General features: G+C 38.0%; 2 protein-coding genes and 1 long non-coding RNA gene across 3 annotated transcripts; all 3 read left to right on the top strand.

Annotated features, from left to right (window-relative positions):
* Positions 1 to 265: 265 nt before the first annotated feature.
* On the top strand, positions 266 to 1,389 carry LOC146132053 (uncharacterized). The gene is made up of 3 exons (XR_014501690.1): positions 266 to 374; positions 660 to 773; positions 1,201 to 1,389. It is a non-coding gene; the product is annotated as an uncharacterized LOC146132053 (long non-coding RNA).
* Positions 1,390 to 1,399: 10 nt separating this feature from the next.
* On the top strand, positions 1,400 to 15,179 carry LOC146132054 (uncharacterized). The gene is made up of 7 exons (XM_083397195.1): positions 1,400 to 1,404; positions 2,262 to 2,434; positions 2,831 to 3,007; positions 5,338 to 5,670; positions 7,530 to 7,688; positions 8,808 to 9,068; positions 15,115 to 15,179. The coding sequence occupies exons 1-7, from the start codon at positions 1,400 to 1,402 to the stop codon at positions 15,177 to 15,179; spliced, it is 1,173 nt and encodes a 390-aa protein (XP_083253321.1).
* A 6,127-nt stretch (positions 15,180 to 21,306) lies between these two features.
* Positions 21,307 to 30,640, top strand: LOC146132055 (prothrombin-like). Its single transcript, XM_083397196.1, has 11 exons — positions 21,307 to 21,363; positions 22,061 to 22,205; positions 24,994 to 25,064; positions 25,403 to 25,556; positions 26,477 to 26,619; positions 27,842 to 27,959; positions 28,323 to 28,459; positions 29,135 to 29,348; positions 29,568 to 29,721; positions 29,983 to 30,118; positions 30,467 to 30,640. The coding sequence occupies exons 1-11, from the start codon at positions 21,307 to 21,309 to the stop codon at positions 30,638 to 30,640; spliced, it is 1,503 nt and encodes a 500-aa protein (XP_083253322.1).
* Positions 30,641 to 55,176: the final 24,536 nt, after the last annotated feature.

Genomic DNA, 55,176 nt, shown 5'->3' on the forward strand with positions numbered 1-55,176 from the left:
AATTGAGAAAATATGCAAGGTCGGCAGTTCATTACACCGCTTATGTTACTTGCTCGCAACATTGCGTAGTAAACTGGTTTGGCGCTTGTAATGTGTTCACTGTTCGTGGAAGCTGTACAACTGTCGTTTATAAATGTTTTTGACTCAGCGTAAAATTACGGAGTCTTTGAGTTTGATGAAGTTGATTATTGAGTATATGATTCTTGGAAAGTTTCCGCTTTATCTAATGATGTTTAGGCATTTACTGTAGTTTTTTTTGTAACCAGACAAACGCTGCAACGATAATACTGACCCTTGTTATAACGGTGGAACATGCCTACGGGATGGCCGCTGTACATGCCTGGGTGGTTACACCGGAGATCGTTGTGAAACAGGTAAGATGTGTAACGAATAAGTTTTAGCCAAACGCACAAATTAATATCGGTTTCAACAAACATCGGTTCATCGTTATTAAAAAAAATACGCGTGTATTTATAATGATTAAATACTTGATTTAAACTTCGGTGACTGAGGAATGTAACAACAACACACGTAGACTATTATGTTATTGTTTGTTCAAGGTAGCTTACAATATTGATTGTATTGATTTTTAACCATTATTTAGTGTTCCTTATACATTTTGATTCCGGATTGTTGCAGAATTATTTTACCTATTTTAGTGTCCGATCATTGCAGCACTCTGCCTTGCTTAAACGGAGCAGCCTGCATCAGAACGCCGTTGCCTTACAGTTGTGATTGTCGCGACGGATTCTACGGAAATATTTGTGAGAACGGTAATCTGATGTTTAACGCAATCATTTTTGGTTTAATTTAGAGTTTAAAGGTTTAGATTTTATGTTTGTTAAATTCGTAGGCTTTAACTCATAAACCTAATTTTTTCTTTAATGTCATTTAAGTTCATTTTTTATGGATTATGGCTGACAATTATCAGTTACGGTAAAATATTCCTGCGACCCGTGACAAGAATCTTTTTTGTTGTTTTTGGGCGAAACAACTAAGGCCGTTGAACGTTGAATGAACAACGGTCGGTAATTAATAATAAAAAACTTTTTAATAAAATCTAGACAACGATAGTGTACAAAAATACTGCCTAGTTTTTATAAACCAATGCAATAAACATTTTTTTCTTGGTCCCCGCGGTTAATTATATTTTACTTACATTAAAAATATTTTGCCTTAATTTATTTTATTGTTATGCAGAGTACACATGTCGCCTGTCAGAAATTGCCGATGATATTGCAATTCGAAATGCGGCCAATATTCGCGTTGAAAATCACCACGTCGCTTCTGTTTACGAAACCTTTACGTTTCGGTGTAAAAATCCTTCGCTCGAACTAGTGGGCGCCACAGAGAGCCGCTGTGGCAACTACGGAAGATGGGAAACCGCTGTTCCCACAGGATGCGGTAAGCGGACTTTTAAAATGTTTAAAAAATGTGCAGTTTCGAAAATTAAACCAATAACGAATGTGTTTGCCTAACAACTTCCTTTTCAAACTTGCAAAACTTAGCCAAGGGATATACCATCAGTCTTTTATTACAATTTGACCCAAATTACAAATAAAAAATAAAAATACGCTCCATAGATACTGAAAAATGCCAAAATGTCATCCTTGTTTGCATTTTGTGTTTTCTTGCTTATGCTTTTAACACAATTATATTAATAATTCAGATTTTGGCATTGGGCCTTAGCAGGCGCGGATCCAGTAACGAAGTTACCGTGCACCCTCCGTGGATACGCCCATGGGCATTAGTTAAATCGCATGAATTATCGAGGTCAAATTGAATTCTTATTACTTATCTTAATAAAGCTGTAGGCAAACACACCAAATTTTCATTATGTGAATTTGAGAAATAAAACATTAGGTTTGCGTTGTGCGTATAATAATTGAAAAAGAGATAAAATATATTCTTTAAAAGTAAAACCCTATTTGCATTGCACTTTTTTGCCTTGAAAGGACTAGTTTAACCGCAACAACAACGGCTAATAATACCTACTATTAATAAAAAAACGCCCGAAGGTATACTAAACAAATCATAAATGTCAAAATCACTAACAGCTTTCGCAGTATCTCATAGCCTTGGTGACGCTTCTCATCCCCTCACTGTACTTTTATTATAGTAGTCTTGGCTAGCTATCCGTCCGCCAAAAAAACTAATTTAACCTCTGCACCAACGATAATTCGTCATCAGCTAGCACAAAAATCGTTCCAGATAACAACCAAAATCTAAGATACGTATAAAATCGCAAACGCAGTTTACAGATGCCCAGGACTGGACGAACCAGCAAACGGCCGACTCGAGAGTAGCAGCGGTGGTCCGGTTTCTTTGGATCTCCACAGTCGAGTGCGAGTGGTTTGCAATCAAGGATATCGGGCTAACAGAGGAGAAATACACTGCACCACTTCGGGTTGGAACCACCAACCACGTTGTCAAGGTTTGAGGTTTTTCACTTGACAGCGCGTGCTTTAAGTTTTTACGACTGTTGATTTATGAAACTGCTGTTCTAAATTACATTTAGCATTTTTTATCGAAATCAGGGTTTTATAAAGTTAACTCAATGATATCCTAACCTTGGTGCCTTAAACTAAGTCGTTTTTTTAATCTTTTGGTTACAATAAATTTACTGGATTTAATTATTTAAGCAATGTTTTGTCATTTAAAAATTACCTGTTTACAACATCAATAACGAACTTTTTTCGTAAACATACGCAGTAATATTTTTGCAGAAAGTGCTTTTCGGAAATTACAACTGATTTTATGTAGTACACAAAAAGTCTGTTTTTACTAAGGAAGCCGCCAGCGCCAACAACTTTGGCTTACTTTATTACAGAAAAGCGATGTCACCCCCCTCCCTTAACGGACAACGGTGGAGTAACCGACCCACGTGGGCCTTATTTCTATAAGTCTGAGGTCACCTTCTTCTGCGACCAAGGCTACCAAAACATGGGCGACCGCACTTCGATTTGTGACCAATCTTTGCGTTGGACAGGAGTGGCAAATTGCGTTGGTAATGTTTGAATGCCTTTAATTGAAAACTTTCATGAAACCAACTTTAGGAATGTCATCACAAAGTTACCCCAAAACCTGATGTCACACGTTACGCCACAAAGTTACGCCAAAACATGACGTCAAAAAGCTACGCTAAAACGTGACGTCACAAAGCTACGCCAAAACGTGACGTCACAAAGCTACGTCAAAACGTGACGTCACAAAACTACGCCAAAACGTGACGTCACAAAGCTACGTCAAAACGTGACGTAACAAAGCTGCGTCAAAACGTGACGAGGCCGCAGTTCTTCCTTAAATTGATGCCAGTTACCCAAACATAATATTTTGTTGATTTCAGACCCAAACGTAATATTTTGTCGCCAAGTCAAGGTTTTTTATGGATTATAAAAAGTGCATCGTTTTTTTGGCGATAGATTTAGCTTGCTTAGGCATTTTTGTATTACAGAATGTCAGTAGGCTATTTCGAAAATCCAAATTGTTGATCTTCGAAAAGACCACGTTTATGAAGATAAAGTGTTTTATAAGAATAATTTAGATACGTAACAATAAATAAAAAAATGGACAATTTGCGATAAAAGTTACCCCTGATCCAAGTGGGCATTGTGACATTTTGCCTGCTTTTATGGGTTAATATGGTTTAATTGTGTCGCAGTTCCTGATTTACAATGCTTCCACGACGATTTTTACAAAAATTACTCTCAAGAAACACAAAAACGTTGTCAAAAGCCATAATTTGACAAATTTTGACTTTATTAAAAATTTTGACTTTATTGTAAATTTTAACTTTATTCTTACCTATAAACTTCTTAAAAACAGCCCTTGGTGCTGAAAACAACTTTATTCTTTGATTCGTGAACAGACGAGGTCCTTACAATTTTTTAACTTTATTGACTTTTGCGGGGCCTACTGATCACCTTAGGGCAGAGCTTCCCGACAAACTTATGGTCACAAGAGCTTGTCAAGCAACAAACTGACAAGAAAAACCAGACAATAGAACTAAGATTTAAGCAGTAAAAAGGGCAACCAACAGAATTGCCACAAAAATTTATAGACAGACCTAGTTCACAATTTAAAAAACCTAGATTATGCAGAATAAACCTAGGATACATATTTAATAAACCTAGGATACATAAAAATTTTTATATATATCTTTGCGGATTTATGTTTTCGTTTTTGCGTTGTGCCGTTCCATTTCGGAATATGAGCCATATCCGTTTTCTTGTCTAACTGTGGTTTTAGGTTTGCTTTTGCCTTTCCACCTTTTCTTATCTACCGTGTTTTGCTATGTCACTGATTCTCATACCACTTTCCTCTGGGCCGTGTTGTTATCTGTGGCTTTCTGCGACCGCTACACGGATCGCATGCTCCTTTTGCTTTTGTTTTACAGTAGTGGTTGGGGTTTTTACGCAGACTGTCTTTGTCTTTGTTCATCTTGGATGTATTTTATAAATTTATTTTACATTTATATTTTAATATTTTAATTTTTTACTATTTATTTGTACAGACAAACTGATGATGCCATTTATAGGCGAAATACATATTTGTATTAAAGTGTTAGACCTTGCTGACTGATTTTTGTTCGGAGCGGTGCGCTTCTCAAGCTTTTATTAATAAATTTTAGAACTTTTATCTTCGGCATTATGTGTTCTGTTGGAGGGCCAGATTCTGTTGTTAATACATATACAAAGCTTAGGATACATATTTATTACTTTATCTTAAAAGTATTTCTCGCTTGTCATCTTCCTAATGTAAACTTTGAAGTATGTACATCATTTATTGCACATCATTGGCTTCATAAATAAATTAATTAGATTTATATACAAGACATCAAGACATACCTAAGGTTTTTTTTCACAGTATCCTTTAACCAAGGAACTTTAAACGATTTGATATACTTTTTGGAACTAAACGTTTTCGGTCGTCTTGCGAAACTAGGTTGACTAGAAAAAACATTTTCAACGCTGTTTGAAGAGCAGTGCATTTAGCATTTTTTAACAATATGCCATTATTTTCATGGGTATAATACTCATTTTGTTTGAATTGAAAGATTTGCCAATTTAAACCAAACAAACACAAAGTTTTTCGCGCTTCCCGCGACTATTTTGGATTTTAGTTGCAGTTTTGCGCACAATTTCGCAAGAGAATGTCAGGTGTTCTTTAGGATAATCGTTTTAAGACGTCCCTATGATGTCATATCTGAAAACGTTTTTTAACTGGTGGCCATAAGAGAAACAAAAACTGTTAAAATGCTGGAATCGGACAGTCATAGTCATCGTCGATTTCTCTAATAGTCGCCTTCATGAACTTTATTTTTTAAATTTCGTATAGCCTCTACAACGTTGGCAGCTTTTACTACATCGAGGCCACCTACAACTACGGTGCGTTCGGTCGTCCATCGAACCCAGCCACGCCTCCAGCTGTCCACGCCCTTTTTTCATCCCCCGCTGACCACGCATTCAGCCCCCACCGCTCCGCCTTCAGCCCCCGCCGATGAAGGGTCCTGGTGGAGGAATTGGGGCGATTGGGGCCCTTGGGAGGCCTGCTCGGTCACTTGCGGGTCGGGCCAGCAGCGCCGCCGACGCCCCTGCCCCGGCTCCCAACACAACGTTCTACAATGCAAGGGAACCAACTATAAGCTGAGAGACTGTCCCCTGTATCCCTGTAAGTGGTATATCTAACAAAGTTGCTTCAGTTAGTTGCACATTTAAGCTTAGAAGTTGTCACGACTCAAGAACTCAAGTAAATTGCTTTACTCAACTTCACTTGAGACAATATTGCCAAATTACTTGACTAAACTATTTTGGGCAACATGAGTAGACTTTAGTTAAGTTCTTTGGACTTGAACTTCAGTAGTTTACTCAAAAAAACCTCATTTAGACTTAAATGTTTTCATTAAGTGCAATTAAAACTAAATTATTCTCGCTTTTAGTTTGTTTTGTATGGTTAGCTATCAACAAGTTATCAAAATTGATTTTATGTTCGATTTAAACAACTTAATAACTAAACTTGCCTTGCTATTCTAATGACTTGGACGGACTTATTTGGGCTTTGTCCAGACAACATTACTTTTTCACAACATTGCTGTATTTAAAGGCCTAAATAAAAATGTAGATTGATGTGTAAAACCAGTGTAAATGAGGCAAAGCAGTTTTAATATGCCTAATTCTTCAACATTATTATGCTTTGCAACAATTTTTTCTAGCCGGTAAATTGTTTTGCAGCATTTTTTCTGTTATTGGTTTAATATTGTACTTGTGGAGCAGTGGTTCTCAACCTTTTATGGCTTGCGGTACCCCTCAGAAATAATAAATAGATTGCGGCACCCCTGCAAGATTTTTCTGTAGGTAATTCACTAGAATGTCGCAATAAACGGAACTGGAACAACCTACAACAACTCTACAAAAACGTAGGAAGTTAAAATTGGGTTTATTCCACTCTAATCGTACACAAAAAAGTTGTAACAGTTGAGCAAAAATCAAAATCTTAAAAATCTTATATTTCGCGCCACCTTTGAGCGTGCACCCCGGTTGAGAACCACTCATGTAGAGTATAATGGATTATGCAATAAAATTATTTTTTGAATTATCCTACAATATTGGATGTCTCTAGTCATCTTAAGGTTGTAAAAGTGAAGTCCAGCTTTGTGCCAAAACAATTGACTTAAGAAGGGAGTAAATAGGTCGCTGCGTCAAATAGGCCTTCTGACAAAGTACAAAACGAAATTTCTTATGAAAACAGCATTGATTTACTCAATTTATTTTGATTGGACAATCTTATGATCAACTAGAACAGTGCTTTTCAGCCTTTAAAAGAACCGTTCGCACTTTTTCTATTTCGGAAAAGTTTCGTCCGCACGAAACTAGCACAGTAAGTTTGCAACATTTGTTTTTTCCTACTTATGAAATCACAATGAAGGAGTTTGTGTCTTACACACTATATGACTGTCCTGTAACACATAAGTGGGCGCACCACATTATTTGATTACTATAATACACATAATAAAATCATAATATGCACCACTTTCATCCACACATTCATCCGCACGACGTTTGTCATCCGCTTTACCTTTTTTATCCGCACAAGTGCGTACCATACCACGGGTTGAAAAGTATTGAACTAGAAGATTAATTGAGTTTTACATTAAAACCAATCAGTCAGCTTTTACACCAATGCTTTATAGGCAGTGTCAGCTTGCGCGGTATAATATGTACATAAAATCTTACGGAACACCTACATCATTACATACCAATCCAATCTAATTTAACATTAAGTTTATTACCTATTTAACAAAAAAGTCTTATTTTGCGTATTAGCTTTGCATGATACTAACGACAGTCAACTTAACCCTCAGAAAATTTGGGTGGTTTTAAGAAAAGCAAAATATCGGCCCAAGTTTGCCGATGTGTACATATGGTTAGAACCGGAATAAACCAACAGTCTGCCTCTAGGATAAATCTGAGCATGCTTTTTCTGACATTTCAAAAAACGCTGATTTACATTCAATGTTTGCATGTGTAAAGGTGGACGCGAGTACGACTTCCGAAACAAGCGGTATATTGCCAGTTCGGATTTAAGGAATTTCGCAAACGCCGAGGATGCCTGCCGCCACCTCGGAGGTCGTCTTGCAGTCCTTAAGGAGAAGGAGGTGCACCTGGGGATTGCAAAACTTCTTACTTACGGTTGGCTTAATTCAATTTTAACTTGACTGATAGAATTGTTCGGTCCTTTGTATTTTTTATTACATGTCAATGTTCGACATTTCTGCTAAAGCGTTTTCCCCGCCATTCGATTACAAGTGACGTTATAATATACATACGGGCCAATTTACTCAAAACTGCTTTAAGCGTTAACAAGCCAAAAACCTTTGATTGTTAATTCATGATTTTCAAGGTAAGGTGCGAAACGGTACATTGGATCACGAAACCCAGCTAGGTGCACAACAAAACTTTACAATAGGTTCCTCTGGCATATAGTTTTTCAACCAGCGTTTCGGCTTACTATCCGGCAAGCCTTCGTCAAGGACTAACACACAAAGCCAACAGGGTTTTTTTGTGTGATTTTACTTTGCGCCCTGTTGGCTTGTGTGTTAGTCCCTGACGAAGGCTTGCCGGATAGTAAGCCGAAACGTTGGTTGAAAAAATATATGCCAGAGGAACCTATTTTAAATATACTATGTCTGGTAGCAACAGCATATTTATAAGAACTTTATATTCGATTATCACAGATGCCACCCCTGATAAGTATTTCCACTTAGCCATGACATTTCTACTTGGCTTCGCGTATAGGCTCACTACCAGGGCGGATCCAAGGGGGGTGAGGCACGTGGCCATGGCCTCCCAAAACTGTATTTTTCGCCCATTTAAGTAAATGCAAAAATATTTCTAGTTTGAATCTAATTATGTTTCTAGGATGTCTCAGTTCATTTGAATAAAATCGCTTTAGCCTAAAGGATCATCACAACATCGAAGATTAAAGTTTGGGCAACTTAAACGATATAAAGGTGTTTTGCGCTGTGAGCGAATCTATAACATCGTTGTAGCTTAGGGTAACACCTGTCGAATCTGAAAGTATACCAAGTGAAACGAACTGTGTGTGTTTATAAGGTTACTTTTATGACGTCACGTTTAGGTACAACTTTATCATTTTGACGTACTTTATAATTTTGACTAACTTCGTCTCTGAAAAAAAAATGGTCATGTCTCCCCAAACCAAATTCCTAGACCCGCGCCTGACCTATTTATATGCATCGTATTTACAGTAGTTGCTTGCTTTACATGCTACTGTGTCTGTGTTATCAGCCAGCCCATCATGGATTGGCCTCAGGGTGACTAACTTCTGGAAATGGTCCGACGGTGACAAGGTGATAAACATCGACAACAGAGATGTATTTAATCCTTGGACTACCGAAGGTCAAACAAATCGCCGCCTGCAATGTGCATACTTAAATGCTGATGCGAAATGCCATGATTGGGGTTGGGAATGGCATCGCGGTTGGCGTCACACTAAATGCTGGCAGAAGGCTGACTGCAATGCCGAACATTTCTACGTTTGCGAGAAAGGTTGGTCGTATTTTTTACGCTTTTTAAACATTAACCGAGAAACGGCAACAGGGTTTACTTGGTGCCCATAAAATCTTCGTCGATGGCAGCGATATGCCATGTTTTTATCATAGGTAACTACTAGGGCCCGCAAAAGTCAATAAAGTTAAAATTTTTTAAGGACCTCGTCTGTCCATGAATCAAAGAATAAAGTTGTTTTCAGCATCTAGGGGACTGTTACTAAGAAGTTTATAGGTTAAAATAAAGTTAAAATTTACAATAAACTTAAAATTTATTAATAAAGTCAAAATTTGTCAAATTATAGCTTTTGACAAAGTTTTTGTGTTTCTTGAGAGTAGTTTATGTAAATATCGTCGTGGAAGCATTGTAAATCAGGAACTGCGACACAATTAAACCATATTAACCCATAAAAGCAGGCAAAATGTCACAATGCCCACTTGGATCAGCAGTAACTATTATCGCAAATTGTCTATTTTTTATTGGTTGTTACAAAACACTTCCTCTTCATAAACGTGGTCTTTTCGAAGATCAACAGTTTGAATTTTGGGAATGGCCTATACTAACAATCTGTAATACAAAAATGCCTAAGCAAGTTTAATCTTTTAAAATTCATAAAACACCTTGACTTTGCGACAAAATGTCACGTTTGGGTCTGAAATAGACAAAATATTATGTTTGGATAACTGGCATCAATTCAAGGAAGAACTGTGGCCTCTACAAACAAGCAATTTCGTTAGGTTAAAATAAAGTTAAAATTTGATAAAAATAAAGTTAAAAAAATTTTTTTTAGATTAAAATAAGAATGGCCCTAGTAATTACTAACTTTGTCGTTGGAAGAAACTGTAACATGTTTAAACCATGCCTAAACAATATGAAAATACTTTTCATTACAAGCAAAGGTTTTGTGAAAAGGATATTTGCGAATAACATGCCCGTCCAGTAGAATCTGACAGTAGACTTTCAGCCGACAGCAGAACTCAATTTACAAAATTTCTTTTTTGTTTCGTGCATTGATTTGCTGAATTAGTGTGTTGATAAGGCAAAAGCAAATGACACTGAACTCAAAAAATAAAACACATACTTTCCCAACTGGTACGGAGTGAAATTTTTTCGTTTTGTACTCCATTGCAGTGCATTAAAACAACTTAAGCCACGTGTCGTGTCAGGTAATAGAATTCGCTCTTTGACAGCCCCAAAACGTATATGTATCTGTCATGGCGTTTTTGTACAAAGAAAGTTTGCAGTTAAAGAAAATAGGTACGTTAAAAGGTTGCAGGGTTTCCGCAATTCCACACAGAATTCAAAACGTTTTTAATGCAGGTTCAAATTCTTGAATATAACGTTTTATGTTTAAATATTATGTTTTGAAAATTTGCTATTTAACTCGATTTTACAATATTGAATTTAACGTTTGGTTATTGATATTGGTGTAGTTTCGTAAAGTTGTTGGTTATAGACTTAGGGGTCCGTAAACTGGACAGTAAATGGAAAGTGGTCCGTGACTAAAACAAGTCGGAAACCACTGCTTTAAAATGTTACTTTTCACAATGCCAAAAAAATTCGGGTGACTAGGTGCAACAAAGTTAAAAAAGGGCGCTGGTCTAGAATCCTACCACATTATTAAATCAACGCACAATATTAGGGTTAGGGGCGGCGAGAGTTAGTGTTTGGATGTGGATGGGTCAAGTATTCTTATATTTATTTTTAACCCTAACCAAAATAATGTGTGTTGTGGTGGGACTTTCGACCAGCACGAAAAAAGTGCATCTTTGGTCTGCTTTTAAATTTTCAGACTTCCACGTTATGATTTTCTCATGCACTCTGTATTGCATACATTGCACTGTAAACATAATAGGGTGCACGAACGTTTTACACGTTAAGGGTGCAGTTCAGATTTTTTTCTGGGTGCACTTGTCATACTTTCCACAGTGGCCCCCACCCAAACAGTCCAGCGCCAATACTTTTATTGTTGCTAAAGCTAATAATGCTGTTTCTGGCTATTGACTTTCATTCCGAAGTTTTATTAGTTAAAAGACAATATTATTTACATTTACAATGCTAGAAAATATTAGTTGTAGCTAATTTACTTCATTATAATAAACTTAGTTAGCAAATAGAGGAATCAGGTGGCACTGTATAAAGACAAATTGTATTTGATTCTCAACAAGCTTTCGCACAACCGTGCTTCATCAGGTCAAATTTATTCTTGACAAGCTTTCGCACAACCGTGCTTTCATCAAGGTAATTTCCATTTTGTGTGTTGTGCATTCCAAAACATTAATGTTTACCAGCACTTCCCAACCCGTGGCCAATGGTTTCCAGGTACCAAACTCGAAAATGTTTTTTCAATTATCTTTTATAACGACTTGGCTAGTTAGTCCACAGTTATTAAAATATGTAACCAATAAACAAGGCCTATTTAATAAAAACATGCAAGTAGTTCAGGAGAAATATATGTATATCTAACATTTTTAGTATTGTCTAGTGTCGACAAGGGAGTCCAATCATCTAACAAGGAGAAACAACTAGCGATGAACTCGTGGTGCCTATGTGCAAAAAATCATACAGCGATGAAGAAAAGGACAAACATTTAAATGTGTAATTATTCTAGACCGGTGGTTACTGTATAGTTAAATCATATCCAAAATGGCCCATTGATTGAGTTATAGTTCCTAACAGGCCGCTTAAAATCCGGAAATGCGATAATTTATTGAAAGATTTTATGGACTACGTATGCTACATTTATTACGCACCACATTGTGCAATTTTGGAAAAACATATAAATAGTTTCCTGCTTTACTACACTCTGATTATGTTTTTGTGCCTTGTTTTTAGCTATTAGTGCTTTAAATGTGAGTTTAATAAAATAAAAAACAACGGTTATGTGTTCCAGTGTTGGTTGACTACAAAAACTAAGTCCACTTACAAATAACAGTATTTTTGTTAGCTGATTTTTACGCATTTTGCGTTTCGTCCTTAGTATTAAAAAAAGAGGCCGAACAGTGTATTAAAATAAATAATTTTATTAATTACTACATTCAAATTATGTCCGTGTTGGGTCGTTCCTTGTTCTACAATTGACGATTAAAAATCAAGCAATATATCCACCGCACAACGCAGTAAATCAAAACGTGAATTGAGCACACATTTTTGTAGTGGTTTATCGTGATATTTATTGATTCGATCTATATTTGCCCCTATGATTTCGTTGTATCTGGTAGGACTCCAATGGTCCAGCCACAAGATCGAAATATATATTTCGGAATAAAACAAAAATCGGACTAGGACCTTATAATCGTAATAACGTATAAACGAAATATGTCCTAAATACGTCGGAATAAGACTTAACTTGCAGGAACCAAGCCTTCACAAAATTTCACCTAACCCCGCCCGTAGGTATATCACAAACCCTTCTAATAATTTCAACTCTGAAAACAATTTTCAAACCCTAAACAGGGCCTACAATCGATGCCAAAACAGCGGAGCCTTGACGGCGCCTTTCCATCTAGGGTGCCCAAGCGTCGATACCAAAACAGCCGATGGCCCCTGATCGTCCCATACCCTCTCCCTACAGTTTCAGACGTTATTTTGGCCATCAAACGCCCTGTTTTAATGAATTTAGGACTTTCCGACGGGTATGTGTGTTATTCAGGCGATTTAGATCTTATTCTGTCGTGGAAATTAGGCCTACTGCGTATTTGGCTTTATTATGTCGTTGGTCTTCATACTATGGTATTATAGATTTTTGTGCTTAATGTATTTTTGCTTTGTAGTTATTATTGTATGTTCCCATCTGATTCCTATAAAACTGTCTTAAATGGTGCCAAGGTGTAATGACTGCTAGCGATGGATACAATCGTGTTTATACTTTTAATAGCTTACGTTACAACATGTTGGTCACCTCGGACAAACTTCCGACGTCAACCTGGTTTTAAAATGGCCATATGCCTGAAAAAATCCATCTCTTTAGGTTTTAATACTGTTAGCACTGCTGTATTGAGGCATTGTTTTAACTACGTGTGACGAAACCAAACTAAACAATTATGGTTTGTTCAATGAGAACATATTATTGACTTGCGTCTAAAAGTTGTTCACAATATTTGTCAAAAGTTAAAAAGCTTAGTGTTAATGCACATTTCAACATACTAAACCATGCCTATTAAAGATTTTCATCCTGGCAGCTGCACAGCCGACAATTGTCTGCGAGAGCCTGTGGCTGTTTTAATTCTCATGTAAACGTTTTGAGTATACCAGTACCCAAAGTGTACTTCGGTTAAAAATGAGTTACTTTTACATTTGTAGAAGATATAAACACAATGATACTTGTGCAAAAACTGTTTGTTTACATTTCGTACCTTGTCCGTTATTTTAATTTTGCGCTGACTGTTGCAAAGCTAACTTTCTCACGGTTGTACCTTTTAAATGCCTTTGATCCGCGCTAAGTACAGAAAAGTTTTTCAAGTTGGAAAATAAAAATAACCCATTTGTGGGAGAAATATAAACTGAGATGTTTGGTAAAACAACAGTTCGTTCAACTCTTTTCGTTTGACAGTAATTTGACTGCGCGTTAAAGTTCGCTAGGCTGACTTTTCGCACAGGGTCGTGCCTCATAAATGCTTATGAAGCGCGCTTAGTACAGAAGCATTTTTCAAGTTGGAAAATTAAAAATTACACATTAGTAAAAGACGTATACACTGAGATATTTCGTAAAACAACTGTTCGTTTAACTCTTTTCGTTTGGCAGTAATTTGATTGCGCGTTAAAGTTCGCTAGGCTGACTTTTCGCACAGGGTCGTGCCTCATAAATGCTTATGAAGCGCGCTTAGTACAGAAGCATTTTTCAAGTTGGAAAATTAAAAATTACACATTTGTAAAATACATATAAACTGAGATGTTTCGTAAAACAACTGTTCGTTTAACTCTTTTCGTTTGGCAGTAATTTGATTGCGCGTTGAAGGTCGCAAAGCTGACTTTTCGCACATAGTAGTGCAGTATAAATGCTTATGATGCGCGCTTAGTACAGGAGAATTTTTCAAGTTGGAAAATTAAAAATTACACATTTGTAAAAGACGTATAAACTGAGATGTTTCGTAAAACAACTGTTCGTTTAACTCTTTTCGTATGGCAGTAATTTGATTGTGCGTTAAAGTTCGCAAAGCTGACTTTTCGCACAGGGTCGTGCGTTATAAATGCTCATGAAGCGTGCTTAGTACAGAAGCATTTTTCAAGTTGGAAAATTAAAAATTACACATTTGTAAAAGACGTATAAACTGAGATGTTTCGTAAAACAACTGTTCGTTTAACTCTTTTCGTTTGGCAGTAATTTGATTGCATGTTAAAGTTCGCAAAGCTGACTTTTCGCACAGGGTCGTGCCTTATAAATGCTTATAAAGCGCGCTTAGTACAGAAGCATTTTTCAAGTTGGAAAATTAAAAATTACACATTTGTAAAATACATATAAACTGAGATATTTGGTAAGACAACTGATTGTGTAACTCTTTTCGTTTAGCAGTAATTGGACTGTGCGTTAAAGGTCGCAAAGCTGACTTTTCGCACAACCGTTTCATTAAACTACTGATTCGTACAGAAGTGTTTCTGAATTTAACCTCGTAATAAAAGTGCTTATCTTCTGTTTAACTAGACGTATGAATTTTCTTCCATGAATGGGTAAGTTTTAGATTTCCAGCTTAAAAGCACTGCAGTATAAGGGCGCATTATACGCATTCCTAAGTCACTTTATACTACAGTGCTTTTAAGCTGGAAATCTAAAACTTTTTAAGCTGGAATTAAAAACGTCGGCTGTGCAGCTGCCAGGATGAAAATCTTTAATAGGCCTGGTTTAGTATGTTGAAATGTGCATTAATACTAAGCTTTTTACCTTTTGACAAATCTTGTGAACAACAATATTTTTAGACGCAAGTCAATAATATGTTCTCATTGAACAAACCATAATTGTTTAGTTTGGTTTCGTCACACGTAGTTAAAACAATGCCTCAATACAGCAGTGCTAACAGTATTAAAACCTTAAGAGATGGATTTTTTTCAGAAATATGGCCATTTCAAAACCAGGTTGATGTCGAAAGTTTGTCCGAGGTGACCAACATGTTGTAACGTAAGCTATTAAGAGTATAAACACGATTGTATCCATCGCTAACAGTCATTACACCTTGGCACCATTTAAGACAGTTTTATAGGAATCAGATGGGAACATACAATAATAACTACAAAGCAAAACCAACGACATAATAAAGCCAAATACGCAGTAGGCCTAATACCCACGACAGAATAAGATCTAAACCGCCTGAATAAGACACATACCCGCCGGAAAGTCCTAAATTCATCGAAACAGGGCGTTTGATGGCCAAAATAACGTCTGAAACTGGAAGGAGAGTGTATGGGACGATCAGGGCCATCGGTTGTTTTGGGTCCTAGTCCGATTTTTGTTTTATTCCGAAATATATATTTCGATCTTGTGGCTGGACCATTGGAGTCCTACCAGATACAACGAAATCATAGGGGCAAATATAGATCGAATCAATAAATATCACGATAAACCACTACAAAAATGTGTGCTCAATTCACGTTTTGATTTACTGCGTTGTGCGGTGGATATATTGCTTGATTTTTAATCGTCAATTGTAGAACAAGGAACGACCCAACACGGACATAATTTGAATGTAGTAATTAATAAAATTATTTATTTTAATACACTGTTCGGCCTCTTTTTTTAATACTAAGGACGAAACGCAAAATGCGTAAAAATCAGCTAACAAAAATACTGTTATTTGTAAGTGGACTTAGTTTTTGTAGTCAACCAACACTGGAACACATAACCGTTGCTTTTTATTTTATTAAACTCACATTTAAAGCACTAATAGCTAAAAACAAGACACAAAAACATAATCAGAGTGTAGTAAAGCAGGAAACTATTTATATGTTTTTTCCAAAATTGCACAATGTGGTGCGTAATAAATGTAGCATACGTAGTCCACAAAATCTTTTAATAAATTATCGCATTCCGGGTATTTTAAACGGCCTGTTAGGAACTATAACTCAATCAATGGGCCATTTTGGATATGATTTTCCAAATCTGTTTATTTTGCCATGTGCAGTTTTAAGCGGCGATCACGAACGATTGTGTAAAATGATGCGGGGTAACTATACAGTAACCACCGGTCTAGAATAATTACACATTTAAATGTTCGTTCTTTTCTTCATCACTGTATGATTTTTTGCACATAGGCACCACGAGTTCATCGCTAGTTGTTTCTCCTTGTTAGATGATTGGACTCCCTTGTCGACACTAGACAATACTAAAAATGTTAGATATACATATATTTCTCCTGAACTACTTGCATGTTTTTATTAAATAGGCCTTGTTGATTGGTTACACATTTTAATAACTGTGGACTAAATTAGCCAAGTGGTTATAAAAGATAATTGAAAAAACATTTTCGAGTTTGGTACCTGGAAACCATTGGCCACGGGTTGGGAAGTGCTGGTAAATATTAATTTTTTGGAATACACAACATACAAAATGGAAATTACCTTTTCTCTAACTTCCGTGCACAAAGTTTTGTTAGTGGGGATGGAAACTGAAGCTGTTTCTTTGTCAAATGGGTGTAGACTTGATGCAGAAAGCTTTTCCAATGATTTAAAGGTTACTTAACACTTTCAGAGACATCTTTTTACTTGCACTTTCACCTTACAAAGTCCTTAATTTTGGGGGTTGACTGAAATATTACATCAAGGAATTATATAAAATGCTAAAAACATTTTTATAATGAAAAACAAAAATATAAATTAATTTGGCCAGGCATGATAATATTTAATTAAATTCTGTAATACTAAACTTAAAGCAGCTTATAGATAATAAACAACTTAAGTTCAAAATTTTATTTAAAATCATGACTTGTATATGACCTTAATGGAAAATGTTAAGAATGCAAAAATGTTAAAAAGTAAGGTCAATTAAGGTAGTGAAATATGAAATTTAAATTTATTGGGCACTATTCGCTACAACTTCGCAACCTTATGCAGCAGCTATTTTTTATCAACTTGAGATCACTACAACACTTTTAGAGCTAATAATATTCATGAGTTTTTATTAGTTTGGTTGTATGCCTTTAGACCACCATGAACAGAAGGAAGTAACATATTTTCGGACCTTAAGATTTTTATGCCACAAATTTGAAATTTACACTAAAATGTGATTCAAAGAATGTGCAATGCACAGATATCTGACATACATCACCAACTTTCCAGATGTGCAGACATATTTTGGCAGAACTGAAGTTTGAAATCCTACTGCAATACAACCTTTTCTGAAGTGTGCAATTTAGTTATTGAGGTGTGCACACAAATTGCTTTAAAAATATTTGGTATGCATCTGCCACAGAATGCAAACTAGATGCAATATGCACCATAACAATAGCCAATTGTTAAAGTTAAATTTAACACCAAAATATTTATAATATTTGAAACATGTATACTACCTAGGACTTACTTTACATTATAATGGTGACCAAATTTTAGAAAATAAGTTGCAAAACAAAGGTCTTCTTATCTAATTTAATATTCCTTGGCATATATTTTGCTAACTAATCTTTGTATATGGCCGTATTAGTCTAATTCTAAATAGAGGAATCAGGTGGCACTGTATAAAGACAAATTGTATATCATTTTGACCTGATAAAGCACGGTTGTGCGAAAGCTTGTCGAGAATCAATTTGACCTGATGAAGCACGGTTGTGCGAAAGCTTGTCAAGAATAAATTTGACCTGATGAAGCACGGTTGTGCGAAAGCTTGTTGAGAATCAAATACAATTTGTCTTTATACAGTGCCACCTGATTCCTCTATTTGCTAACTAAGTTTATTATAATGAAGTAAATTAGCTACAACTAATATTTTCTAGCATTGTAAATGTAAATAATATTGTCTTTTAACTAATAAAACTTCGGAATGAAAGTCAATAGCCAGAAACAGCATTATTAGCTTTAGCAACAATAAAAGTATTGGCGCTGGACTGTTTGGGTGGGGGCCACTGTGGAAAGTATGACAAGTGCACCCAGAAAAAAATCTGAACTGCACCCTAAACGTGTAAAACGTTCGTGCACCCTATTATGTTTACAGTGCAATGTATGCAATACAGAGTGCATGAGAAAATCATAACGTGGAAGTCTGAAAATTTGAAAGCAGACCAGAGATGCACATTTTTCGTGCTGGTCTAAAGTCCTACCACAACGCACATTATTTTGGTTAGGGTTAAAAATAAATATAAGAATACTTGACCCACCCACATCCAAACACTAACTCTCGCCGCCTCTAACTCTAATATTGTGCGTTGATTTAATAATGTGGTAGGATTCTAGACCAGTGCCCTTTTTTAACTTTGTTGCACCTAGTCACCCGAATTTTTTCGGCATTGTACCCGCGTGTTCTGTTATACTTTCCAGGCTGGGGTAAGGGTGGTTCAAGTATTATTATTAATAGTATTGCTTAACCTATACCTAAACCGACACGCTAACCCGCACCCTAACCCAAATAATGTTCGCTAAGGTAGGCTTTAGCAACAATAAAAGCTTTTAACCTTCTATTTACTGGGTAAAATTATAAACATCGCATTAACTTGGTACAGTTATAAACATTTCTGCATTTCTAATATCCAAAACTGTACAAGATAAAAAATCTGTAGTCTGCATCGCTTGGCAACGTTTCGTTATGCATGATTAGTCTGCGCATTCGCTGTTCGCCTGTATCCTGTTCTTATACGGTCCGCTTAAAGCGTCTAATTTCTAACACATGTTCTAACACAGACGCTTCAAAGCCCCGAATTATCCTAATACGAACGCTACAAGCGTTGAAAACAAATCAAATCGGGTGGCCATATCGATGGTTTGAACAAATGGTTATTTACGTGATACCTCCCAATGTTTTTTGTGATATGTGGTCGGGCGTTAAAGTTTAATTTAAACTAATGAACGAAATGTTTTGGCTTGTCAAAACACTTTCATATTATCTATAAAACGGTTATTTGAGACCAAAAAATTTAAAAGTAGAAACTAAGACTGTTAAATTTGAAATCCGTAACAATCAAGATGACACTTCCTAAGGACGGATCCAGGGGCCACCAGGCCACCACCCCACACAAACTGTGCTTTAAATACGTGAAGCTTTAGCCACATGGATGAGATTCGCATATTGCCCGAAATAATGGAATTCACAGTCATAAATAGCATAAATTGATCCACTTCTTCTCATCAGGTTAAATGTACTAAAACAACCCTATAGGCTTAATCAGCACAGTGTAATTTTCGCGCTGTTCCATGCAAATTGGACGTTTTGTTAACACATCCCCTGATTGCAACTTTTGCGGTTTTGCTGGGTTAAAAATATTGTAAACCACGGTACACTTGCCATAGCTTTGTTGTAGGTCGTAACGAGGAGAATCAATACCGTGTATATTAACCACTCGACTATAGGAAATTTAACGAAAGCATTTGCAAAGAGGTACTGCCAAACACCTGCTTCAGCGATAAAAACGTCTGATTGTTGGTTTACTACTGTATAATCTGACAAATTAAGTCGCACCAATACCACCTTAGTATAGGACAAATACCGATACTATTACTTGACGTCTCCTATCCAGTGTTGCAATGACTTAAGTCAATGACTTTAGGTGAACTTAAGTCACTGTTTTTAAATGACTTGACTTGACTTAAGTCTTGTGGGCAAATGACTTGACTTGACCTAAGTGATTTGGACAAATGACTTGGGTTAAAATAAAGTGTTTTAATTAAGCAAATATTTATAAAACCGCGTTACTTATCCGAATCTTTGCACATAAAAGAATTTGCTTGTAATATGCTGCTTTTATGTTATTTTTTTACCTGAGTTGCTCATAATAATCGGAGGAGTTTGCCGGTTTTCATAATTTAAAGTTTAAAATTTTTTTGACAAGGGCTGAACTTGAAGTTGACTTGCTCTAATTAGGATTTGACTGGGACTTGACTTGGACTTCAGTTATTTTACGAATGAATTGACTGGGACTTAAGTCATTTCAAAATGACCTGTTTACAACACTGCTCCTATCCAATAATGTCGATCCCTACGTGACCTAACTCGATTTTGACCCACATAGAAAGGGCGTGCCTGGACCCTGGTTTGCCGTTGTACGGTTGGCGGTTGGGTGATAATTTCGGCGAAGGCCAAACCGTTCGCTTCGGCTGCAATAGAGGCTTTGTTATGGATGGGTCAGCAATCATCACATGTGTACAAAATCTCGAGTGGAGCAACGGAGGGGCGCCCAAGTACGTCGGCGAGTTTAAAATACTCGGTTGTTTAACTTAGTTCATATAGTTTTTACTTCGACATTGGGAGTTGTGATGTCCAAATTTTTAGCAACACATAGGCTCACAGGTAAGCAAACCTATAGGCTTATGATTTCGTCAGAAAATTCAGGATATTCACCACCGAACTGCACGAACTATGGTTTCAGTGTTATATTATACAAATGAAGGCACGGTAACGGTGCTAAAATTCGGCTACAGACAAATACAGCCCGTATCATAAGTATAAATTTTTTTATTTAAAATCACAGCAGCAAAATGTGTTAAGATCATACAGTGGAGAACACGTTGAGATTTTTGAAGATCACGGTACCTGAGATTTCTGAAGGACACGGTGCTGTTTCGAAATATGGTGTTGGTTTATAGTTTAAACATTTAAAGAGCAATAACAACTTAAAGATAACTACACTACACATAGCGAGTCATTATTATTACTGCAATTAAGTAGCATTAAATGTATCATATAAACAACAGATTACTGAAAGCATATATGAACATTGTTATTTCGTTCGCAACAGACATGTCGTTAGGCCATTTTTGATGATATTAAAATATTTTTATTTATTATTAATTTAATTGTATTCGAGTTCTAAGTGCAGTTTTTTAACTTGAAAAAGACAATTCCAAATGTCTAGGCACATTTCATGCTTGTTTATGTCGCTGAGTTTAACGCTTGTCACAGAAAATATTTGCAAACCAGGCGTTGAACGAAGTTATTGGAACATCAGTACGTTTCTTTTTAAGAAAAAATGGTGGCAACCATTGTATTTTTGTTCAAAGATGCCCGTTACATTAGGGTCACCTCCGATCCGAACAATATCATCAAGCCAATCAACCTGATTACCAAGAAGGTCTGGAGATTGCCTTTGTGATTGATTGCTCGAGAAACATGGGATTTTTGGAGTTCACCAACGCGATTCGCTTCGCCCAGAAACTTGTTGAAAGGGTGAGAGTCCGATTTTCTTTTATGCGCGACACGGCCATATTGAGTTATATGAATGTGTCTCGAAGCGAATGGATTGTTAATCCTCCCAACAACTTTTCGATAACCATGCAACGAGATTACAGTTTTCTGTAAGATGATGATCAAATAAAAAAATGCTAATCATTTTGGCTATGAAACATATTATTTGCTTGCGTAAGTTTCGATCAATTGTGTTCCCGGTCAATAAAAAAAATTACAACGATTAGATGTATTTTAAATTTAGATGAAACAACAGTTAAAAAATCACAAAACCCAAATTATGTTGCGAAAATCAAATGCGTTTAGCTTTAAGTTTGTCAAAGCAAAGTTTGGGAAAAGTTTCGATAGATGCCCCCTACCCCTGGATCCACCCGCAAAAGGACCACTCTCAGCAGCCATGTAAAGTGTATCGTGATCTTTTGTTTTTAATTTTATTATGATTGCGGGATTGCTTTGATGAAAAAGTATTACTAACGAAATGACTCGATATTTAGTCCAAATTACTTAACTTAGTTTTAAAACGTTTACGTATTTTGTGAATTAATATATATTTTTTCCTGTCATAATTGCTTGGACAGTACGTTTCAAAGGGCGTTTTAAAATAAAAGATATTCACATTCTGTACTTATTGGGAACATAATGCAAGTTCTCATAAGAGACAATAACCAATATTTTTTAGATGGAAATGTATTCAAATGCTGTAAGTTTTGGCATCATTGTCCTTGCAAGAAAAGCTCACACCGTTATTGATTTAACTGAAGAAATTTCCAACACTGACTACGTTGTTGAAAAACTCAACGAAGTAAAAACCAACTACACCAAAAGTAAAGTTTTGTATAAAGTTAAATTGAGCTTTGCATTGCTTAAAAATTTACAAAAAGAAAACAACAACATTGCCGTAAATTTGGTTGCTATGTTGTCCAAATAGTACATATTTCCATTCATCTAGTCTAGGAGCTTTTCAGCTGGTTTTACAACTCACTCCTTTACCAGTATTGCCATGCGTTTGGTGCAAACCCAAAGTAATATGACTTGGCTTGACACAAGTTTTTCATTAAACGACTTGACTTGGACTCAAGTCATTTAAACAAAATGACTTAGGATTGAGTAATTTTGGTGAATAAAATCATGTTCAATATAGCTTGCTTACCACAATTTTGCACACCTAAAACCGTGGGCTTGGGTTTATATTTTGTGATTATGTTCTTTTATTTGGGTGTTGAACTTGAATTTATATTTTTGGCACTTGTACGTAAACTTTTTTTCTCAGAACAGTTTAGTAGTTTCAATGGTTTAATTTCATATAGTTGACTTATGTGGTATTAACCACTTGGACTGCGACCTGACTTAGAAGCTACTAAATTGGAGTGATGTAACAAATTACTTTACTTGAATTTCTAAACGTACTTTTTGCAACAACGTTTGTCACAGGGAGATTATTTTCAAAAGTCAACTTGGGGAAGAATACTACCGAACCTCTGGTTTTGCTAGATGCCCAGCTCGCTGCCACCTTCTCGAGATACCCAGACAGAAAACGTCACGTATTTATTTGCACGTACGGAAGGTGTGCTTTTTCTGCCGTTTATTCACATGTAAATGTCATACACAGAAACCAGTGTTGTAATGACTTGACTTAACTTGACTTGTCTTTTGGTCAAAATGACTTGACTTACGTTGTTTGGACAAATCACTTGGGTTAAAATAAAGTTTTTTCATTAACCCCAGTGTTGCAAACAAGTCATTTGGAAATAACCAAGTCCAAGTCAAGCGAAAATAACAAGTCAAGTCCCAGTCAAGTCATTATGAGAACGCGTCAATTTCAAGTCATGTCATTGATATAAAAGTGAATTATTAAACTATTGAAATTGGTAAAATTGTTCGATCATAAGCAACAATTTAACTAAAAAACTAACATAAACGCAATATACAGCACTTAATGTGTTTAATGTGCAAAACTTAAAATAAATTTTAATGAAAAACACTTACTTTAATACCAAGTTATTTGACATAATGACTTAAGTCCAAGTCAAGTCATTTGTCCAAAAGACTTAAGTCAAGTCAAGTCATTTTGGTCAAAAGAAAACAGTGACTTAAGTGCACTTAAGTCAAGTCAATGACTTAAGTCATTACAACACTGATTAAGCCTATTTATTAAATTGGGATATTTATTTTAAAATTTACACATAAAACAATTTGATTGCTGTACGTTGCGTTTACGATATCTTTTACTTGAGTTATTGCTCATAATCGGACGAGTTTATCAGTTAACGTTTTATTTGTATGACAATTAAGAACTTGACTTGACTTGCTCTAATTGAATTACTTGACTGGGACTTGAGTTGGGCAACCGATGACTTTGACTGGGACTTGACTTGTTAGTTATTCGAAAAGAGTGCCTGAGATGAAAGGGCAGTCATTAAGAGAATATATTAAAACAAATTTTAAAACTTATCTAAAGGCCCCGATACTTTAGTACTCATTTGTTGTCTTATGCGCCCACAGAACGTGCTAACAGGCTTACCGTACTTTGTTTTGGTAATAACTATTATATAATCGAATTATTGGGTTTCATTTTGTTTCAAGACAACCAATATACAAAATTAAGATCGCAACCATCTAGGCTGTCGCCCAACTGTCCTCGCTAGCCCAAGTGTTAAGGACTGATAAAAAACTTTGCGCTAAGACTTTTATCGTGCAAGTTAACAAAATTGCTTCACAATTTTAAACCACGATTGCTTATTTCCAATTTTTGAAAAATACTTATATTTCTTATGGAAAAAATCGTGGCTATGTGACTTGGATTTGCAGAGTCACAAAGTGTTGCCTCGCTCGTTGAAAAAAAAAACAACATTAAAATGTCTTAATGGTCCCTTCCGTCTTAGCCCAGTAACGCGTCTAATTTAAGCACAGTGGTTTGGACCGTCTAAGCCAGGGGTTCTTAAACTGGGGTCCATGGACCCCCTGGGGAACTAGTTTTAGGGGGTCAATGAAGGCCTAGTTAAAAAACTAGTGTATACTTAAGGTAATTATTTTTTTAAATAAAACACTTTAATTGAAAATTGAACGGTTTTGGACTGAATGTATAGTTGACTCCATTTAACTTTCAAAATTTTCGGACCGAAATAACAGAGTCATGACGTCTATTTGTTTTGTGACGTCATTTTGTGGCATTTCTTGTCTATCGGGGTCCATGCAAAGCAAAAAAAAATATTAGGGGTCGGCGGTAAAAAAAGTTTAAGAACCCCTGGTCTAAGCAAACTTACCGTTTTTTCCTGGAAAGAAACAAACAGTTTCTAGGACCATCTAGAAGAAAAAATGCGTTTTTAACAACCTGTCACCTTAGATTATAGAGCTTAGTAAGATAAAATATATGCGAAATTACATTTAGCGCAAAAAAGTTTTGCGGTTCTTGAACCTTGACAAAAAATACGTCCCATGTTACACACGTCGCATTTCAACACACATACATCATCGCATATCAACGTTAAAACAAAATACCACAACGCATATCCACGTTAAAAAAATTACCAACTGTGGAATAACACTCTGCGTACTTTCTTGTGCTTAGACCCAAATTACTTTTCCTTTTATAGCAACGCGTTTGATTTGTAGGTCGCGACAACGAAGGCAGCCCTGAGCCAACCAAACAACGTTTGGAACTCATCTATGGAGACAACTTACAGGTAAGATCTTGCAAATGTGACTTAAGAACGCTATTTGTTGTGTCAGTATTACCCCGTGGGACGTTTTATGCAGTTTGAAAGCTTTGTTGATTTATTTGAGGATTCACAGTAGTAGAGCTTTTCAGTTTCCTTAATTAAGGCGGTATTGCAATCAGTTCGTTTATAAAGTTGCTTTTATATGCAGCGTTGGGGATCCAATATGAACCTTAAAAGTACACTACATTTTGCTTTGAAGAACCCTTTGTCATGTTTTGTGATCTATGTTTTAAATTTCAGATTAATGTCTTCGGAGACTTTATTTAAAAAGAACTGAAAACCTCTATTAGTGTTCAAATTAGTTTTACAGCGTTAGTTCTTGCAAGAACTGCAGCTGGCCATCAAAGCAAAATCTTGGGCTTACAAAGTTGGCCAGCAAGCCTGCCAACTACATTCACCTGGAGAGCTACTATCTACTATACAAAAGCTTGGATAAGGTCTTCAATTCCACGTTTGGTGAGTGTATAGAAAGGTCAAGATTTTGTTACCTTGTTTTTGAAAACAAACGAGGAAACGGTAAAATAAATGTATCGTTTGTTTAGGCGTTTCACTTCAAAACAACATTTTCACGACCGGCTTTTTCAGCACGTGCTTAATATATCTTTCGGTATAGCATTTGTCACACTTAGTCACATAGAGAGCCGACTCCCATTTATGAGTTTTTTCAATTTCCATTCTATCTAATACTATATACACAATTAAAGAACAGCATTCTTTAAGATTTACTGCAACAGCTTTGGGTGAATCATAATTTTTGTGAATGGTGTCCAAGAAGATCAGCGCTTTTCCTACAGCTCTTCATCTAAGGTTTTAGTTTGCCACGTAAAAGCTATGTAGCAGCTTGTCTATTCTTATTTGTTTGGGTATACATTCCCAGTGAAAAAAACGTTTCTAAACTTTGTTCTAAGCCTCCCTTTACAACAGTGGTTCCCACCCTGGGGGTCGCAAGAGGTATGGGAGATCGTCGTGTGCTATTTGCCATACGCATAATTGACAAAAAACAAACAATATAAACAAAAGATAGCAGTAGAGTAGCAAGAACAACCGCTAGTTTAACAATTGTGCAAATTTCGTTTGTTTCAGTAAACGTGTCGTGTTTATGTCGTCACCATTGCAGTTTTATGACGTCACCATGGCACAACTCAATTCAACTAATTTTGAAGCAATCTATCAAGAAATGTGAACTTTTTTTCGAATTGTACAAGATTGTATTGTGGTCTATGTGTAATACACATAAAATAGGAGGCTGTATAGGTTTTTCAAAACTAAAAAGGGAGTCGCGAAACAAAGTCGCTTGTGCGCCGTTATCTGCTCAATGGGCCGTGTTGGTTTGGGTGAACTACGCCTAAATGAGTTTTTCACCCGTATTGTTGCAGACTACAGCGAATGCGGAATTGCCGGCGACAATGAGAGCATACTTAAAGTAAAAAGTGGTGGAAGGGTGATTGCTGGCAAAGCAGCCGAGAGGGCTTGGCCTTGGCAGGCGATTATATTCCGAAGGATTGGAACTCTTCATCGAGTAAGCTCGGCATAACTTTACAGAATCAAATAATTGTTTTTGAAGTGTCTGTCAATCTTTTAGTCTGTTAATACATATGCTGTTGCTGCCAGGCATAATATACTAAAACGAAGTGTTACGCCCACCTTTTGTTCCTGCTTAACGGCTTGTTTCTGACCTTGTGTACGCACACAACTAATATAGAACTTTTTTTGAACGCCAACGCTGACTCTTTCTTAAGCAATTGCTGCTAGCGCGAACGCTAGCTTGCTTGCTCCTAAAAAAAGTGACCAAACCACACCACAACTTAACCAAAAGAGACTGCTCTTGTTCTCTCAAACGGTTTGTTTCGCAAACAACGAAATGTCATTATTTTCTCCAACGTTTCGGCAACCTGCACAAGATGAATCAGTGAATGCAACAACACCATTCTCAACAACACGCATAGTAAAATATAATTTTGTTTGTCGTTTAAAACACACGCCTTTAGGTTTGCGGGACGTGCGCCTGTGTGACTTTTTTTGCAGGTTATGAATATATTTTCTGAGGTGAAAGAGATTTACGTACACTGTACAGGTACCGCTATGCAACTTGCCTATTCACTTCTAAACGCTAAGTCGCTTTAATGCTTTCGTTGTTTGTATAAATATCAATGCAAAGGAATTGTTCGGTCGAAACATATTCAAAAATATGGGACATATACTTTCTACCATTTTTATTTTATTTTCGGCAATGTAATAAATACTTGCAAGAAATTTAAAAAGAATGCCGGTATACGCAAAAAAAATCGTACTCGCTTCGCTCGCAATGTGCACCTTGACTTAGAAAGGTTAAGAAACACTGAACTAGATTAACTATTAAAGTCATCGCGTTTTCTCAAAGTAGTTTTATGTTTTATTACACTTTTCTTTAGTAAAATGGATGACGACGTGTAGCTTTTAAACCAAACAAACGCCTTTTTTCGCGCTTTGCCGCCAACACTTTCCTACCTCCTTAAATGTAATTAAACAAGTTTTTAAGTGCAATAAAAGATCCGAGGCCCGCCTGATTCACAGTGGTTCTAACATTTTAATCACACAATTCTTAGTTAACTTTTTGTGCGGCCCGCAGAGACCTTTCTGAGTTTGGTTTTGGCCCGCGACTAAAAAAATGTTGCCGACCCCTGGTATAGAACAATAAAAGTTGCATAATCAGTACATCAGTTACTCATTTCGAACCTAACAGCTAGCTGTGTGACGTACAGAGTATGAAACACGGCCTTTTGGGCGGAGGATCTCTCATCAATGACAAGTGGGTTTTAACAGCTGCGCACGTGGCTGAGGCAATCTATGGTCGATACGGCTACTTTGCGGTGGGTCTTGGTAAGTGGTCGACCAGGGGCTTGTTAACATAAGAAATATTTGATAGTTGCTATGTATCACGATTGTACGTGTAATAATACAACTTCGTCAACGGAGTTTTTTCTTACCTATACTAAGCGTTAATCCAGTGTTTCTCAACCTTTTTTTCCAAAACTAAAGTATAAAGCAAGGCTTTGGCGACCCAATTTCTTTACTGATCTTCTTGTAAGCGAACAAAGATAGAACATTGGGATAAATAAGTTCAATTCAAAGTTACCGGCAATTTTCGACTTATAGGTTCAGAAACACTTGTGATAAGCCTTTTGCATTAATTGTTGATTCACAAATGCAATCTTTAAATAAACGTTTTTGTTAATATGTTAGGGGTTTTCGAGTTGCCGGCCAAAAAGTGGAAGAAGAGTGAAATCAACACAAAGGCAGAGAGGTTCTTTCAGCCGTGCAACATCATTCAACATAACGATTATAACAACGCGTACCATTATGACTTCGACGTGGCACTTGTGAGTAAATACAGTATTATGATAAAACTAACATAGCCTAAAGCCCTAAATGGTTATTTCATCACATTCGTAAAGCTGATGACCGTTTAATGTGGTAACTATAGACAATTTATTTATAATACCGTTATAATATCCATTGATGAACGGCAAAATTCGTTTGGTTGAGATGCAAGGGTCCATAAACTTCATATGTTTTCTCTCTAAAGAAATATCTGTCTGCCACATCAACACCGAGCAGTCAGACTTGGACAACTAGATTTATTTTAGCTTTTTAAATTAGATTAGAATTAAAATTACAACATTTCATTTTTTTCAAGTTAAATTAGAATTAGAATTTTAGATTATTTTGAGTTTTATCAAAATAGGTTAGAATAATAGAATTACCGAATTATAAAAAACGAATTTGAACTGAAATTTACATCTGATTATTTACATCAATTTGAAATCCTTTGATTTGACTAAGAGAATAAAAATGCCGTTGGACAAAGTAGCACATTTGGTAAAATCTGAATTAGATTAGAACTAAAATTAAAGCGCATCATCAATTCACAAATTAGGTTTGTTAGCCGTATTTTACTCTAATCCATTGAATTAAAAAACTAAAATTATCTAGTTGACCAAGTCTGCCAGCAGTTATTTGCCTTTCACTCGGATTCTAATGCTTCTTTTCTGTAGATTCGGATCGGTAAGGAGCTGGTGTTAAACCAGCGGCGTGAACTTGTGCCCTCTGACGACGGCTTTAACGGTCGCGTGCCGCTATCCCCTTACGTCAGGCCTGTGTGCTTGCCTTGCAGTGGCGGCTGTTTGAATCGAGCAGAAATGCTGAATACAAACGGCCAACAATTGATTTCCGACGATGATTCTCCTGAAGTTTTGTGCCAAAAAGAAGGTGAAAACGATTGGATTCAAACCAAGAACCGAAATTTATTTTTTTAAATCTTTCGGGGCCGCAAAATATGTATATTATTTTCAATCTTTAAATTTTTGACCAAATGTTTTAATTGAATCCCGAGTAAAATTCGTTTTTCAAATGTTGTTTTATACATTCAATCTTGAATGCTGAAATGTTATCTAAGAAGGGACAAACTTTTGACTATTGTATTTTTAGTAAACTGGTTGTTAAATGATCAAAATGATAGAACAACGATCATTGCAACTGGTTTTGGCCACATCGAAGTTGTCGTAGGCTATGCCTTTCCCCGAAAAATACTAGCTTCGAATAAACTCCAACAAGTTGAACAAAGGTTGCTCAGCAGACAAGAGTAAGTATCCCTCATGTCACGAAATATATACATGAATTTCATTTTAAGTTTAACAACCATAAAAAAATCACAATCGAGTCAAATTGAGAAAATGTGAATAAATCTTGCCGCTCTAAATCAAGCATCAAGCATCATTTTCTGAAAAATGGTTACTTAAATGGTCCGAAAACACAAAGATGTCTACAATGATATTTTCGCAATGGTTAAAGACTTTGGAAGCTCAGGCGACACACATCAACATAACCTACATAACAATTTCAGTTGCAGGGCCAGCGTACGAAGGATGGATGATATAAATAAACGATTCACCGAACAAATGATATGCGCCACCTTTAAAGGAGCCAATAAAACAGCGGATACTTGTGCAGGAGACAGCGGTGGACCATTGGTCCGAAAGGTAGGCCTGTCGTTTTTACAACAATACATTTACGTTCGCACATTTGTGCGGAATATATTATCTCATCACATGCAGAGGTTTGTATTAATGTAGCAGATGGTGAGATTTCATCTTATGACCTTAACGATGCGCTTTCTGTGGCAAATAACCTCTAAGGTTAAGCAAACTCGGCTTTGCTACAACGCCGGACAAGTGAAAGAATTGTTGCCAAAAAAAATATTTTAGAGGTATTTTTTGTAGCAGTAATATACAAGACCCTTTCTACTCGGAACAAAATCGCTTCATACCTTGTGGTAAGACTGGGCCGTTATGCTGTACGTCCTTGCTGTAACACACTCTACGTGGCAGGTCGTCAACTCGCAAACCGGAGAAACGTGCTGGATGCAGATTGGGATCGTGAGCTGGGGCTACGGATGCGGGTACGTACGCGACGGAGAGCGTTTTCCTGGCTACTACGTAAACGTACCGAGATTGGCAAGTTGGATCAACGACACGATGAACGCGAACGATGTGTGCGAATAGTTATAGCCTTCTATCACATGCTATCTTAACCCAAGAATAAAAACAGTTTTCGGCCAAGAAAACTTTATTATGCAGAATTGATGTGTGTTAGCCCTACAATTGATCAGCTGCTAAGGTTTGAACAAGCTGTAATACCTTTTTTTAAGTCCCTTATATATATATGCGCGAATAGAAAAGCGTAACTATACAAAGAAAAGAGAATGCGAATATTCCATTGATTTTATGTTGGTATACTCGTAAACTTTCTCACTAGACAGTGCTGTAAGTCCCAGTCAAATCATTTGTAAAATAGCTGAAGTTCAATTTTTTTATATAGTAATGATAAGTCAAGTCCCAGTCAAAGTCACCAGTCGCCTAAGTTAAGTGCAACTTCCACCCAAATAAGTACAGAAGTATTCTGCATATTTTCTTGTTAAAGTATTTTCCGGTTATAAAGGAATGCTTCCATTCATTTTTTAGGTTGTTGCTTGAGATCTTCGTTGGACATGGGTTTGCCCAATGTCCTGGTTGGTAGCCGTGCCAACAATTGGCATACTTGATATTGGGTCGCCACGAAAAACAGCAGACAAAAAATGGTTGCAAAACGTTGAGATTTAAATCCTATTAGCGACAGCCATTCTGCCTTGAGTAGTGATATATATACGAAGCGAACCACCAGGATAAATCACCGCTTCAGGGCGCCCGAGACTCACAGGCTTTTTGCGTTAGGGCAGTTCAAGCTGTCTTAGGATTATTTTTTTCTCATTCGCTGTCCAAGTTTTTTAAAGAACCTAAGATCAACAAAATATCATTCCGACATCATACCTATATGGAAAAATAGAAGTATGAGAACGCATCGTCACCAAGTGGAACAACTATTAGGCACAAACCATTGAAAATAAACGGGTTTAAAACTTTTATGGCCAATTCTTTGGCAAATAAGCACTGAGACAAATGGAATGGATAAGTTTGCCAAAAGTATTCTATATTTGTGTATTTAGGATTTAGAGGTTTTTCCGAGTGTCGTGCGATGCTGAAAATTTAGGAAACTCCGGTTTGGGTTTATAAACCGAACAAGGCAATTAAGACAGTACAACTTGACGATCTTAAAGACGATTTTGTTTACTGAAGAATTAACTCCATTCCGCAGCGGTAAAGCAAATAACTACCTAATAAAGTGTTGTCGTATATTACAACATATAAGGAAACCCTTTAGACCAGTGCTCCGAAACCTTTTGTCACTTGCCCACCAACAAGGTTTAAAATTTCTCAAAAAATAGGCAACACCAATCATATAGGCAGCCAAGAGACAAGGAGCTCTTTATGATGAAACGCGCCTATAGGGCGCCAAACTTTTTGCGTATTACATTCCTTTATTTAATGAAACATTCACACAAATGTGTGTTAATAACTGAGATCTAGCCCTTCGAAGCTGCTTTTTGACCAACGACTACGGCTTACGTATAATTAGTACACCGAAAGCCATCGCAGACTCACCGAATCTGTTGATCTATGACGCAAGCAGAGCAGACTAGAAAAACAACTAGCCTGCAGTGAGGTTCGAACTCACGACCTCCGGTCAAGCCGGGACCGTCGCTCTACCAAATGAGCTATGCAGGCTCAGAAGGGAACGAGTCGAGAAACAACCATGCGCCAATGCTTGCTCAATCTGTTAGTACAAGTGCCACATGGTACTGTGGATCCCCTTCTATGAGGTTGCTTGTAAAAAAGACAAATTGTACAACCACAAAATGCCAATAATTTATTTGCTATGATATTTTTAGCGTTTCGAGCGTATGTTCAATCTACCTCTCCACTTAAGTAAAAAGTTTGAAAACAATTGTTGTATGTTTATTATACTCTCAATATGGGTGCATTCAAAAAAAGGTCCCACCGCTTGAAAATGCTTCACACTTGTTGCTTATTCAGCAGAGCAAGCAGCAGCTCTCAACAAAAGCTAAACATTTGTCAAATAAAGCTAAACATTTGTCAAATCCCGCTGATTCAATGTGAGCTCCGTCAATTTCGTATTTTTATGCGTTTTAGATAAAAATTGAAACAACAAAGTACTTCCCACAGAAACAACCTTTCAAAAGCTATGCTGCAACTTCCCAAAGATGCTATGGATTTTTTCGAAAAAAACGCTTATTTTGTTTAAGTTGTCAAAATTTTCATTGTCTATGGTGTTATGAGACGCACGACGTTTTTGTGCTAAAACAAATTTATCAAAATGGTTGAACACATTCTTCAAACGCAATACAGAGCGATTTTTTTTTTTCATTTACGTATAGTTAAAATGGCCACGTGCCACCCCCTGGATCCGACCCTGACCGTTGACCCAATTTATCTCTGTATCGCATGCCACATTGACATTTAGTTTTTCATCTGTAATTACTACATGTTCGTTACCACCTGTAATTGCTGTCCTCTTTGTACTTCGTTGGTGTTGTTTTTCTCTAATTAAACGTTACAACTATATTACATGCTGGTAAGATCAAACTGGGGTAATGACGAACCCATCCCTAAATATTGCACACATAGGACGACGAACTCATTTACTCGTATTACCATCGCTAGGGTTGCTTTAGCAAAATCCAGTGCAGCATAAAAATTATAGTAAACTTGGGCCATTATTTTTTTTCATATAAGGCAACCTAAGGGTTTATAGGTAATTTTAATTTTAAAATCATCCCTTTGCCATCCCCCAGCCTATTATCAATATATAGTATAAGATGCTGACGTGATTTCCTTTATCTCGCGATGGCGTTTCCTGGGCTTCGCCCTAAACCCGTTATAGCTTCAAACCGATCAGTGCTTGGCGCAGCTGCCGATTGCAAAGTTGCTTACCTACAGACTGGGCGGGAAATCGTAATTTTGAATAATGCGCTCCAGGTTTGAATGAAAATATCGCCTCCCCTTCGGTTAACAGCCGAGCAGCGGGCAAAACGTGCGTTATCGCATGCAGTTTAATTATTCAGTGAGAAACCTATATGCCCGTATGGCGTGTGGATTTGGTGTTATGCATTATGCCGAGCAGTGTTGAACACCAACCGCGTTACGATTCAAATTGACTGGCAACGCTCGTACTATATTTTTGAGCAGACGCACAGTTAGCATAAATCAACAGAAATAAGTGGAGATTAAATCAGTGAATGTTACAAGTGACGCTGCATCGTTTTTGTGTTGTAAGGTGAACGATAGCAGGCCGAGTTTATCACGTGATCATGTTTGCTGCGCAACATGAAATAGGAATTTTATCTCGCAGTAGAAACATTGTTGACAGAGGACGAGCGTGAAATATAGATGGAAGGAGAAGGTAAAAACGCCAAACATTTTATACAGCCAGGTTGTAGTAGCTTACGCATGTATACCTGAATCGCGAACCCCTAAAAACGTATTCATCTGCAACTTCCCAATTTAATATATCACGCCTAGCCCTGCTGTGGGCCTTGGTAGAATGTCCCCATTAGTATAATTCGCCTATCGCGAGACCTGAAATTAGGCCAGGTACTGTTTTACACGCTTCAAGTCAATACAGGACAGCATTTCAGACTTCCTCCGAACACATCTTTGCCATGTTTTCGCGACATCAGTGACTGGCAAATTCGCAGCAAACGGCAGTGGTTCACAACGCTTAAAGATCAGAAATAAAGTAGAAATTGTTCGCAGACAGGCTAACCAACAGCTTATTGAAATTCAACTTTGTCTTTATCTGGTTAAGATTATTGAGCTGATACAACCCGCCGTTTTGCGTGTAAGTATTTTTCCGCTTGCGGCTTATGCAAGCTGTTACTGATTTGCTTATAGATAAAGTTTTGGCAGTGCTACACATCTACTAAACTGTGCTTCCTCTTAATTTCTGTGAAACTTAATAGTTTTCCGGGGTACGGTTACCGCTTCAAAAGCGCAGGCTTTTCCCTGAGTTAACTATTCTGAAGATCGATATGCGGTATTAGATTGGAGTTTTTCTATGTCTGGATAAAGATTTAGAAAATGGTAATTAGTCGCTAAAAAGGTTGATTAACGTTACGCGAGTTATTCTTTATTTGTCTGAGGTCTATTTGTCTGACGCTTATGTTTCTTGTCTATCGTTTCGCTTACGTTTCTCTTCTATCAAAAATTAACATGTACAGCAATCGAACTTTATAACAGAAATATCGATGGAACTTCAATGTTATTATGACTTGAGGACAATTTTCGGTCGTGATTATCAAAAGCACCTTTTGTCTAACTATTCTATAGGAAAGGAAATACTGCCAAGTTGTTTCTCCACGACAGTTGCTGTCAATTGCAGTCCCTTTTAAACGCGTGGGCCATTAACGTTACATGACTGGTTCGCATTTAGTGGCCGATATTGGCGGCGGGCAGCTTCATTGCAAGGTGAAAGAGTTTCCAAGCCATTCAAGTGCCAGTATATCTTCGAATCAGCAATCGGTAAGTTGTTACGCTGAGTGGCGTACAAGACTTTACGTTCACTTTCCAGCAAAATTGGCTGCCAGTTACAGAGTGTGTCATGCTGGCAAACATACTTTTTCTTCAATTTTAAAATAGCGCACCTGATGTATTTGCTATGTATTTATCTGCAAATCAGTACCATTAAAATAAGTAAAGTTTAAGTAAAGCGTTACCGCATTTAGTTAGTCACTGTCCTAGACTTTGCTATTCAAACTAAGTACTCGTTCAAATCATTACAGAAGCAATTCAAGTTTGTTTCTTCAGAAATTGGTTTAAATTAATGTAATAGCTTAGTAGTGCTCGTCAAATTTGACAATTGCAAAACAGTAGCGCTGTTAGAAATTTTATCTGTATTTGGTAATCGAAAAGGTAAAAAAGGTTGTCTTTCAAGATTAGGTTTTTCTTCAACGATATTCAAACAATAATTTTTGCTTAAAGAAAAGAATAGATACAGCAGTACGAAAAGACGTTTGAGCATCCATTGAGGCACGAGGTATATTGCAAAGCTGTCAAGGTCGTTTTTTTTTCAAGGTCGTTTTTTATGCTGCCAAGGTGAATGGTTTGACTAGGTTCTCTTTTGGGTGATGGTTTGTACAAACAAGTCAAGTCTGTGTTACAGTGTTTAATTTGGAACACAACGCGATGAATTCTTATCGAGTCTTACGGACGTACTTAATTGTCGCAACAAAAAATTAATGGACTTTTTTACATGGCTTGTAAAATCTCTGGATGCCCAGGTACATTTTTTGACGATTAGTTTGGCGATTTGGATTTTACCAACTACATAATTTTCTCCACGCCTAATAATTTTGGCCCACGTTTTACTAATTGTACAATTTTCTATGAATAACATTTTTACTGCTGCCCCTTTTTAAACCGAAATCATTAAACGTTGGTAATTAGTTGCGCCGTGTGTTTAATACCTTGCAGTTAGATTAATTACACGCAGTAAAAAGAAGAAGGCCTAAAACTATAGTTGCCGTGATTTTACAATGAATAACTTGAAGAAAACCGTTTGCAAGCTTTCCTCATTTACGTTACAGATCTTCATTATTTGTTTTTTAAGAGCCAGACGCCTTCAAATTCCTCTTAAATGCGCTGTAATGAAATGCCCCTGTTTGCTGGTAGACGACCAAAGTGCAGCAAAATGAAGCGATTGCAGGGACAGGAAATGACGTACCAGCTGTTAGGCTAAAATAGGGCGCGGTAACTAATGTACCAGAAGGCAGATTTGTGGACCGCGCTGTGCTGCATCTTGGTTAATAAAGCCAAGCGAATACTTTGTTCGACCAGCGGTTTCCAACTGAATGTTTTTTAGTGGAATTCATTTTAATGCTCTTGGCGGGATATTTGAAACTTTGCAGTTCGACAACCCCTTTAATTTAATTAACTCTCAACGATCTAACACGTTTGACAATATTAAACAGAGCATTTGCCGTCTTCAGCGGCCGTACACATTTGCTAAAGCAATATGCAACTCATTTGAGGGTTAGGTTTGGCAAATGTCTTGCCGTGTAAAGCCAGACAAAGGAAAATTTCTTAACGTTCCCTTTTATAGTGCAATCACGATTTATAGACTGATAGAGGTCAAATCGCATTCTCTTAATGTCTCTGTAGGTGGTGGCTATGGAAGTCTGATAATATCGATTAGGAGCCGATACCCAATCCCAGGTGAAAGTATTTGACTCATCCGATGCTCGGGTGTTATCGGTTCCTACCTAATACTAAATTAATAATGGATTACAGCCTTGTTATGCAACCCGACGTCTGGCTTTCTAGGCACATTTCTAAGAAAAATTGGCTTGTTATGACCAATAACCCAAATCGCTAAACGATCGTAGTTATATATGTGATTATTTTGCAACTCGGACGGTTATACTTTTTTGCCAAATAACGTACATTTATCTAACATGTTTTTTTTACGCAAGTGTGACAAGCACACTAGCACAGTCCTAGCACACATAGCCAAACGTTTGTGGAACTTTGATATAATATTCTGTTCGTCCATTTCCCATGCAACGATTGCGTTGCCTACTGCTCGCATCCTCTCTGTTCATCTTTTTCTTGACAAGTGGTTTTCAACTTAAACTTTTCCGAACCAAGTTGCCTGCTAATTGTAAGCCGGTCAATGCGAAATAGAGATTCCGGCACTCATCAGGCCATACATAGGCCTACACGAAACGCGCCAAAATCTTCGACGAAGTATGCTTCCCTGGAAACCGCGTGGTCTCTCATTTTTGTAAGTTCAAACAAGCCGCGCAACATGCCTTAACCAATACGGCCTTCCGTTGGACATAAAATTTGCTGTTGTACAGGCTGGTAAATTGTTCCAGTGATGATATATTTTTGTCCAATGATTATCCTATTTTTCTTTATTTTAGAAACAAAAACGTTATTGCCCTGTTGTTTAGTTTTCACTGGTAGATTCAAAGTAAAAACGCATTTTTTTCTGTCAGGCGAACTGAAACGTAATTGGACAGCTACGCTAGTGTCAAAGCATTAATCAGAAACTCTGTTAGAAACAGCTCCCCTCGGGTAAAGCATTAATCAAGAACTCTGTTATCGATTACGACATCGTTTTATTTTTATTTAAAAGGCTGCAGTTGGCAGGAATTTATCAAGTGTTTTTAATCTTTCTTATTTTTTTATTTAATTTCAATTTTCGTAGGTGATGTCGGTGCCGCTTTTTTATTTTTTTCCTATTCCGGATAGATTCAACAAAAATGCAATATTTGTAACGCTATTTTTCAAGTGGTTATAAGTCAACTTAAGTTGTTAATTTCCAGCGTTGCGCTCAGCCATTAGATCAGTGGTTATCAATCCTCGGTAACCTGTCGAACCCCTATGTTATTCTGCGAGCGTTCATCGAACCCCAAAATTTCGCCCAGTGTTCGTTTCTTCCTCCAGCTAAAACTGGACATAATCATAATATAAACTTGAATTTATATAGGTTAACTTAAATTGGACAAATTTTCAATTTATCACGTTACATGACACCTTGGCACATAAAAAAGTTTGGAATTTAGCTTGAAATAACAGCATTTATGTTCCTCAGGACGTTCTCGCCGAACCCTTGAAACAGCTGCGTCGAACCCCAAGGGTTTGATCGAACCCGGGTTAAGAACCACTGTAGGTTGTGATACAGAGTATGTACACTTGTACAGCCGTGCAAGCTGTTGCCAGTATTGGCGCGATCTTTCAGCCATGTGCGAAGAAAAGGCGCGCATACGCCCGACAAATGAAACAAACAACTGGTACCCCGGCGTCGGCAACATTATCGAGCGCAATTCGGCGGCAGCGGGCCGCTCATCAAAAATTTATGCATGCGCAGACGTCGAACGACCGCCGCCGCCTCATTACGTGTCGCTTGATTTGAGCCCGGACCCGTCTCGTCGCGTAAGTCGGGATGTGATTGTTTCCTCCGTTCTGTGCACACAATGTCCACTTCTGTTAGATGCGATCCGCGCCAATCGATAAAACCCACAAGGGACGTATGCGTTTGACAGGACGACAGGGATATGTTTTTAAGTGTGTACGCTTGCAATTGATATCTGACCCAGATTCGGACGGGTCGCAGTCGTTAGCGATGATGTGCGCGAATTCCCGTTTTCTGCAACATGCGATTTGCTAACGCAGTGGTTCTCAACCTTTTATGGCTTACGGCACCCCTCAGAAATATTCCATAGATTGCGGCACCCCTACAAGATTTTTTCGTAGGTAAATCACTAGAATGTCGCAATAAACGGAGGGATCAACACGCATCAACTCTTCACATCGTAGGAAGTTTTAATCGGATTCATTTCACTCTGATCTCACACAAAAGTTGTGGGAGTTAATCAAAAATCAGATTCCTAAAGATTCTCAAATACCTCTCGTCACCCTTGGGCGTTAGAAATGTCACCCCAGGCTGAGAACCACTGTGCTAACATATGATATTGTATTGCGGAGGCATATGCAGTGCCTATTACATTCGAAAATTTTGGAGCATAAGTGGTTATTAATTTCAGTGCCTTCTTACTATGTTAAAAATTAATAAAGAGTTATTCGAAACGTTCAAAGTGATACCTATTTTTGTAAAAGCTTTAAAAATGTTATTACATTTCTACATTTATTCGTTGAAGCGGCAACGCAAACGCTAATTGTGGCGGAAAATTTTGCTTTTTATTCGGCTGTAGTTGTAGGGTTTGTGTCCGCCTTCCAAACACATAAAAACGCATAGGTCGCTTCTATTGTGCATCTATACAGGTTGGAAAGTGTTAATGTAACTGGGATTGCTCGGCCAACAAAAAAACAAGCAATATGTTGTCTAAATAGGTGCGAAGTAGAAAAAAAATCGATACAGCGGTCGTTTTACTCCTAATAAACATATCTTTATTAAACAACTTGGAAAGCCATAAAAAATGGTCCATAAAAGATTGACAGAACCCTGGTCGTTATAATCCAAGGAAAATTTTGTTTTATTGAAGTTTGCTTCGGTGTATTCATTAGCGCAGCGTTTGGTCGTAAACAACCCTTAAAACCATCAAAAAAGGCAACGTTCGGCCGGTGGTAATGGACGTATAATTACCCCCATACTCCGCAGTTGTGCGTGACGTCATAACCCGATCGGCTCGGGCCGGGAAAGTTCGAAGTCATTAAGACGTCGTGGTTTGGGGAAGCGATTGCAATTGAGCTGTTAACCGTTATACCCGCGCGGTGTCGGCAGTGCGTTACTTTCGCCACCTGCAGAGGTTAGACAGTTCTATTATCGCGTAATAAAACAAAAAATATACCAGTGGTTCTCAACCGGGGTGCCGCGGCACCCTTGAGTGCCATTTCAAATGCTCAAGGCTGCCGGGAGATATTTGGAAATCTTTAGGAATCTAATTTTTGCTCAACTCTTACAACTTTTTGTGTAAGATTAGAGTGGAATAAATCCAATTATAACTCGTACGTTGCGTAGAGTTGATGTGTGTTGCTCCAGTTCCGTTTATTGTATAACCGAAGGAAAAATCTGATAGGGGTGCCGCAATCTATTTCTTATTTCTAAGGGGGTGCCGGTAGCCATGAACGACTGAGAAACACTGGGTTAGACGGGTTATTTGGTTTATCAATAAGCGACACTTACACAAAATTGAGCGAAAATTGGTGGTTGTTGCACAAAATACGCCATTTTTCTACAGTCTCTGTGTTTTATTTGGTCGCAGTATACAGGGTATTTTAACAAAGAAATTAAGAGAAATGTAGAAACAGATTAAAAGGAGCGTTGAGAATGCAAAGACCCTGAAGACCGTAAAACGCAACAGGTCGCAACCCAATTTTGCTTCTCTTTAAAAGGCGATTTGAGTAGAAACTGAGGTTTACAAATAAGGTTTGCATACTTATACAGGTCTTGTTACTTTCAACCGCACTTAAAGTCTAAAAATATAAATAATCCTTTAGAAAAGACCAGCAAATTCCCAGCCTGAATCTACATAATTGTTTGCTCTGCAGACCACACTAGTTGGCGCTTCAACCCAGTTTTGGCACTTTGCCATAGGTTTATCATTTCTGTGTGGTCCGCCCATAATAATGAGACAATACACTGAAAAAGATGCGCAATTAGTTCATAGAGTAACAATTTATGACGTAACACATAGTTACACCGGCCCAACCGTTATTGTCTGTCTAGTAAAGCATTTGACCTGTTTAACACAGGTGCAATAAAATAACCAAACGAAGGTTTTACGTTTTTGCTATCGAATCCATCATAATAACCTATAGGCCGCTAAAAACTAAGGATAAACAACACTTTACGCCAAAGTTGTTATGGGCTATTCTTTTGGGTAAAGGCGACAACAAGCACAGTCAAAGCCCCCAGCATGATGTAATGCCTAAATCGAAAATGTAAACACAGTGCGTCGTACACGCCCATGGAAGGAAGCGGCTGAATGGATGATGATTAAACCAGCGCCAGTCGGCAGCCCTTTGTCTAAATCAAAAGCGACACTTTCCTGCTGGTTTTATGCGAACCCTCTGCGATCTAACCACCCCATCATCTAACAACCCTCAAACTCTCGCGAGGGTGCTATAGATTCGGTCGGTCGCCACTCGCGGCCGAAAGACAGCGAAAAGTTGCGGGGCTCGCGGTAAAATTGCGGCCCGTTCGTCCGTTCAGCAGTATTTCGCCGACAGTCGCCATTGAGAATTGCGCGGTCTTTCATTGGGTTTGCTGTCACTGCGGGCGAGCGTTCATTTATTTCTGTGTGAAACCAAAGATGGACTCTCAAATGGACTTTAAGCTGCTTTTTCGCGTTAGTTGTACTTGACTCATTTAAAACAAAACCTGCTGATATTACCGTGTGCTCTGTGAGCTGGTGTACTTTTTATTTCCAAACGCATCTTTTTCTATTTTCTGTTTAAAGCTGAACAGATCGGAGCATGCGCCGAAACAAAATTAATATTGGGTTTTGGGAATTTCTGGCCGAAAACTTCGATTATTTTTTACCCGCAAAAGCTTGTTTTGCTAATATAATTAATTAAAAAAAAGTGGCCAGATTATAACGGAAAAAAATGTGACTTTTCAACCTAAGGTTAGGCAAACTAGTAAGACTTAGCCGTGATCAAATTCCTCAAGCAACAGAGAAATTTGTTAAGTTTAAAAAATTCGATTTTTTATTTAGAACTTTAGCGATTTACCTATAAATGGCTAAGCAGACCGGCATTCTTCAGGTAGAGCTGCTATAAAAATACTTGCTGTCATCTACCACAAATTACATTCTTGCAGCCAAAATCTTAACGGGAAACTTAAAAAATACCAGAGGCCGTTTTTAAACAAATGTTGGAGGACTATACGAAATGTTTGGGGAACCCTGTAATTCGTTGCTTGAAACAAAAATTGCCGCTGCTGTAAAATATAGTTCGCGTTTCGTTCGTATACCTATGCCCGTTAGATTAAAAAAAGTATAAATATTTAAATAATTGAACTGTTAAAATGTAATGTTTTTTGTGCTGTTAATCAAAAATTGCCGGCAAATTTACCGCTCTGCTAGATCGGAAACCATGACTAACGTGGTTAAACAAGTTGATATCGGATGCACCGATACCACCCTAGTATCGTCTCAAAAGTGATATTATGGGACACCCCTGCTCTTAGTAAATGTATTTAATTTCGCGTTTTTGTCACATTAGGCAGGCCAAGTGCGGGAGATTAGGTTTCCGAATCGACTACAGTCAATATCGCTCCGCCGTTTGGCGGCTTGGGAATTGGAGATTTTCTTGGGAAGAAAAACGTTCGCTCCTATTCGCTCGACAAGAGCAAAGCCTAATGTGACTGCGAAAACTGTCAGTCCAGGTTTAATTTTTACTATGTGGTGTTCAGCAGAATATTGACTATATATCCAATTGAACAATTTAGCCTCTATGTGATCTTCTTACCATACAGTATATCTTTGTGGGGGTGGAGTGCGCTAGTATATATTCTATTACGAGTATAGCGTTGGCGTATAGTTAATATTATCTGCCAGGCTAAATAAACAGTGACCCAGTTCCAGTTGGTTTGCCAATCAGTTTTTAGTTCTGGACGATGACTCTGGTCACGTTTTCTTAGGCAATCCAAAACGCTTTTTATTAGTGATGTCAGAAAGGTATAAACAGCAAGTGGTGAGGGTAGGAATTTTATAAGACAATGATTTTGTCTTTGGTAAAAAAAAAACTAAATTTATCATAAGATGTTTGTACATCCCTTTCCATGGTTCATGGAGTCTAATTTCGGCTCAACAGATGCTATCCATTTGCACGTAACTCAGTTCGCTATGCAATAAAATCTAAATTATAAATTTAAAACAGCCATAGATCGCGTACAAATCGAAGCATGCTCGTATCCCAGGCGGATTTGGTATAAAACCACAGTCTTTCGGTCGGCTTAAATCGGGGGAAAAAAGTTATACGCTAGGCTTTGCCAAAAATTTAATACGGCGACAAAAGTTTCTCGCAGAAACGAAGGAAAACAAGATACCCACCAACACGGACGGTAAAAATCGACAAAAAGTACGGGAGATGGTCCGAACTTAACATCGGAACTGGGAAGCAAGGTGCGGTGATCACTGATCAGATCAAGAAGCGACAGGCGAGAGAGAAAGAGAAAAAAGAGAAAAAGGAGAATAAGAGAGCGAGCGAGCGAAAGCCGAAAATCTTCCCAGCTCGATCGATTTTTTCGGGAGAAGCTATTCCGTTGAATAATTGAAGAGCGTTCGGTCCCAGGGGATCCGGTATTGCCGCCCGGTACACTTTCCTCTCGCGATTTGCCGCCTGCCGACAGCTTGCCTTTTCGGACGTTGGTGTCGCCTTGCTTACGCGAAAAGGAATCGCCAGTCAGTCGGTCGCCCGGTCAGGCCGCGTGCGGACACTTGGACAAAGTTGCGTGTAGTGGGAAAGTCCCGGATTTGGTTAGGGCGGGGTCGGGGTTGTCAGCAGACGTTGGTTTTTGGTTCACCGTTAACCAATCAGTGCAGATGCTGCCGGGTACCAGTGCATCTAACTTGTCAATATTAGTGTAGTTATATACCGACTAAGAAATTTGACTGGTATATATACATATATATATATATATATCTTAATTATAAAGAGGGTTCTTTTGATAATAATTTATTCTGTACCGACGTTTCGATAACCTATCCAGGTAATCTTCATCAGGGCATATAAACTTGTAACCTTGCAGAGGTATATATACAGTGAAGAAAAACGAAGAAAAAACAAGGTGGCAAAACGAGGCGAAAAAAGAAAACAAGGCGCGAATAACGTGAAAACGTAAAAATATGTGCCCTGATGAAGATTACCTGGATAGGTTATCGAAACGTCGGTACAGAATAAATTATTGTCGGAAGAACCCTCTTTATAATTAATATAATGCCTGGCAGCAACAGTATATTCATATATATATCTATATATTATTTTGTAGAAAATTGTTTCAAGACCTTGTTTCAGCTAGTTATTGATAAAACGTTAATAGTAGTAGTGTTGTAAATTAGTCATTTTCAAATGGCTTGCATACCAGTCAAATCATTTGCAACATTAGCATGCCATTGTTTTTTCGCTGCCATTGTTTTTTTTTGCTGGCATCGTTTTTTTTGGGGGGAAGGGGGGGGGGGGGGGGGGCGCTGACAACCATTCAGTGCAGAAACTGCCGGGTATCAGTTTATTTTAACTTGTCGATGTTGTTGTATAACGGCTGAGAAGTATTTTTTGTAACATATATTTGTTATGGTAAAACCTAATTTCGACCAGTGGTATGAAATAGTTAGAGGAATCAGGTGGCACTGTATAAAGACATCTTTATACAGTGCCACCTGATTCCTCTGTTTAGAATTAGACAAATACGGCCATATACAAAGATGAAATAGTTAGTAGTAGTATTGTTTAAAATTAGTCAACGCGTTATTTTCTGGCGATATTTGGCATAACAAACCCCCCAAAAACGAAACAAATCAAGTTAACACAAATTATATCTAATAAAAAACAAATCAATTTTACTAAAATTTATAAATAGAAGCATTTGCCTAAATGAATTCAGTCCAAGTATTTCGCTTTTTTTGCAAAGACCAAGGAATTTTTGCATTTTGTTCCGAAGTCTTTTTTTTAACTACTTTGAAAACCGTGAATTTAATGCATTGTCATTACCACACTGAATATAGTCGCAACTTAGACGCCAGGTGGATTATTATCGTATTGAATGTGTCTGTTTTTTCTGTTCCGGCCCTATAATTGACATTACCTTTGTTTTTGAAGCGTTAGGTTGCCTGTTGTTGTTTAGCCAAAACTTAATTTAAGCAATTCATCAAAATCAAACATGGGTTTGTCTAGAATAGATGGAAAATTATGTATTTTTTATAGTTAATTCGAACAACGTGCTTTTAAGTTCCTCGTTAAGCTCAATAGCGTAGAGGTTGCGTTTTTCGTGTTAATTTTGCCAAACCCGATTTCTATGAACAAGCCGCTTAAAGCATAAATCGCATTCTAAACAGAAGGTCGTGGTGGAAAATACGGTCGAATCCACAACGAGGGTCCGGACTATTTCGCTAACTGTTTTCTGTCGGCTAGACGAGCTATACTCACAATGGCGGCGGCTTGGTTTTCACGGGGAGAGGTGCAGCGGTGTATTAGGGGATGTGACGTAACACTACTTGATACGTGGGTTGTGTAGTGTAAATTGGAAAAGGCGCAACCGGTGCGCGCACAGGCGTTGGTTTCGTGTTGCTGCTTGTTGTCGCGAAACGTACTGCTGCTTGTACTTAAGTTACTGAGGTCACGGAAAACAAGTTTTATAGAGTGGAAGCGTTTATTTAAAAAAAAACGAAAACCGAAACCACGCTGAAAAACGTAAGACCTAAGTTGCATTCGGTAAGTGTAAACGTGTACTGCTAAGTTCAATGCTTTCTTAGCAGTGTTGTAATGACTTGACTTAAATGTACTTAAGTGACTGTTTTCAAATGAATTTACTTAACTTAAATCTTTGGGACAGAACAACTTGAATTCACTAAGTCTTTTGGACTAAATGACTTAAATTGACTCAAGTCTTTTGGACAAAGACTTGGGTTGAAATGAAGTGATTTCATTAAACATTTTTCACAAATAAATTGGGTTATTTATCTAAAGTTTTGCATACAAAACAACTTCCTTGCTATAACCGCGAGGAGTTTTTTATCGAGATTTGCCATCACCGGGAAGTTCGTTAGCTGCCAAAAAATGTTTGGCGAGAAGGTTTCATTCTGCTTCCGTGTTCAATTGACCTGACAAAGCAAGAAAGCGAAACCAGTGGCACGCACTTTGCGTTAGAGCGGCACAAGTAACAAACGTTGAGAAAACGAAAGTTTGTGGAAACGGCTGCCTGTTGTGTGTGTTGAGCTGCTGCTTTGAGGAAAATGCTTGTTGCTTTGAGGAAATGTGAACGGCTTGTTGCTTACTTTGTTATTCAGCCTATTCACGAGCGTTGAGACTATTTACGGTTGCAGACGTGTACTGATACTGATCTATATTCTGAGGCACAGTTTCAAAAATACAATACCGCTACTTAATGCATCAGCTGGGGAATTAAACCCATAAAGTGTATTTTTTTCTTATGTTGTGAACTTTCGACTAGCGACAGGTATTTTGTATGTTTGCATGTTACTGGCTTTTAAGAAATATCGCACCTTAATTTTAATGCAACGCTTCGGATACCACATGCCAGTATAAGGTTTTAATGGGGTGTTACGCACAGGATAACTTATGTTTTATTCATTATTCGTGCACCAGTAGCTATACATTACATCTGAGGGTAGAAATAAATATTGTAAAGTCACGTTGGTGCAAAACAATAATCAGCTCGTGTAATGTACATGTAAAAAATGTCTTAAAACGCCGTTTGCCTACCTTATACTTTCAACTTTGTATTGGCCGAAAGTACTTGTCGAACTGCCCAAAGTGTAATTTCGGTTAAATAAGACCATCAGTATATTTATATCGAGCGAACATCTTGCATGTGTACTTTAAAGCGTCACCAATACCGTAACTAAAATCATTTGCCAATTTAAACCAAGTTTAGGTATTTTTAGCGTATTAACTCAACTTGAACTTTAAATATGCGCACAGGATTACTCGAGAACAGCGGGTGTTTTCAATTGTTTTAACATGTAAGGTTAACAAGTTTCTGAAGTCATTCCCTGAAAACTTTCATTATTCATAATTTTTTGTCATCTTCTGAAAACTTTGGTTTATGAAATAAGTTATGATGTTTTCGACGTATTATTTGTTAATAACAGGAAATCTAGAAAAAGGGATTTACGTGTGGGCCTATATTAAAATACGAAATAATGCAGTCTGGTATAAGTTTATCGTCAACAATGTGACACTTCAAAAAGTGTGCTGTAAAGATTACCTAGCCTTATTAAGATTGACAAGTATCTACTGATCAATGTACGCACTTAATATTCGAAAGAAAAACGCAATAATAAAACGTAACGTTGTTTTAAGGGTGTATTGCGGCTAAATTAAATCCCCTTTTGGCACAAGTGATAGCATGCACGAACCAGTATGTAATTGTAATATCACACCATTGTCTTGTGGCCAAGCAATCAGCTATATTGAGCATATCGACAAGGTTTGAACACGCGGTTTTAGGTGTGACATTGGTAAATGAATAGGCCTAATAATTGTTTTTATATTGCAAGTGAACACATCGGAACAATAGAAGGACAGATGTTTTCACTTTTAAAAAATATCTTGCAGTTTTTTTACGCCGTTTTGGTTGGTTTAAAACCGTTCGGCACAACACAACCGTATTGATGTAGTTTGTTTGGTTCAATTCGCTTCGATGTTTCGCGTTTTACAATGCTGCAATTTCACTCGACTTCAGTAGAAGTAAAAACATCCCAACAACTGCACGAGTTGTATCTAAAACGTGACTGGATGACAGGGTGGTGAACGTGATTTGTGATGCTGGTGTCAGCAGCAGTATTATCAGCAGGGTTGTGTCGCGCCTGCATGGACGGGCCTATTTCCGGCTCGAGGTTTAACGCAAACATGCAAACGCAATACTACGCGTTTCACGCGGGCTCTAAATGCGGTGAGTCTAGTTAGTTTACCCTCGCGGAGCAGTACGTTGCTCAGCTGACTTGCATGCTAGAACCTTATGTCCGAAAGCAGGCGCTTGTACGCGATGAGGTAATTCATAGCGCTAAACAGAATGTATTTAACATTAACACCGGCTAGGTCGAAAACCGAAGTTTTTTAACCGCGCGTAAATGTCTGTGAAGCGTTTGCGAAAGGCCAAGGCGGTGACTCATCAAGCCACAACGCAGATTATCCGGTGATTTGACCGCCATACTTTGAATCACGGCCGTGTGTAAAAGTTACGAGGTCCACGCAAGCTTATGTTTATACGTGCAGGATTCAATGGGCGCATAGCACCTTTGACTAAATCTTACTTTTGTAGGTGATCTCTACTTGTTAAACCTTGTACAGCGTAATGTCTTAATGTTGTAATCAAGAGCAGAATTGGAGACTATATATTGCGAATATGCGTCGATTTAAGGGTAGTGATACTGTTAATTAAGCGATAAGGTAAATTTTCCATGTAAAGACAAAGTTTTATTTGTAATTTTGTAATAAGTGCCCCGTTCTGTATGATGTGTGGATTCGCTAAACCTAAGGGTGTGGTTTCGTTGTAAATTTATCACGCTTCCGTTTGGTGTTAGATTTCGTAAATCAAGCAATTTAAAACGATTCAGTCTAAATTAAGCAACTGGCACTGTGGAATGTCGCACTTTCTTAATTTCATTTGCTTTATTAGCTGTCCGACTTTAGAAGGTTACTTGTCTTATTGATACGATAAAATGGTCATCTGATTGGACGGCGGTCCACCATGACTTATATGGAAAGTTGCTGGGGTTAAAGTCCAGACCCCGAACCCAGCAAAATTGCAACGTCCGACCTTTTGCGAAAAGGGCGTTAACCAGCCAATGATTGTACTGAAAGGCCGGCGCTCGACTGAATTGCAAAAAAGTCCGCTATGAGCGTTTACTATTCTAACGACTCGCGCTTGTTTTAACTATAACATAGCCACAAATGTCGATGTTGTATAAAATAACAAGGAAGTTTTTTTAACAAGGCAGTGTTCGATTGACTTGTCGCGAAATTACCGGGATACTGTAGAGATGTTTAGGTGTTACATATAGTACTTTCCATGCCTAAGCCTGTTGTGAAATCGGAAGTACTTCAGTTTTTAAAATGGTTAACAATGCAAAGTGTTGAAGCAAGTAAGAAATTACAAGCAGATGCAGTTGTACATTTTTTTAAATGTATTTAATTATGGGAAGCCGTGTAATGCGTTTGTCGTTGTTAGGAATGAACATGAAAAAGTATTGACCGTAGATTTTACACCTTCAACTTTCTGTTTTTTCTAAAAATCAGCGATTCGACCTAGGTGCTCAAAGCGGCACGTGTTTGTGGCACAACAGCTAACCTTTGAAGTTGAAAAAAAATAGGTCGTGAGAAAATTTTGTCAACGCTTGAAGCTAGTTCAATCTATTTATTATTTAGTGTGACACTGAATGCACTGACAGGTCTGCTTTATTACAACTTGACTGAAGTCTTATGGGTTAAATGATTTGACTTGGACTTAGACAAGTGGGCGAATGACATATGGATTACAGTTATGGGTTGAATATGAACAATGTTTGTTGTTGTAAAATTGGGATATTTATTTAGTTTTTAGCGTAACATAATTTGGTATTTGTTCTGGCTTGGTGATTGCTGCGTGAAATAATTATAGCGAACAAACGAGTCTTTTTCTAGTTTGAAATATTAAATTTTGGTGCTTGAAGACCCGAGTTGTTATTTGTCGAAAATGACTTAACTTGCACTTTGGGTTATTTTGCGAATTACCGTACTGGGACCCCAGTCGTTTTAAAATGTTGTGTTTTCAACGCTGTCGAATTTAAATGGACGGGCGAAATGCCACGAAAACGACAACAACGGCACCAGTGTGGGTTTGCGAACCCTGGTCCGTGGTACATACAGGAAGCGCCCACCTAATGAAGCTGCAGCCCGATTAACTTTCCGCTTCCACGTTCATCGAACTTTAAAACGCAAGGGTAATTTACTCCCTGTGGAGTCTTGCCTGATTCAGTAGAATCCTGTATTTTTTTTTCCAAGGAAAACCTAGGTATTTTGAGCAGTATAACTCAACATTACTTTTATCTACTACTAATTACTACTTACCTATACTACCCCCCCCCAAACAAAAGTTTAAAACGTTTACCTTCTGCCTTGCGCAGTTTACAACTCGGGCCCTACCTTCGTGGCGGCACCTGCTCCCTAGTAGAGACAGGTTGTCAGAGGGCTTGGCTCAGACCAATACTGGCTTTGTTCAGAAATTCCCAGCCCCTTTCATGGCCAATGGGAAGAATCGAGCCACAACCCTTGCCTAATTTTTTCTACTTCTTTTCTCTTAGTTAAGTTCACCATTGGTGAACAAAAAATAGAAAATAGAAAAAAAAAACATAAGTTGCCTCGCCCGAAAAGCGATTAACGGTCTTTGAAAGAGCCGCAACGCCAAAGTCAAAGCCGTCTCGTTCGAAATCCAGTTCCTTTGGTGTATGTTGCGGTTAGGATCGGAAGCAGGGCTGCGTCTGATTAATTCCCGTTGCTGTATATTGTTCAGTATTATACCGCTTTGCTTTTTATAGCGGCGGTGTAAGGGACGGTTTCCTGTAAATTACAGCCCTGTACTGCTCGTAGGAAAAAAACACCAACTCTAAAGGGACAGCGTGGAGTGATTTTCAGATTAGCTCATTTGGGTTTTCGCTTTCTTCAACGTATGAAGCAATTACCTAAAGAAGAACCTCAGTACGTGGGCTGGAAAGTTTATTTTGTAAAAGAAGAACTCTGTTACTAAATTGTGTCGATCTTTGGTACGTTTCAGTCTTAAAATTCATCGCCGCTGTTCTTTCACGAGGAAATCTTTTAAAGAGAATAACGGAGTGTAGATTATAATTTATTAGTGATAACATTTTTACTATAAATTAAAGAAATCAGTTGTGCAAATTTAATACGCTTAATGTATTTCACAAATGCGAAGTGATTTTGAAATTGGTGCTGTTTTAAATGGTTAAGTTTTTCACATTTTTTATTATGTTAAAAATAGAGCCATCTAACACTTTTAAACCAGTGATTCTCTAACTGTGAGATTACCAAGTGTGCCGTGAAATTTTTTTTAATTAATAAAAATAAGTTCATTGCATTACGAATAGGCTCAAACAAAATTAATACTATTAAAACATTTACATATCGTTTGTTATTGTTGTTCAATAAAAAGTGTGCTGCGAAATATTTGAGATCTTTCAGTGCGTCACATGGCACACTGAGAACCGCTGATTTAAACCCTCCGCCCATGACACAAAATGTCGCCAAATCGCGTGGACGAACACTCTAACAGGCGGTCTACGACTCGCGGTTTGATCCTGTCTTTCGCGTGCCTACGTGACTGAGTCTTTCCTCGCTCGGTCAGTTTAAATCAACATCCGCACGAGTTGCCGATATCTAGCGAGGTGCGCCTGGCGTTTGAACGGTTGTTTGGGGCGAGGGGCACGACCGCGGCACATTGATGGATGCTAGCGTCGGTAAGCGAGCGGAGAATTCGCAACGCCGATTGTTGCCGAGTCGACGTTTCCTCGTATATGAAAACTAACAGCAACAAAAACGCAAAAGTTGAGCTCGGTCGAACTTTTTGACGGAGCCTATGCGAATATTGCCTGATGATGATTAGAATCTAATCAAGGTTTTCGAGTTCAACAGTGCCATTACACCAACATGCGCAAGGCAATCCTACCAGCTATCTAGCCCGCGATAACAGGCCCCTTATGTAAAAAAAAGTTTGGTTTGGTTGACTCTGGAGTAGTTTTTAATTTAAAGTTTTTTTTTGGTTTCATTTTTTGGGTTTGAAATATAACTAAATTTAAATTCAAAAGGTAGTAATACAGCACTCCGTCCTCGATCCTTGGCGTATAAATCATGAGGAGGTTAGAATCTGATGTAAACAAAAAGTCAATCTGCCTTCAACGTTTTCTCTATGCTGATCGTGAGATCGATTTTAATGCAGCAGTAGGTGGAGTATAAGATATATTAGTTTAGTAGATGCGAGCTTTAACACCGCATTATATATGCTCGCAAAAATTAGACGATTGCGATAATATCAAACATTTATCAGTGGTAAATTAATAAAAGGACAGAAACAATACTGCGAAGTATTTAACGCATTGAACGCTTTTAACGCCTTGAACGCTTCCATCGCCCCCGGTTGCCAGGCGACAAGCGTTAGCGTTCTGGCTTGCAACTGCATGTACAACATATCGCCCTCACTATGTACCCGGCGGTCAAATCGTGCGGCTTGCAGAGGCCTTGTTAAAGTGCTGTTGCGGAGACGACCTCGCGGAAAAACCAGCGTTGAGAACGAGTAGTTTATGCACGTGAACAGCGAGCTGTTGGAAGCCACGTCTGCTTGGGATCCTTTTGCGACCAACTCCCCGCTTGCGTTGCTACGGACTGCGATAACGCGTTTTTTTTTGTACTACGAGAGCGGTTTGCGTCGTCGCCTTGTAAATTGCAAAGCCTTTTTTGGTTTCGAGCCGTTTTTTACCCCTTGTAAATTGTACGAATGTTGGCAATGCGGTCGCAGTTGACAATATGACAGAAAGCTAAACTGTATCCTGAGCGTTATAAAAATTGGAAAACGTGGGACAGCGAAAGCTTATAAAAGCGTAAAATGCTTACAGAAGCAGGTAGCGCCATATAACCCTGTAATAATGGACCCTAGAAATAAATGTTTTATGCGTTGTGAACAGACACTATGAATCGGAATAGACACTCGAGTACACGCTCAGTTATCATGGCCCAAATAAAGTGATCGATATCGCCAAAAACCCGTGTGAAATTCCCGTCCGGGCGTCCGTCGGTCATTGTCAAGCTGCGCTGTGGTACAGTTTTACGACCGCCGAGGAACTTTTGAGAACAAGAGACACAGCGAGAGGGCGCTGTCCGGAACAGCTGATCCCGGGGTTTTACTGCTGGGCGCAGCATTCAGTTTATGTCACTGTTTTTAAACGAACCGGCTCCCGATGCAGTGATGTCTTTGTTCTTCTCATTGTCCAGTGTTCCAGCCGCTTTAACCACATTTTATGTCCACCATGGTCGTTATGCGGGTTTCGCATCAAAGAAAAGCGGCTGCTTTTGAAGTTAACATATCAGCTGGGGCATTTAAACGGCGACGTGATATTCAAATAACTGTTTGCAAAAACTAGTGTTGGTAAATTTTATTGCTTGTTTGCATTATACTCTCTTATGAATTCTGGTTTTCCGTAGTATAGGAAACGTTCATGTACTTATATATTTTCTTAATTGCGGGGGTCTATCCAGCCTGTACTAGTGCTGCTCGAAACAGTTTTCATGCCAATTAGAAGCCTTTAGCCCTGCAAGGTTGGGTTGCGAAGATTCTTGAGATTCCTCCTGGCCTTTCTCCGTAATCGCTATCGGTCTGCTGCATGCGGTTACAAGCGCCGCAAGGGGGGTTAAACAGCGACCAGTGGTCGAAAGAATGCCAGCTATTTACGTGCGAGCCTTAGGAGCCTCTGTCGCGCTGCAGTTTGAAAAGCGGTCGAGCTAGACTTGGCTTAATTAGCCAGCCTTGCTTAGCAAAGATTTGCACGGAACCTTTAAAAAAAATACGTTTGCGAAAAGCAAGCTGCTTTTAAGACTTGCATCCTTAAAGTTAAAAAAAACAAGTTTGTAAATAAGAATGTCCGGTGATGCTTGTAACTGTCTGATTACAACCTAGCACTTTGGCCATTATTTTTGACAAAACTCAGCGTTTTCTACGTTTGAAGTTAAGCAAAATTTCGGTAAAGCGAAATTTGGTGCAACCTTGTAAAAATTCCTTTTTCATGTCCTAACGTTAATACTTTGCTTATAAGATTGCCGCAATGACGTGCTTTCGCAACGTAAGCTTTTTGCGCCAATCTTGGAGTATCGGACATTCTTATTTGTGAACTAATACTTTTCGCCAGACGGTGTTGGCAGTGCCGGATTAAGAATTAGGCTACTAAGGTTATAGCCTTAGGCCCCGGAAAAATTCGACCCGTTACATTTTTAAATATACATTGTAATACACTATAAGTCTATGACACTTAGTTCCATTCCATACATGCTTTTATGTTATGTTATGTTTTTTTGCTGTGAACAATTTCAATTTTCCATGTATGTATTTTTATAACTATTTGTAGCTTGGTTTGCAAAATGAGGCCCTTCTTTAGTAAACAGTCTTAGGCCTATACAGCACCCTTAATCCGGGCTTGGGTGTTGGCCATTTCTGCACAAAGCAATGTTCGATCAAGGTGGGCGAAAACGACGGTTGGCGAAAACGGCGAAAAAGGGCCGGTCCGCTTTTCGAGGCCGTGGAAACTAGGCCGGAAACTGGCCTACGGCCGTTCCACGAAGGCGACCGATTTCGCGCTCGGTTCGCTAGAGAATGCGACTGCAAGCCTATGTGGGAAGAAGCAAGAGCGTGCGGCCGCGAGACGATAAGCGCACCGGTCCCAGCTCTTTTTTTGCTTCGACTTGCAGTTAGATTCCGAGGCCGAGCCCTGCAGCAGCTTTGGTTGATGCGTTGGTTAATTTTTGTTCGCTTAAGGTTAGCCTTGGTCAGGTTAGCAAGTCAAATTACTGCGGCGTTTTTTTTACATGGACAAAACTTTGAAAGCACCTCTCTAGTTTTGAGAGAAATTGCAAAACTTTATGATGGTAGTTATGTAAAGTTCAAATCGTTTTGGTTATTACTTTAATCTTTAACACTAGTTTCACTTAAGATTTCAAAGCGAGAAAAATCTGTAGCGTTTGCATTTTTAAAGCTCTTTACTTCGTTCGTCAGCAAATGAACACTAGAGTTGGTTATAAAGTGAATGGTGAGGCATATATTTTTTTATATAGATTGGAAAAGCAGATCAACTGCTCACTCTGTGGAAATGTAGCTATGATCTGCTTTTCAAATTTAGTCTTGTTTGAAATGCGTGACAACCGTGTATATGTCACGACTAGCGTTTGAAAAATGCAGGATGCGGTAATTTATAAACCTAATCTAGAATATTCAATAAAACCTTTAAGGTATTAAAACTTGGTATTTCCGTTTTATAAATACTGTGACTAAACCAGTGTATCGTGTTCCAAAATGCAATCGTCAGAAGGGATTTTAGTGTACAACTTTCCCCACCTAAGTTGTTTGCAAAACGAATGCCCGATCTTTTTATCTCATCTTGCAGCAGATTGTTCGCCGTTCCGCGCAAAAGTGCGCAAAGTGCGCAAAGTGCTCGCTCGAACACTAAAACATTGCCAGAGCGCTATAGACAAAATGTAGTTCGTCTTTGGATGGCATGGCATACCCGCGGGCCACGTTCGGTGCACTCAGAGCATTTCACCAGCAACACCATAAGCAGCAGCCATAAATTAGACTGCAGCCAGCAATATAGGGCAACAGGCGCGTACGAACGCCCGGTCGCTCAGAACTGTTTTTATTTGTTTGTTCTGAAATGGCCGGCGTTATTTTGCTTTCGCTTTAGAGC

The sequence above is a fragment of the Ascidiella aspersa genome, chromosome 9 (assembly GCF_963924565.1).
Source record: "Ascidiella aspersa chromosome 9, kaAscAspe10.2, whole genome shotgun sequence".
NCBI classification, from domain to species: Eukaryota; Metazoa; Chordata; class Ascidiacea; order Phlebobranchia; family Ascidiidae; genus Ascidiella; species Ascidiella aspersa.

Excerpts from the sequence above, each read along its gene's own strand:
- LOC146132054 (XM_083397195.1), top strand. Across the intron at positions 5,671-7,529 it reads AGACTGTCCCCTGTATCCCT|GTGGACGCGAGTACGACTTC; the intron begins GTAAGTGGTATA and ends GCATGTGTAAAG. Across the intron at positions 9,069-15,114 it reads TTTCTACGTTTGCGAGAAAG|AAATATGGCCATTTCAAAAC; the intron begins GTTGGTCGTATT and ends GATTTTTTTCAG.
- LOC146132055 (XM_083397196.1), top strand. The coding sequence starts at position 21,307 with ATGGGATTTTTGGAGTTCACCAACGCGATTCGCTTCGCCCAGAAACTT. Across the intron at positions 25,065-25,402 it reads TCTATGGAGACAACTTACAG|TTTTACAGCGTTAGTTCTTG; the intron begins GTAAGATCTTGC and ends TGTTCAAATTAG. Across the intron at positions 28,460-29,134 it reads ATGACTTCGACGTGGCACTT|ATTCGGATCGGTAAGGAGCT; the intron begins GTGAGTAAATAC and ends TCTTTTCTGTAG.